This window comes from Triticum aestivum, chromosome 5A (assembly GCF_018294505.1).
Source record: "Triticum aestivum cultivar Chinese Spring chromosome 5A, IWGSC CS RefSeq v2.1, whole genome shotgun sequence".
Classification (NCBI taxonomy): domain Eukaryota; kingdom Viridiplantae; phylum Streptophyta; class Magnoliopsida; order Poales; family Poaceae; genus Triticum; species Triticum aestivum.
In genome coordinates, this window is record NC_057806.1 from 549,863,767 (window position 1) to 549,934,770 (window position 71,004).

General features: G+C 45.1%; 9 protein-coding genes and 2 pseudogenes across 9 annotated transcripts; 5 read left to right on the plus strand and 6 right to left on the minus strand.

The window, feature by feature from the left end:
* The first annotated feature begins 5,603 nt into the window (after positions 1-5,603).
* LOC123101526 (receptor-like protein EIX2) lies at positions 5,604-8,625 on the plus strand (annotated as a pseudogene).
* On the plus strand, positions 8,067-9,950 carry LOC123104700 (auxin-responsive protein SAUR36-like). The gene has a single exon (XM_044526575.1). It carries the CDS (start codon positions 9,376-9,378, stop codon positions 9,796-9,798), a length of 423 nt encoding a protein of 140 aa, XP_044382510.1. The 5' UTR covers positions 8,067-9,375; the 3' UTR covers positions 9,799-9,950.
* A 2,632-nt stretch (positions 9,951-12,582) lies between these two features.
* Positions 12,583-13,423, plus strand: LOC123104703 (auxin-responsive protein SAUR36-like). The gene has a single exon (XM_044526578.1). It carries the CDS (start codon positions 12,984-12,986, stop codon positions 13,401-13,403), a length of 420 nt encoding a protein of 139 aa, XP_044382513.1. The 5' UTR covers positions 12,583-12,983; the 3' UTR covers positions 13,404-13,423.
* Positions 13,424-13,550: 127 nt separating this feature from the next.
* On the minus strand, positions 13,551-17,290 carry LOC123104705 (auxin-responsive protein SAUR36). The gene is made up of 2 exons (XM_044526580.1): positions 16,984-17,290; positions 13,551-16,910 (listed from the first exon to the last, which is right to left on the minus strand). Exon 2 carries the CDS (start codon positions 14,868-14,870, stop codon positions 14,460-14,462), a length of 411 nt encoding a protein of 136 aa, XP_044382515.1. The 5' UTR covers positions 14,871-16,910; positions 16,984-17,290; the 3' UTR covers positions 13,551-14,459.
* A 37-nt stretch (positions 17,291-17,327) lies between these two features.
* On the plus strand, positions 17,328-17,770 carry LOC123104702 (auxin-responsive protein SAUR36). The gene has a single exon (XM_044526577.1). The coding sequence runs from the start codon at positions 17,328-17,330 to the stop codon at positions 17,745-17,747; it is 420 nt and encodes a 139-aa protein (XP_044382512.1). The 3' UTR covers positions 17,748-17,770.
* A 1,527-nt stretch (positions 17,771-19,297) lies between these two features.
* Positions 19,298-19,883, plus strand: LOC123104696 (auxin-responsive protein SAUR36-like; annotated as a pseudogene).
* A 3,264-nt stretch (positions 19,884-23,147) lies between these two features.
* LOC123104697 (auxin-responsive protein SAUR36) lies at positions 23,148-23,788 on the minus strand. The gene has a single exon (XM_044526572.1). The coding sequence runs from the start codon at positions 23,687-23,689 to the stop codon at positions 23,255-23,257; it is 435 nt and encodes a 144-aa protein (XP_044382507.1). The 5' UTR covers positions 23,690-23,788; the 3' UTR covers positions 23,148-23,254.
* A 1,037-nt stretch (positions 23,789-24,825) lies between these two features.
* LOC123104704 (auxin-responsive protein SAUR36-like) lies at positions 24,826-25,451 on the minus strand. The gene has a single exon (XM_044526579.1). It carries the CDS (start codon positions 25,243-25,245, stop codon positions 24,826-24,828), a length of 420 nt encoding a protein of 139 aa, XP_044382514.1. The 5' UTR covers positions 25,246-25,451.
* A 2,898-nt stretch (positions 25,452-28,349) lies between these two features.
* Positions 28,350-28,970, minus strand: LOC123104698 (auxin-responsive protein SAUR36). Its single transcript, XM_044526573.1, has one exon. It carries the CDS (start codon positions 28,898-28,900, stop codon positions 28,466-28,468), a length of 435 nt encoding a protein of 144 aa, XP_044382508.1. The 5' UTR covers positions 28,901-28,970; the 3' UTR covers positions 28,350-28,465.
* Positions 28,971-32,610: 3,640 nt separating this feature from the next.
* On the minus strand, positions 32,611-33,604 carry LOC123104699 (auxin-responsive protein SAUR36-like). Its single transcript, XM_044526574.1, has one exon. The coding sequence runs from the start codon at positions 33,249-33,251 to the stop codon at positions 32,817-32,819; it is 435 nt and encodes a 144-aa protein (XP_044382509.1). The 5' UTR covers positions 33,252-33,604; the 3' UTR covers positions 32,611-32,816.
* A 498-nt stretch (positions 33,605-34,102) lies between these two features.
* On the minus strand, positions 34,103-35,783 carry LOC123104701 (auxin-responsive protein SAUR36-like). Its single transcript, XM_044526576.1, has one exon. It carries the CDS (start codon positions 34,737-34,739, stop codon positions 34,320-34,322), a length of 420 nt encoding a protein of 139 aa, XP_044382511.1. The 5' UTR covers positions 34,740-35,783; the 3' UTR covers positions 34,103-34,319.
* Between the last annotated feature and the right edge of the window lie 35,221 nt (positions 35,784-71,004).

Genomic DNA, 71,004 nt, shown 5'->3' on the forward strand with positions numbered 1-71,004 from the left:
GGCAATGGAGTTTGGGGTAAAGTGGTGGAGTTGCGCTCCGAAGAAGTTCAAAAAGCCACGAAAGAAAACACTCGGTGGCAAGGAAAACCCGCGATCAACATGGGTGGCCAAAAGCACACACTCACCCTCTTCTGGCTGGGGCTGCCACTCCTTCCCCGAAAGCCTCGCAGCTCCGTGGGGGATCAAGCCCTCGTTGGCCATGTCGAGGAGGTCGTTCTCCGTGATAGTCGACTGGATCCAGTCTCCTTGGACCCAGCCCTTCGGCAGGCGGGATCTGGACGAGGACCCTCCGCGGCTGGTGGACCTTCCTTTCGCCTTCTCCGACGCCGACGCCTTCTTTGCACGCTCCAGCGCCACCGTCTTCTCCTTGGCCATGGTCGCCGGCGAGATGCGCGAAGGGAAGTGGTGCGGGGGCGAGAGCAAGCCCGCTGAGCAGGGAGGAAGGAAGCAGAGAGAGAGGGAGAATGCTAAGGCGCAGCACAGAAATCCTCGCCGGGCACATTTATAAAGTCCCTTCCGAGTGGATGACAGGTGGGCCCGGTCGATCTAATCATATCTGGAACAGTTATGCAGACGGGATACGTGGCGAAAAAGGCGGCGCGGAGATCGAGGCGTCCATGCCCCGTCCCATCCGAACGCCGCGGTCCGCCCCGCTTCGCGCGCGCCCCAAAAACTTCGCATCCCGCGGAATCCGCGAGCAACAAATCAGTCTGTCAGGCGCGGTGTTTTCGGCGATCCGTCGCTCGGAGATCGTCGAAGCCTGAAAGATCACTCGACGCAAAAACAGAATGGATCAAGTCGACTGAAGGCAAGTTGTTTCCTGTCGACAAAGGAATTCTTTGGTCCAGAACAGCGCACAACCGGAGCACAAAGATTAATCGGAAACGACATCAACTCCTTCTTCACTCGAAGCCTCAATCCATTCGGGGGCTAATGATGGGGTTATGTACCTAGGGTAGGGTCATGGACCTGATCCAAGTAACTTACCCCAGGACATCCTTAAAAGAGGTCGCCTTCCAGTCGACCAACGAGGATTCACTCGACTGGTCTGAAGGACTCGACCACGAAGACTCACTCGACCACCAGGAGGTCAAGAGGCACTCTGCACTGCAACGGCCTGTAATCAAGTAGACTTTATGATAGTAAAGGCCTTTATGTGGGGCGTTACCAGTAACGCCCCAGACTTAACTCACCTTAAACCCTCTCCTACGTGGGCTGGCTGGGGTCCTGGCGCACTCTATATAAGCCACCCCCCTCCACAGGCAGAGGGGTTCGGCACCTTGTAATTCACACATTCATAATCCACTCGACCGCCCCCGGGCTCCGAGACGTAGGGCTGTTACTTCTTCCGAGAAGGGCCTGAACTCGTACATCCTTTGTGCTTACAACCTCTCCATAGCTAGGACCTTGCCTCTCAATACCTACCCCCCACTCTACTGTCAGGCTTAGAACCACGACAATAACCACCTTTCGAAGCGAAAGGGGCCGGACCCCATACATCAGAATGGACTAAATCGAAAGGACGCTTAGACACTGACTCACTATGTGAATATGATAACTGAATCTGCTTGCCAAGACGACAACCCTGACACTCTAAAGAGACATCTCCTAAGACAGACCCCAGAAGGCCTCGACGAACTAAAGAAGACAACCGAGAACCACACAGATGACCAAGTCGATGATGCCACTGCTGGAAGGAACCAGTGACGGAGGCGACAGAAGCGGAAGAACTGGCGATGGTGGTGGCAGCAGAAGGAACATGAAGCTAGTCCAACTCCCAAAGACCCTGAGAGTCACGGCGGCGAGGGCCAACCCCAACCAGAGTGTGCGTGTGACGGTCCTGGACAGAACAAGAGTCAATGTCGAGGATGACGCGACAACCAGAATCCGTAAGTTGACCAGCAGAAAACAAATTCATGGTAAGTCGAGGAACATGAGCAACATCAGGAACAGAATAAGGAGTAGTAAGATTGCCTCTACTAGCAACAGAAAGTGGAGTACCATCAGCAGTGAAGACATGAATAGGAGAATCCAGTGATCGAAGAGAGGACAAAGTGGAAGAATGAGAAGACATATGAAAAGAAGCTCCAGAGTCCAGAACCCATGGGGATGTACCTGACTGTGTAGAGGGTGATTGCTCAGTGCGGGAAGCATCAGTCACAGAACCGGCAGTACCCGTCGAGGAAGAACCTGAAGCCGCGAGCAGACGCTTAAGTCTCAAAATATCTTGTTCAGTCAAAGCAATGGCTGAAGCTGTCGAGGTAGATGACGAAGTCCCTGAAGATGATGATCGAGCCTTGCGCAGGTGTTTCTTCTTCGTGTAGCACTGAGACTCAAGATGACCATCATTGTTGCAATAGGCGCAATGTGGACGGGGGCGACCTGAGCCTCCAGAGGGAGTGGGCAAGAGCGGCGTAGCACTCGAGCGAGAAGAGGTCGATGGAGCAGGTGGCGTAGGAGCACGAGTAGCGAGCACAGAGGGAACCTCCAGCAAACCAGCACCACATAAGCGAGTCTCCTCAGCACGAATCTCAGAAAGCGCCTCCATGAGAGAAATACGACCACGAGCAAACAACTGAGCACGCCGGGGCTCAAACTCCTTACGGAGCCGAGACAGGAACTCATAGACGCGATGAAACTCCAAATTAGCCTGGACAGCCTGGCAACAGGGGCAGGTACGACACCCAGCACTACGGAGAGAATCAAGCTGGCGCCAGATAGCAGAACTCTGTGCATAGAAGTCATCAACAGTAGAGTCACCCTGCTGAAGAGCATGCTCCTGACGGATCACAGAGAGGTATAAGGCATCACCAGAGGGCTGATAGCGCTCACGAAGACGGGTCCAGATCTCAAAGGCAGTAGAAAGACCCAGAAATTCAGAAGCAAACTGAGGCAGAACACTAGCAGTGAGAACAGCTGCAGCACGAGCATCATCATCAAGCCACTGGGTGTAAGCAGACAGAGCACCATGATACAACTGAAGAGCCTCCTCATAAGCCAAAACCCTCTCATCATAAGCACGATCAGCAGTCTCATCAGCAACCTTAGCCGCATCCTTGGCGGCCTGATTAGCATCCGTAGGAAGAACCGATGGAGTTGGCGGAGTAGGGGCCACCGGAGGAACTGGACGTGGCGGACAGCAGACCTCGCCAGAAAGAACACCCCAAAGACGGATGCCACGCATGTGAATGTGCATGAAGCCAGTGAACTCAGTGTAGTTAGTACCATCAAAGATCACCGGACAGCGAGGGACAGCAACATAACCCGATGCAGCAGACATTTTTTTTTAGATCCGACGAGAACGACCAGATCGGGATCAGGCGCTGGCTACTGGAGCAGCGGAAGCCGGCTGGAGAGGAGATCAGGGGCGCCTGCAAGACGAGCCCCCTGGGCCGATCTGACTCCCTGGGCGCCTGCGGGACGAGCCCCCTGGGACGAGCTCCCTGGGCGCCTGCGGGACGGGCGGCTGGGTGACTCCCGATCGGGACGGGCCGGCAGCCGAGCTCCCTGGGCGCCTGCGGGACGGGCGGCTGGATGACTCCCGATCGGGACGGGCCGGCAGCAAAAGCCCTGCGAGCGGCAGGCTGGAGAGGAGATCGGGGGCTCCTGCGGGACGAGCCCCCTGCTTCGATCGAGAGACGGAGAGGAGATCGAGCGGATTGCTTCGATCAAACAGACGGATCAAACGCACGAGTTGCAGCGTGCAAAAAATTGATCTAGCTCTAATACCATGTTAGGAATAAGCAACTTATATTTCCATGAGGCCATAGGCCGATATATATATACATGTACAGGTATGGAACATATGCAGGAAACCCCTCATACGACGGGATAAATACAAAGGGGTACATGACTTATATTATAACTCTAACAATGTCTATGGAGCAGAACATCAAATGCAGTATCAGAAAGATTTATGATATCCTAGTTTGTGCCCAACCAAAATCAGACTGATATAGAACAGAAGGAAGTGTCTTTTCACTTCTTGAATTACAAAAGGCAGGTCATGAAGAACTTGAGAAAATCTGCTTGCTTTTCTGCAGACAAGTCCAGCTAGAGGGCTTATTCGGTATTAAATTCTGATCGGATTGTGGAGAAGCCGACAAGAGCCGCCCAGCCCACACCTGCAGACACTAGCTGCCCGTCTAAATAGCAGGCTCCCAGAATGAAGCCGAGGACTCAACGGCGCTGGCACAGGAGAACGAAGATCAGGAAGAAGCCACTACTGCTGGAGGCAACAGCGGCAGCAGAGGAGTTCATTTCCCAGGCAGGCTTCATGCCCAGCAAAAACCCATAGACCACTCAACCCACCTGGATCTGCATCGCTTAGCCATAAATCGACGGTTGGCAGTATAATCATCAACGCCTCTGCAGGCCCGTCGCTGACATCAACGCACTTAAAAGAATTTCGCCTCCTTCAGACATTCACGCCCTTTGAGACAGCAGTTTGTCTACTTTCTTCAGCACACTGTACGAACTACGGCAAATAATATGCTTGGGCTTTGGAGTGGCCAAGTATTAGATTTCTCTGAGAGAAAAAGATATATTTTGTGTCATTTCCTGTGATAATAGACTCTTACATCAGACTGTACAAACTTCTTGTGTTTCTACCAAAAATATTTCAGATTTTCAGTAGCTAAGCTATGTACAAAGCGCAACTTTATGGGTGAGTCCCACCGATGCATCCTGGCTATGGCAATGCCCAGAAATGGAGCTCAAGAACGCTCTCTCGACCTCCTTGGAGGCGTCTCTCCTGACCAGGCACAAGACATACTCCACAACCACGGCATCGCAGGGCAGCATGATCCTGCCTCTCTCGCTGCTCGCGAAGCCGAACTCTTCCCCGGACATCCTCAGGAGCTCGCCGAAGACTGTCGTGCGGAGGTATGCCAGCGGGACCTCGAACCGTGCCCCATCAGCAGCATACACCACGCAATGGCCCTTGTCAGCGACCGTGCTGCAGCACTCGCGGGTCTGCTGGCCACCAGCTCCGGCCGCCACCTTCCTCTGCCACTTCTGGGCCAGCTGAGCAAGCCTCTTTGAATGAATCATGTTTGAGTCTGAAGTGTTCTTGGCTGGCCAAATTTCACTTTGGCTCCAAAAGTCTGAAGGTGTGGTGTAGATAGTGATGTTGTTTGCAGATGAGATGAAGAAGTTTGTGATGAGCAGGCCATGGATTTATAGTAGAAGGAAGAGAGGGATCAGGGCAGTGCGCATGTGCGGGTTGTGTGTAGCTATCAGAAAGAGCGGTGGGCAGGAGACAATGCCATGAGTGCTTCGCATGCAATGCTGTTGCAGCTAGCTACAGACAATGTGATCACTGATTTTGACGAGATGTCTGCGGGACCAGATTTTGGGTGAGTGATCAGCCATTGTACCCACTCAGGCAACTTGCAAGTAGCAGTATTTTGCGGTGGGCATCGCAGATTCACAATTAACTTGGGGTCCTTGTGCTAGACCGATCAGCATGGTAGCGCATGCACTTGCCAAACACTTGCCTCAGCACAACTTCGGCTGCTCATGGCCTTGTCTCCTGCCCGTGGCTGCACTGAGATATAAATCCATGGCTAAGTGTCTCCAAAGACCATCGCTGCACCAACAGGAGAAAGCATTCCAAGCTCGAGGCGACAAAAGAATCTCTTCAGTTTTCAGTAATCAGAAACACAAGAAGCTACCATGGTGAGTGCCACAAGACTTGCTCAGCTGGCGAAGAAGTGGCAGAGGATGGTGGTCTGCGGGTGGAAGAGGCTCACCTGGTCGTCGGCGGTGGTGGAGAAAGAAACCGAAGGGTCCTGTGGTACGTCGTACTCGATGTAGGCTGGCAAGGGCTGCCGCCTTGTGTACACGAAGACCAAAACTTGGGGAAATAGTGTAAGAAAAGTCTAAACCTACTCCAGCCATGACTTTCTGCATAAGAAAAGTATGCATCCCAAGACCAGAGCTTGGGAACAGTAATATCATAGATCATATATTGTGAAGTAAGTCAGTTCATATATTGTGCTTGTGGTGTGGGATCAGGTACTCTCTCCGGCCATTCCGCCATCGTTCCCATCCACTGTCACCCCGCTCGACCAATATGGCTCAGCTTGGGCACCTTGCCCGACGCGTTGTAGCAATACTTTGCCTATTGATTTTCCAACTATCGTCATCTGATTCTCGTGCTCATGCAAGGATATCAACTGGGACTGGAACCTGCATCAGCAGAGAGCGGGATGCGCTTCTGTCCTTCAAGGCAAGCCTTCTGGACCCTGCTCGCCATCTCTCGTCATGGCAGGGCCAAGATTGTTGTCAATGGAACGGAGTCAGGTGCAGCAACAGAACAGGCCATGTCGTCAAGCTCAACCTCCGCAACACGTATGGCTACAGCGTGTACGACATCTTGAGCTTGTCAACAGATGAGATGAGCTCCTCTTTGGCTGACTTACAACAGTTGAGGTATCTTGATCTGAGTTGGAATGACTTCAATGGCGCTAGCATACCTGTTTTTGTGGGCTCTCTGAAGAATCTAAGGTACCTCAACCTCTCGTCCTCAGCTTTCGGTGGGAGAATACCTTCACAGCTCGGTAATCTCTCGAAATTGCAATTCTTGATGTTAGTGGGAATTATTATTATCATCTCCACACGTTGGATCTTGCATGGTTGTCATGTCTATCATTGCTGAGTCATGTTGACTTGAGCCAAGTGGACCTTGGTGCTGTGCATGGTTGGGTTCACATGGTTAACACACTTTCTTCTCTGAAAGTGCTTCGCTTAGCAGATTGCGGCCTTAACAACACAGTGTCTGCTACTTCGAAATCAAACCTCACACATCTCGAAGTCCTTGACCTATCATCCAACTTGTTTAACACATCACTAGAGCACAACTGGTTTCTCTGGGATCTCACAAGCCTTAAGGAGCTTTACCTCGTGGGCTGCGACTGGCATGGACCTATTCCTGAAGAACTAGGAAATATGACATCCCTTGAAGTCATGGATTTGAGTGTAAATGATCTTGTGGGTTTGATACCTAGCAACTTACAAAATTTGTGCAATTTGAAAGTGTTGCGTCTTGTAGAAATCAACATTGGTGCGAGCATAGGGGAGTTCATGGATCGATTGCCAAGGTGCTCATGGAGTACGTTACAAATCTTGTCAATGAGGAATACCAATACAACCGGAAACCTACCCCCTGAAGTTGGAGCACTTGTTAACTTGATAGAGTTGGATCTCAGCTTCAATAAACTAAATGGTGTGCTTATGAAGGGGCATTTTTCAGGATTATTCAATTTAGAGTATCTGGACTTGTCGTACAATTCCTTCAAAATGGATATTGACTCAAATTGGGTTCCTCCGTTTAGACTAAAGCACATAAGCTTGCAGTCATGCCCAGTGGGCCCCCATTCTTCAGAATGGCTTAGATGGCAGACTGACATTGATTTTCTTGCTCTCGGAAATACAAATTTGGATGATGTTATTCCTGTTTGGTTCTGGGTGACATTTTCCCAAACTCGGCACTTGGATGCATCAGGAAACATGTTGCGTGGTTCATTACCATCAAATCTGCAACACATGTCAGCTAAAATTATATATCTCGGGTCCAACAAGCTTACAGGTCAAGTTCCACAGCTCCCTATAAATATATCATACTTGAATCTGTCCTCGAAGTACCTGTGCGACCAGCCCCTCGCTTTCTGCGTTAGGACGGGTGGTTCCCAGTTTTGGCAGTTTGTCGTTCAGCTCCTCCCGGTCCTTCGCATTGGGACCTCCATCGCGGTTGGCACTGGTTCCGCCACGCTTTTTTGGTTCGACCGCTGGGCCGGTGATCTCCCTTTCGCGGCCCGGTTCCCTGACCTCTTTTCCATAGCGGTCGATCCTAGGATCTCCGTTGAGTCGCCCCTTATTGACTTAGGGCGTCTCGCGTTTCGGAGGCCATTTGGGCCGCCGGAGGTTGCCGCTTGGCATGAGCTCCTTGACTCGGTGGCCCTCCATGAGCCTGACTTGTCGCAGCACCGCGACGACCGCCTGTCTTGGCGTCTCGAGCCCTCTGGCCACTTCTCCATGAAGTCTCTCTACCGCGCCATCGCGCACTCTCCCGGACCAAGCGTCCTCGACTCTATATGGTCTATCCGCGTGCCCCTCAAGATTAGAATCTTCATGTGGCAATGGATCCGTGGCCGGCTTCCCTCGAGCGTGGAGGTCCTGAAGCGCCAGGGTCCCGGTGATGGTATCTGCCCCGTATGTGGGACGGCAGAAACCTCAAATCACATCTTCTTCTCGTGCGTATCCGCCCAGTTTCTTTGGGGCTGCCTCCGAGAGGTCATCGGTGGCAACTGGTGTCACACTAACTTCCCTGATCTCCTCTCTGAGGTTCAGTCCTCCCCCTTGTCTGGCCGCCACATTAGGTAGTTGCTCATTGGGGTGCTCGCCTGGACGCTGTGGACCGTACGAAATAAGCTTGTCATTCAACGGGTCCCCCTTCGACGTGCTACTGATGCTGTGTTCAAATTGTGTGATTTCTTGCAGCTTTGGCGGCCGCTTAGCCGTCACCAAGATCGCGACGCCATCACCTCCATCATCGCCGACCTTCGCTCGTTGGCTCTCTGCTTTGCTCCGCCGCTCCCTCCACCACCTCCCGAGCCGGATTAGATCCTTCGTTGTTGTCTCGAACGCTGCGGTTGTCCCGCCCCCTTTGTTTATTTTCAGGGCTTGTTGAGCTGTGCCCTCAGCAGAACCCCTCAGCAGAACTTGCTAGATTTGCAGCAATCAAAGCACTGCTACACCAACCAACAAACACATAGCATGCATTGCAGCTGCAACTGTAAGTGCAAAGTACACACACAAAGGCAGTGAAGCGTAATCTGCATCTACTCGGCAAAGGCTCCTGACCATCATATGCAGTGTCCCCTGTGACACTGGCACTTCACCTCACCTGATTGCAATCACCGGGTTGCTGCAAATGTACAAAGACAGGGTCATCGTACCATTCAGACATGATTGCTTTTGAATGAGACTAACTAGCTTACCTCCCAATCTCGTGATGCAGGACGCCGTACCAAATGGAACACATCCATAAAACCTGGACCCCAGATGGTTGCATAATGCCTCTACCCAATTTAGCATCAAAGACTGTAGTATGCACTTGATTGCCTAGCCACTAGCCCACTAGTCCACTACCCTTGCCTCTACAGATCAAGCTATGGTCCAGCAAAATCTGATCTGAATCTGGCTGCCTCCCTTTACAGACATCATTGCACACAGCTTGTCCCCTGTCAACTTCTATTAAGTCTCACATCTCTATGCCTATATATTCAGGGGCCAAGACAACATCACTTCATCAACAAACTCACAGACTAAGCATTTCTGAGCAACATACCTCCGAACCAAGAACACCCAGCCATGACCATGATCCACCCCAAGAGACTTGCTCAGTTGGTGAGGAAGTGGCAAAGGGTCAAGCAGGTAGCATCCAGAGACGACGAAGTATGCTGCACGACATCGCCAGTCGCAGATAAAGGTCACTGTGCCATCTACACGGCTGATGGGAGGCGGTTCGAGGTCCCGTTGGAGTATCTTGGCACGACAGTATTTGGCGAGCTGCTAAGGATGTCCCAGGAAGAGTTTGGGTTCACATGCGACGGCAGGATAACACTGCCCTTTGATGCAGCAGTGATGGAGTATGTCATGTGCTTGCTCAGTAGAAATGCATCGGAGGAAGTAGAGAGGGCGTTACTGAGCTCTGTAGTGATGCCTTGCCAATATCTAAGTTGTACGGTGCCACATGTAACGCTGCACCAGCAGCTTGCAGTTTGTAGCTCCTGAATATATTCAGAGTGTTCCGCTCATTGTTCTCCATTTTGCATCTGAAAATAGTTCAACACCGAAGAATGGAAATTAAATACTATCATACCAGCTTATTGCATTATATGAAGTAGTATTAACTACATGTATACCATTAGCCCATAAGGTGCAGCAAAGTGATTTACTTTAACCTCAGATTCAGAGTGCAAATGTCTAGCTCCTGTTCTATGATAATAAATCACAAAACTATATTTGGTAATGAATTAATTATTTCAAGAAAATAACAGCCACTCTTTCGTTGTTTCATGATCTATAATATACGCTTCCCTCATCTTGCAGAAGCAATTTGCTGTGAGTTTACTAGTCACATGAGATACATCCGCAGAAGTTTCATGAACGATTTCAATGATGTACCCCCAGGGTAAAACTCTAGAAGTGCTCGTGTATCACAAAATATGTTAAAGTTGCATACAAGAATGACAATGCTATCAAAGAACCTTTCAATGTAGTAATAGTGTTCATCTAGATTTAGGGTAGGGTCTATGGAACAGAAGATCAAAAGCAGTTCAAAAAAGATTTATGAGTTCCTAGTTTCTTCAGAAGCTGGGGACATTGTGCCCAACCGAAATCAGACTGAGATAGAACATAAGGAAACGTCTTTTCACTTCTTGAGTCACAGCAAGCAGGTCATGAACTTGAGAAAAAATCTAATGCTTTGCTACAGACTAGCACCAGCTAGGTATAAAAGTCTCACCAGAGTGTGGAGGAGCCGACAAGATGCGCCCAGCTCACGCCTGCAGACACTAGCTGCGCATCTGACTAGCAGGCTCCCAGAATGACACCAAGGACTCAACAGCACTAGCAAGAAGCAACGAAGATCCGGAAGCAGCCACTACTGGTGGCGGGCAGCGGCGGTAGCAGAGGCGCCCATTTCCCAGGCAGGTTTCAGTTGAGGCCATGCCCTGCAAGAACCTATAGACCGCTCAACCCACCCCGATCTGCACTGCTCAGTCATAAATCTACGATTCTCCAAGGAAAAGAGTTGCAGTCAGATCATCCACGCCTCAGAAGTTTGTCACTGCTTTCTTCAGTACTCTGTACGAATACGGAAAATAATGTGTTTGGACTTTGGAGCGGCAAATTAGCAGATTTCTCTCATTTTGTATCATTTCCTATGATATAGAATCTTACATTGAGCTGTACAAACTTCTACCAATTCAACCAAAAAAATCAGATTTTCAGTAGCTAAACTACGTACAAAGAGCAAATTGATGGGTGAGTCCCATCGATGCATCTTGGCCATGGCAGTGCCCAGCAATGGAGCTTAAGAACGCTCTCTCGACCTCCTCGGAGGCGTCTCTTCTGACTAGGCACAAGACATACTCTATAACCGTGGCATCACAGGGCAGCGTGATCCTGCCTCCCTCGCTGCTCGCGAAGCCAAACTCCTCCCCAGCCATCCTCAGGAGTTCGACGAAGACCGTCGTGCCGAGGTATGCCAGCGGGACCTCGAACCGCACCCCGTCGGCGGAGTACACCACACAATGGCCCTTGTCAGCGACTGTGCTGCAGCACTCACTGGCTTGCTGGCCACCAGCCCCGGCCGCGACCTTCCTCTGCCACTTCTTGGCCAGCTGAGCAAGCTTCTTTGGATGGATCATGGTTGAGTGATGTGTTCCTGGCTAGCTAAACTTCGCTTTAGTTCTGAAAGTCTGAAGGTGTGGTGTAAACTATGATGTTGTTTGGAGATGAGATGAAGAAGTTTGTGATGAGCAGGCCATGGATTTATAGTAGAAAGGAAGAGAGGACTCAGGGTAGGTCTGATGTGTGGGTTGTGTGTAGCTGTCAGCAAGAGCGGTGGGCGGGAGACAATGCCATGAGTGCTCTGCAGGCAATGTTGTTGCCGCTAGCTACAGACAATGTGATAAATGATTTTGGGTGAATGATCAGCCATTGTGCCACTCAGGCAACTTGCAAGCTGCTGTATTTTGCGGTGGCATTGCAGATAAACAATTAACATGGGGTCCTCGTGCCAGACCGGTCAGTATGGTAGCATACGCAATCACCAAGCCAAGCTCCGGCACACACCGAACACTTGCCCCAGCACAATTGTGGCTGCTCATGGTCTTGTCTCCTGCACATGGAAGCCCAGAGATATAAAACCATGGCTAAGTGTCTCCAAACACCATCGCTCCATCCAAGAAACACAAGAAGCATTCCAAGCTCGAGCTGACAAAAAAATCTCTCCAGTTTCCAGAAACACAAGAAGCTACCATGGTGAGTGCCAGGAGACTTGCTCAGCTGTCCAAGAAGTGGCAGAAGATGGCGGTCCTCAGAAGAAAGAGGCTCACTTGGTCGTCGACGGTGCTGGAGAAAGAAACGAAAGGACCGTGCGGCACGTCGTATTCGGCGATGGCTGGCAAGGGTAGACTTTCCCGCTGAAGGTGGCGACCTGATGGTTACCAACTGGTCATAGGCCCATTGAAAAATGCAGCGGAGATACCAGGAAATGGCTGTCACATGCTGTGCTACAAATCTTGCAGACCATGAGATATGGAGCTGTCAGGCAACTTGCTAGATTTGCAGCAATCAAAGCACTGCTAAACCAACCAATAAACACCTAGCATGCAGCAGCAGCTGTAAGTGCAAAGTACACACCCAAAAGCAGTGAAGCATACTCTGCATCTACTCTGCAAAGACTCCTGACCATCATATGCAGTGTCCCCTGTGACACTGGCTCTTCACCTCACCTGATTGCAATCACCGGGTTGCTGCAAACGTACAAAGACAGGGTCATCGAACCATTCAGAAATGATTGCTTATGAGCGAGACTAACTAGTTTACCTCCCAATCTCGTGACACCGTAGCGAATGGAACACATCCATAAAACCTGGACCCCAGATGGTTGCATATAATGCCCCTGCCCACTTTAGCATCAAGGACTGTAGCATGCATCTGATTGCTCAGCCCACTAGTCCACTACCTTTGCCTCTACACAGTAAGCCATGGCCCAGCAAAATCTGATCTGAATCTGGCTGCCTCCCTTTACAGCCACCAGCCCACGCACCTTGTCCCCTCTCAGCTGCTACTAAGTCCCGTATCTCTGTGCCTATATATTCAGGGGCCAAGACACCATCACTTCATCAACAAACTCACAGACCAAAGCATTTCTGAGCCAAAAACCTGAGAACAAAGAACACCCAGCCATGACCATGATCCACCCCAAAAGGCTTGCTCAGTTGGTGAGGAAGTGGCAAAGGGTCAAGGCGGCATCGAGAGACGACGAAGCATGCTGCACGACATCGCCGGTCGCAGATAAAGGTCACTGTGCCATGTACACAGACGATGGGAGGCGGTTTGAGGTCCCGTTGGCGTATCTCGGCACGACAGTCTTCGGCGAGCTGCTAAAGATGTCCCAGGAAGAGTTTGGGTTCACACGTGACGGCAGGATTACGCTGCCCTTCGATGCGGTAGTGATGGGCTATGTTATGTGCTTGCTTAGAAGAAATGCATCGGAAGAAGTAGAGAGGGCGCTCCTGAGCTCTGTAGTGATGCCTTGCCAGTATCCAAGCTGTACAGTTCCACATGCAGCGCTGCACCAGCAGCTTGCAGTTTGTAGCTCCTGAATATATGCAGATTTTTTGTCCCTCATTGTTCTCCATTTTGCATCTCTTATGAAATGTAATTTAAAATAGTTCAACACTGGAGAATAGGAAATTATATACTAGTATACCAGCTTGTTGCATTATACAAAGAACCATTAACTAGAACTATATGGCATTAGGCCATAGGGCACAGAAGAGTGATTAACTATAACTTCAGGATTCAGTGTACAAAATGTCTAGCTCGTAGAAGCTAACACCTAACAAGCACCCCTACCAGTAAAACTACCAAAGATGTGATTCTATTCTATGATTTAAAAAATAAAAAATTTGTATTTATTAATGAAGTATTTCAAGAAAGCCAACAGCCACTCTTTCGTTGTTCCATGATCTATCATATACCCTTCTCTCATTAATACATATTGCAGAAGCAATTTTCTGTCAGCTTACTAGTCGGGCAAGATATATCAGCACATGTTTCATGAATGATTTCAATGATGAACCCTCAAGGTAAAACTCTTAAGGGCTGATGTATCACAAAATGTGATAAGCTGCATACAAAAAGGACGTACGCTTTCAAAGGTAGTGGCAATTAGCAAGTTAGGTAGATCGCAGAGGTAGCATTCTCATGTCAAAGACCTCAATGTAAAATAGGGTTTATGTAGATTTTGGGTAATGTCTACGGAACAGAAGATCCCCACCCTCCTGCTCATGAATTTCATGTCCACAAATTCTAAGCCCACGGTTTGTCTCTACTTTCTTCCGATACAGCAAATAAGGTGCTTGGATTTTAGAGTGGCAAAGTATTAGATTTCTCTGAGACAAAGATACATTTTGTATCATTTCCTATGATACCAAAGATATGTCAGATTTTCAGTAGCTAAGCTATGGTTTGTTTCTATTTCCCCAGTACTCTGTTCAAACAACAGCAAATAATGTGCTTGGATTTAGAGTGGCAAAGTATTAGATTTCTCTGAGAGAAAAAGATATATTCGCCATGTTCCATTTCCTATGATACTACAATCTTATATCGGACTGTACAATTTCTTGAGGTCTGACCAAAAAAAAAAAAAAACTAAGCTACGTGCAAAGAGCAAATTGATGGGTAGGTCCCACCGATGCATCTTGGCCATGGCAATGGCCAACAATGGAGCTCAAGAACGCTCTCTCGACCTCCTCGGAGGCATCTCTCCTAACCAGGCACAAGACATAGTCCATAACCGCGGCATTGCAAGGCAGCGTGATCCTGCCTCCCTGGCTGCTCGTGAAGCCAAACTCCTCCCCGGCGATCCTCAGGAGTTCGGTGAAGACTGTCGTGCCGAGGTACGCCAGCGGGACCTCGAACCGCGCCCCGTCGGCGGTGTACACCACGCAATGGCCCTTGTCAGCGACTGGGCTGCAGCACTCATCAGCTTGCTGGCCACCGGCCCTGGCCGCGACCTTCCTCTGCCACTTTTTGGCCAGCTGAGCAAACTTCTTTGGATGGATCATGTTTGAGTCTGGTGTGCTCCTGGCTAGCTAAATTTCACTTTGGTTCTGAAAGTCTGAAGGTGTGGTGATCTTGCTTGCAGATGAGATGAAGTTTGTGTTGAGCAGGCCACGGTTTTATAGTCGAAAGAAGAGAGGGCTCAGGACAGTGCATATGCGTGTGGGTCGTGTGTAGCTATCAGCAAGAGAGGTGGGTAGGAGGCAATGCCATGAGTGCTCTGTGTGCAATGTTGGTGGAAGTAGCTACAGACAATGTGATGAACGATTTTTATGATATTTCTATGGGACCAAATTTTGGGTCATCAGTGAGTGCTCAGCCATTGTGCTAACTCAGGCAACTTGCAAGTAGCTGTATTTTGCAGTGGGCATTGCAGATTCACAATTAACATGGGTCTTCGTGCTAGACAGGTTAGTATGGTAGCATAGGCAATGTCCAACCCAAGCTCCAGCACGCGCCAAACACTTGCCCCAGCACAATCGTGGCTGCTCATGGCCTTGTCTCTTCCCCGTTGCAGCCCTGAGATATAAATCCATGCTAAGTGTCTCCAAACACCATCGCTCCATCCACAGGACAAAGCATTCCAAGCTCAAGCTGACAGCAGAATCTCTTCAGTTTCCAGAAAGACAAGTAGCTACCATGGTGAGTGCAAGGAGACTTGCTCAGCTGGCCGAGAAGTGGCAGAGGATAGTGGTCCTCGGGAGGAAGAGGCTCACCTGGTCAGCGGCGGCGCTGGAGAAAGAAACTGAATGATCGTGCACACGCCTCAGCAATGGATGGCAAAGGCCGATGTGTCGTGTACACGGCTGACATCATGCGTTTCTAGTCACGGCAGTCTTTGGCGAGCTCCTCAGCTTGTCCCAAGAAGAGTTTGGCTTCACAGGCGGTGACGGCAAGATCAAACTTCCCTTCGATGCAGCAGTGGAGTATGACATGTGCTTGATCAGAAGCACCTCCACGGAGATGGAGGCAAGGTTCCTCGGCTCCATAACGATGCCATCGCAATGCCACTACGATGCAAGCGGTGTGGCGCCACCTATGGGAGTGGTCCAGCATGTTGCTCTCTGCAGCTCTTGATTACCACCTGCTTTCTACTCAGTTACATGTAGGAAAAGGGGGGGGGGGGGGGGGGTAGGGGGGAGGGAAACCGTTGATGTAAAGCATTTTGATCTTGACAAACAAACAGCCAAGGAAGATAAACAGTAATGGCCACTGTTCTTTCGATGTATATACTTTGTTGCAGAGATAAATGATTGAGCACAGTTTTGTAGGGCATAAGCACGACAAATCTGTTCTGCGCGGTTATATGGCCTCAGACCCAAAATGTTACAAAGAATGACGCAATCTTCACAGATGGAAAAAGGAAACTGACCTTCTGCAGAAAAGGCTAGTGTGTTTTGGTCACCCAAAGATAAAAGTGTTGATATTTGTATTGGGATTGGAAAACCAGCGAATGTACAGAAATCAGTTCTATGACACAACATCTCATCAAGACTTGTGTTTAGCAAACAAAATTTGATACTGCTAGCAATGACCCTGTCAATCTGTCATGGACATGTAAGTAAACTATCGGTTAACAAATGAGCTGTGTGTTGCATTTTGCATTATTGCAGTCCTAGTCCCTACCAAAAAATAGTGAAATGAACTAATGACAGCTCCGTACAAATGGACTCAATGCCATTACCTGAAGCCATGGGCAGACTTTCTCGCCGAAGTTGGCAGCCTGATGGTTACTAACTGTTGTAGGCCTTGGAAAATGCAGCGAAGATGCCAGGAAATGGCCGTCACATGCGGTGCTAGAAATCATGCAGACCATGAGATATGGAGCTGTCAGGCAACTTGCTAGATTTGCAGCAATCAAAGCACTGCTGAAGCAACCAACAAACACCCAGCATGCAGCTGCAGCTGTAAGTGCAAAGTACACCCAAAAGCAGTGAAGGATACTCTGCATCTACTCAGCAAAGAGCCCAAGACTCCTGACCATCATATGAAGTGTCCCCTGTGACACTGGCTCTTCACCTCACCTGATTGCAATCACCGGGTTGCTGCAAACGTACAAAGACAGGGTCATCAAGCCATTCAGAAATGATTTCTTTTGAATGAGACTAACTAGCTTACCTCCCAATCTCGTGATGCAGGACACCGTACCGAAGGGAACACATCCATAAAAGCTGGACCCCAGATGGTTGCATATAATGCCCCTACCCAATTTAGCATCAGACTGTAGCATGCACTGATTGCCTAGCCATAGCCCACTAGTCCATGGCCCAGCAAAATCTGATCTGAATCTGGCTACCTCCCTTTACAGCCACCAGCCCACGCACCTTGTCCCCTCTCACCTGCTAGTAAGTCCCGTATCTCTGTGCCTATATATTCAGGGGCCAAGACATCATCACTTCATCAACAAACTCACAGACCAAACATTTCTCAGCCAAAAACCTGAGAACCAAGAACACCCAGCAATGACCATGATCCATCCCAAGAGGCTTGCTCAGTTGGTGAGGAAGTGGCAAAGGGTCAAGACGGTGGCCAGGGATGACGAAGCATGCTGCACGACATTGCCGGTCGCAGATAAAGGTCACTGTGCCATGTACACGGCCGACGGGAGGCGGTTCGAGGTCCCGTTGGCATACCTCGGCACGACAGTCTTCGGCGAGCTGCTAAGGATGTCCCAGGAAGAGTTTGGGTTCACATGCGACAGCAGGATCACACTGCCCTTCGATGCAGTCGTGATGGAGTATGTAATGTGCTTGCTCAGAAGAAATGCTTCAGAGGAAGTAGAGAGGGCATTCCTGAGCTCTGTAGTGATGCCTTGCCAATATCCAAGCTGTACAGTACCACATGTAGCGCTGCACCAGCAGCTTGCAGTTTGTAGCTCCTGAATATATGCAGAGTTTTTGCCTCATTATTCTCCATTTTGCATGTCTTGTCCAATACAATGGAAAATAGTTGAACACTAGAGAATGGAAGTTGCATATTAGCACACCAAGCGTGTTGCATCTTACGGAGTCCCCTTACCTACAACTACATAGAATTGGACCATACTACAACCTCAGGCTTCAGAAAACCAATGTCTACTCCCTCCGTCCCATAATGTAAGACGTTTTTACAAGCTAACATAGCTTGCAAAAACGTCTTACATTATGGGACAGAGGGAGTAGCTCATAGCAGCTAACACCTGACAAGCAACACTACCATTAAGAGAAGCAATATGTGATTCTATTATATGCTAAATAAACCAAAGAATTATATTTATTGAAGTAATAATTTCAAGAAAATTAACAGCAACTCAAAACTCTTCCACTGTTCTATGATCTATAATATATACAGTTCTCTCAGATAATGCATATTACAGAAGCAATTTTCTGCAATTACTGAGGGTGTTCTTGTTTTAAATACATTAAAAGATGTTCACCAGGCAGACGGGGCATATCAGCTGTTATATCTTTTTTTGCATAAAATCCAAAAGTGGAAGAGCAAATTTTCATTTAGCAGTACAAACTACAGATCAATTTTTTGAGTAAATAATTGGTCATGTCTAGCTGTTACGTATAAATTGAACGACCTTGAAAGGATAAAATGAGACTTAACAGAAGGCAGTAGGCCTGAAAATGCTCAAAGGGAAGTGTGCAACATAAAACTTGTCCATACCTGTCAAACATGACTTTCAGCTAAATTTACGGGACCCATGTTTTGCAAGCTTGCAGCTGGTTTTCGATCCACAGGAAAACGCGGAGAAGGCGCTGAGAAATGGATGCCACTTAGAAGTCAGGTAGGCCATTAATTATCAGTATATGGAACTGTTCAGCAACTTGCTCGTATTGCATCAGTTAATGTAGTCCCCATCAAACCTAATCAAGATGTTAATGATTTGCATTGAAGTGCAAACCATGCTAGCTAGCTAGCCCCATGGCACTGGCCCTCCAACTGATTGCTGCAATCTCAGCGTTGATGAATTGCAGAGTGCAAGACTTGGATCCCCTTATCATTGTGAAATCATTACTCGTGCAACTAGGCATAAGTAGCTAATCCTTGACGGTGTCACTCTCATAACACAAGATTCCGAATAAGACGTAGCCCATCCATCAGAAGGCTGGGCCCAAGATGCCTGCACAAGGCTTGTCTGCCAATATCTCATTGCACAATGCTGGAACCCAGTTTGCATGGGGTCCTCGTGTCACTTATCCACCAGACGTGCCACTATGGCAGTATCCATCATGCACCAAAGATTTGGCCCATAGAAATACATAATCCTTAAGCTGCTTGCAGCATTGCACAAATGAACCTCGTGGCCTTGTCCCCTTACCCAATCATCAATGGCACTTGACAGGGCTCATATCTCGAGCTATAAATTCTTGGTCCAGTGGCCTCAAAACAGCATCACTTCATCCACAAACAAAGCATCTGCACTCCCAGCAAAAAAGAACCAACCATGATCAACTCCAGGAGAATTGCTCAGCTAGCAAAGAAGTGGCAGAGAGCAGCAGCTCTCGAGAGGAAGCGGCCTACCATGACGGCAACAACAGAAGTCGATGCCACCCGCAAAAAAAAAAACAGAAGTCGATGGGTGCTCAACAGCAGTGGCAGGAAAGGGCCACTGTGTCATGTACACCACTGACGGGGGACGGTTCGTGCTGCCATTGGCATACCTCAGCACGGTGGTCTTAAGTGAGCTCCCGCGGATGTCCGAAGAGGTGTTTGGTTTCGCAGGCCGTGAAGGAGGGATCAAGCTGCCCTGTGACGCCATGGTGATGGAGTACGCCATGTCCTTGCTCAGGAGAAGTGCCTCCGTGAGATGGAGGCGGTGTTCCTTAGCTCCATGGTGATGCCATGCTACTATGCAGCTCCACCTGTGGGAGTTAGCCAACATGTTATTGTCTGTAATTGCTAACTGTCATCATGTTTTGTACTTTTGTATGTAAAGTAGTTCAAAGTAGGGAATAGGAAAGAAGATGCTCTATGCAAAGAATTTTAGTTTTGCAACCGATTAAGCAATCGAAAAATGGTTACAAACATCATTCCTCCAGCATATATATTTCTGCGGACATAAATGACTAGTCGCTTTTAGGACTTGAACAGAACAAGTCAAAGAATTCTTCTGCGCAGTTACGTGGCCTCAGACCAAAAATTTACAAAGAAACGTTCAAATGGGCAGGATAAATGTTTCTCAATGAGCTTAAAAAACTGCCAAACAATATATCCCCTAATCTGGTAAATCCATCCAAATGGGTTTACTAATAGAGTGCCCGATCCAGTACAAAATTGAGCTTCTCGTTAGGATTCTATGAGGAGAGTAGCTGGGACTAAGAAATCATGCAGACCGTATGAACTGTCCAGCAAGTTGCTAGACTCGCAACAACCAAAGCGCTGCTTAACAAAACAATACCTAGCTAGCATTGCAGATGTAGACCACATTTCTCAGTTGAGACTCAAGGCAATGGTATCTCTTTTTCCAATATATCAGGAGAGCTGCCAAGTTCATTACTCAGAGCAGGAATTTACAACAAGATCAGACGAAAGACAAGCAAACGGAACAAAAGGAGGCTCATACAGTGGTTGGTTCCAGTTCAAGTTCAACTTTTTGACACTATTATGTATAATCGAGGTGTAACCCCTCTGTTTTATCTTTTTTCATCAGTGCTTGAGAATTTGGCAAACATAAGTGTAGCTTCAAATTCTCCGTTGACTATGTTTTCAAGTTATGCAAACATCTTCCAAAATTCATCAACGAAACCAATTGACTGACTAGCAGGATGACTTCTTTTTTACAAGAAAGCTTGCTAGTCTTATCAAGAACATTTAACAAGTAGCAATGCAAAAGATGCAGATGTGAATAATCACAGGAAACTGACATTTTCAGAAAATTCACTGGTCTGCTAAGATGAGAAAATAGGATCTCTGTTGCATTTCCTATTGTCCTGACAACTGACATATCTAACTGAAAAAAAACATGTACCACTAGCTACAAACAGAAAATTGCTGATAAAATCCAGCTGATGAAGGCAAACAACTCGCAGTGTAGCAAGGCCTCACTATGGAGCTCAGGAATGCCTTCTCGACCTCTTCAGAGGCATCTCTCCTAATCAAACACATCACATACTCCAGCACAGAGGCATCACAGGGCAATGTGATCTTGCCGTCGCAGGTGAAACCAAACTCCTCTTGAGACATCCGTAGGAGCTCTCTGAAGACCACTGTGCCAAGGTAAGCCAATGGGACCTCGAACCGTGATCCATCAGCGGTGTACACGACACAATGGCCCTTGTCTGCAACAGAAGCAGTGCTGCAGCATCCATCGGTGTCTGCAGTCTCCTGGCCACCGGCTGCCACCAGCCTCTGCAACTTCTTAGCCAGTTGAGCCAGCTTCTTTGGATGAATCATGATTCTGTGGTGTCCTTCCTAAAATGCTCTTTTTCTCAGGAAGGTGTGATGCTTAGATTGCTATCTTATTCATGGATGAAGTGGCTGTGTGAGCAAGCTGTGGATTTATATTTGAAGGAAGAGAGCAGTAGAAGGGTTAGGTGTGGCTACGAGCACAAGTGTGGACAGGACCACATGAGACAAGGGTATAAACATGGCATGTGCAATGCTGAAGAGACAGTGTGATTTGATAAGATTTTGATGAGACCAGCTGTATGGCATGTGATGCAGCAACCAATACTGGTTGAATGATAGTGTACTCTAGTACTGGCACGCGAAATGGTTAGAAAAGCTAAGATATTTTTCATGGACCAGCCCTCCATATCACCATGTCTCAAATGTGTTGAAGCGTGTGAAGACTGATAGAGCCCATGGTTTATGTGCACTGTCTATACTTCTGGCCTGAACATATCGGTATTCAGTACAAGCAACTTGTAGGAATATATATTTTGCATTTGCAGTGCGTCATGTGATTACTTCGTTCGAGCCATGTTTCCTGGTCTTCATGTTCCTGTGGGCATTACTTGTCTTGTTTCAACTTAAAATGAGACCTAGACCCAAAATATAGTGCATCTATTGGATGTCAAAGTGTTACCTAATTGCTTATATATCATTCAGCTGTGTGTGCAAAATCAGATCCTCTAAGAAACAGCACACAAGAAAGACAATCCATATTAAAACGCAATCACAGGTACATCCTACTTTGAGACATTGCATGACAGAATATGATATAGAAAAAGCAGTCTAAAATCAACTTATACATGTGGAAAGCTGAAAGGATTCAGAGATACTGGCAGCTTACAAACATTGCAAGAGTAACTTTTGGCCCTCAGCAGATCTCGGAAATGCCACGTTCCCGTGTCGAATACCTGCAGGCAATAGTTGTACAAGATTTAGCCATCTGGTCACACTTTCTTAGTATACTCTCTATCAATATATACTCTCTTGTGATTGTGCAAGGATCTCCCACATAATCACTATCAATGTATACTCTCTTGTGATCGTGCAACATGATACAAATTATTTAAATGATTGATTAAATCCTGGTTAAATATACAGAGGGTGGCCCCTGATATATAGTCTGAAAGTTGGTTATGCCCATAACAGTTGTTGCTGAACCACCAGATTCAAGGTCGTCAGTGGTCCAAACAACTTGCTCAATAATCTCACGTCACCTCTTTAGTTGATGGTCTGTTTGATTAGCAGCATCTCATATGTGAACTCCACTTCACATTATGTTCTTACAGTTTCCTATAAAAATTTAGGCCTCCTTTGGTTTAGAGGAATCTTGTAGGAATTTCATAGGATAGGATTTCTATAGGAAAAATTCCTTTAGAGCCCTTTGGTTTGTAGGAATGGAACCCTATTCCTATGGAGGAATTCTTCCTATCCTCCACATTTCATAGGAAAATAAACATTAGCCTAGACTCAATGAAAAAAAATCCTATGATGTGAATCAAAGGGCATCTTCTTTCCTATTCCTACTCATAGGATTTGAGATACATGTCATCTCATTTCCTATGACTTTCCTATTCCTACGATTTTCCTACCCTATGAACCAAAGGAGGCCTTAACAGGATTTTCTTACCTTATTTTTTTAGTTTTGAGCGCCTAGAATAAGATTAGTGATCTGCGAGAGGTTCTAACACTTACTGCAAAAGATAACTTTACATGACCATGATTCCATACCATTTGCTGAACTAGTAACAAGTTCTGTTCGATTTTTGGTGTGCTAATCAGCATGCCAGACTCATCAACTTTAGTCTGAACTTCCTTGTCTTACACAATAGAACCTTAGCTAAATTCGTCGCAAAAATAAGAGTTATGGAACTAAGCAGTCAGGAGTCAAGACGAGAGTCAAATAGTCAACTTCCAATATGATTCTTTCATTCCCTATCTCCTACATAGAACTATTTACATCATCCAAAAGGATGGACAGAAAAAAGAAGGTAAAACGAACACTGAATCCTCAGAAGCCAGAAACAGCTACTTGCTGGCTAACTCCCATGGATGGCTCCAAACCATTTCCATAGTGGCAAGGTCTCACCACAGAGCTCAAGAAAGCTCTCTCTACCTCTTCTGATGCGTTCCTTCTGAGCAAGCACATGACATAGTCCATTAGAGCTGCATCACAAGGCAGGGTTATCCTTCCATCGCTTGTGAAGCCAAACTCATCGTGAGACATCCTCAGGAGCTCCCCGATGATCGTCGTGCTGAGGTACGCCAATGGCACCTCAAACCGCCTCCCGTCAGCAGTGTACATGGCGCAGTGGCCCTTCACTGCCACTGACGTGCAGCACTCATCGACTTCTTTTGCTGAAGTCCACATGAGCCTCTTCCTCCTGATGGCTGCCACTCTTTGCCACTTCCTTATCATCTGAGAAAGTCTCTTGGCACTGACCATGGTTGTATCACCTTCTTTCTTGGCAGAAAGCTCAGAGTTTTGTGTCGAGTGCTAAGCTAGTGGTAGTGCTTTGCTTGTGGATGGAACCGGCGGTTCAGAGCTGATGTATTTATAGGTGGGGGGAGATATGCATGCAGCTTAAGTGCAGCTATCAAAGCGAGCTGGCAAGGGACAAGGCCATGAGCTTCGAACATGCAATGTTTAGAGGCTACCCCTTTGCTCTTTGGTGCCTGTTGGAGCCAATAGTGGTAGTGCTTGGGTGATTGGATATCACAATGTGCCGTCATACTGGCCTGCTCAATGGATCAGGGGCATGCTTCATGAGAACTACATGTAAGTTGGGTCCAACATGTGAACAGTGAGAGACAGTTCTGTGGGAAATGAGATATCAATTATTTAAAGATCTGGATATCGCCTGAGATTGAGATACATAGTCTGACGGTTTTCCACGCCCATTGTTTCTGAACAACCAGTTTTAATGTGTTTACTGTCCAAAGTCCAAACAAGTGAACAACTTGCCTGCCAATTTCATAAAATCTTTTGCTGGTTGTCTGTTTGATTAGTAGCATCTCATGTGAACTCCATTTGGTCGCTGCTTCTTACACTCCACAATATAGACCTACTGGACTACAACTAACTTGCTGTCATTTTATTTTTGGACTGAAAACTTATTGTCATTATTGAGTGGTAAGCAGTTCTACTGGACAATATTTCTCCGTTGAGACTTGAAGTAGTCGTATCTCTTTCTGAAAAATAGAAGGAAACCTGCTAAATCCATTGACCAAAGCAGAAACTTACACAACAACAAAAGAAAGACAAAACAAACAAAACAGAAGACGAGAGGTTCGTACTTCTTTCTGGACACTTGCTTAACAATGCCTAATCATCTAATTTTGAACTTATGCAAACGTCTTTCAAAGTTCAGCAATGAAGTCGGTCAGTCTACTGGCTGCCTGAGTCCTATCTAGAACATTTAGAGAAGTACGAACACCAAAGATGTGGATGTAAATAATCATGAGTAATTCAAGATTTTCAGCGAAAATATCACACTGATCTGCTAAGATGAGAAAATATGTATCTTCCTTGCATTCCTACAACTCTTATAATTTACATTCAACTGAACAAAACATTTATCACTAGCTACAAACAGCAAATTGCTGATTAAGTTTCACTGAAGCCACATAACTCGCACTGTGGCAAGGCCTTGCTATGGAGCTCAGGAACGCCTTCTCAACCTCTTCAGAGGCCTCTCTCCTAATCAAACACATCACATAGGCCATCACAGAGGCATCAAAAGGTAATTTGATCTTGCCATCACTAGAGAAGCCAAATTCCTCTTGAGACATCCTCAGGAGCTCACCGAAGACCATTGTGCCAAGGTACACCAAAGGGACCTCGAACCGTGATCCATCAACAGTGTACATGACACAGTGACCCCTGTCTGCAACAGAGGCAGTGCTGCAGCATCCGTCGGTGTCTGCAGTCTGCTGGCCACCAGCTGCCACCAGCCTCTGGCACTTCTTGGCAAGCTGAGCAAGCTTCTTTGAATGGATCATGGTTGCTATGTGTTCTTGGCTAAAATGCACTTTGGCTCTGATGGTGTGATACACTTTTGCACAGATTGCTGTGTCGTTTGGAGATGTAGAAGTTGTGTTGCGCGGGTCATGGGTTTATAGTCAAAGGAGTGGGTCATGTGTAGCTACCAGAAAAGATGGTGGGGCGGGAGCTGCAGGAGACAAGGCCATGAGTGCTCCGCATGCAATGTTGCAGCTGCAGACAATGTGATAAATGATTTGATCAAATATTTTGGGGGATCAGATTTTTGGTTATCGGTGAGGGATGGAGCAAATACTTCTAGTTGGGTGATTGCTGCTCTACTGTAGTACTGATTCCTTCAACTGCTAGAGGCATTAAGCTAAAAAAATTATACAGGACCAGCCATCCATACCACCCTGTCTCAAGTGTGTTTTGGCATGAGAAGGCTGCCTGATGGGGATCATGGCTTGTGGGCATGCCTTATCCTTGGGGCCCTGATCAAGTTGGTATGCAACTCAGGCAACTTGCTACAATATCAAGAGGTATATTCTAGTTTGCATTTGCAGCACACCATGTGATCACTTCATTTGACACGCATTTTCTGGTCTGTGCTTTGCTGTGGGTAGTACCTGGTTCCAACTTACAACTGTGGCATCTGATTCTGACCAGTCCGATTCAACCCCTAAATGGGCTAAAATTCTAGGGGCGGTTATATGATTGAAATTTAAATAGGGCAATATAATGATGTATGATGTTGAAATGTTGTCCCATTGTGCGTATATAATTCAGCTTAGGTTTGCAGGACCAGACCTTCTAAAGCGGTACTCGAGAAAACACCCCCTATTAAAATGCAATCGCAAGTACATTCTTCTTTGGGACATACTGGGTCAGATTATCATTCTAATGGCGAGGCACATTCAGAAATCAATAAATAGGTGCATAAACATGAAAGCATTCTGAGGTAATGACAACTTACAAGTATTTCAGAAATGACTTCCAGTCCTCGGCAGATCTCCGGAATGCTGTGTCCTCATGCCAAATAATCTGCAGCCAATAGTTATACCAGGTTTAGCCATTTGAGCACAGCTCTGTATCAAGATATGTCAAATGATAGCTTACTAAGCATTCTACTGTGTTACCAGTGCATCATTATATGACTGAATCTTAATTTCTAGTGAGCAGAAGAGCAAAGGCAGAGGTCAGAAGCAATCATCCACAGTGATTTGAGAAATTAGGCAGTGTATTCCCAAGCAAACATCAAATAGCTGTACGACGTACTCCTTCTCGACTTCTCGTAAGAGAGTAACTGAAAAGAAATTGTTTGTGTCGCTACCCACTGCTCATGAGCCGGCATGACAGATTTGAAACCCTCACCGGAGTGTGAAGTGGAGGAGGTGGTCGAGCCATCACGCAGCGCACCTACGATGCGTAGACCAGAAACGTGCCCGACCCCACCGCCAATCGCCCAACGAAGGACCCACTGACATGTGCCGGGCGTGCCGGCGGTGGCGGCGTCAGTCTTCCAGGCAGTGGCAAGTGATCCAACATGAATGCATGTCCTACTATAAGTGTTCCTTGGCTCCATGGTGGTGCCATGCTACCATGCAGCTCCACCTGTGGGAGCCAACATGTTATTCTCTGCAGTTGCTAATTGTCATCATTTTCTGTACTTTTGTATGTAAAGTAGTTCGATGTTGGAAACAGGAAAGAGGATGCAAAGAATTTTAGTTTTGCAACCGATTAAGCAATCGAAAAAATAGTTAGAAACATTGTTCCTCCGGTGTATATATTTCTGCGGAGCTAAATGACTGGTTGCTTTTAGGACTTGAACAGAACAAGTCAACATATTCTTCTTTACAGCTACATGGCCTCAGACCCAGAAATTTACAAAGAAACGTTCAAGTGGGCAGGAGAAAGGTTCATGAACGAGCTTAAAAAACTGCCAAACAATAATACCCCTAATCTGATAAATCCGTCCAAATCGGTAATACTAATAGAACGCCCCGATCCAGTACATATAATTTTTTCTGTGACACTTTAGAATCTTACTATTATACCGGATCAGGGCGTTCTATTATACATCATGATGGAGTATTATCTTTGAATATACATAGAATAGATTAGTAGACTGGAACAGTAAGTAGTCTAATTAAAAAAAACATTGCATCCACTTAATTTCAATCAAGTCATAACCTGGTGCCGTCATGATGTATGATGTTAAAATGTTGGATATCATTCAGCTGAGTGTGCAGGATCAGATCCTCTGAAACAGTACACAAGAAGGACAATCCATATCAAAATGCAACCACAAGTACATCCTACGTTGAGACATTGTATTTCAGAATAGTCTATAGAAAAAGAAGAGTCTGAAATCAACTTAATACATGCGAAAACATGAAAGCATTCAGAGGTAATGGCAGCTTACAAGCATTGCGAGAATAACTTCAGTGTATCTTGGAAATGCCGCATCCCCATGTGAAATAACCTGCAGGCAATAGTTATACAAGATTTAGCCAACTGGTCATAATTTCTTAGTTTGCATTCAGTTTGTGCAAGGATCTGTCACATGATCACTCACACTGTATACTCTCTTGTGATTGTGCATCATGATACAAATTATTTGAGTGCTTGAGCACATCCTGGTAAAATATATAGGGTGGACCCTAAGATGGAGATATATAATCTGACAGTTGGTTATGCCCATAATGAGTTGTTGCTGAACCAGCAGATTCAATAATCTCACACCACCTCTTTAGTTGATGGTCTGTTTCATTAGCAACATCTCATATGTGAACTCCAGTTCGCTTGTTGTTCTTACAGTTTCCTGTAAGATTTTATCAGGATTTCTTAGTTCTTTTTTTTAGTTTTAACCGCCTAAAATAAGGTTGGTGATCTGCAAGAGGTTCTAACAGTTATTGCAAAAGATAACTTTACATGACCATGATTCCATACCATTTTGCTAAACTAGTACCAAGTTCTGTTCAATTTTTGGTGTGCTTGCAAAAATCAGCATGCCAGACTCATCAAGTATAGTCTGAACTTCCTTGTCTTACACAATAGACCCTTTAGCTTAATTCGTTGCAGAAAGAACAGTTATGAAACTAAGCAGTCAGGAGTCAAGACGAGAGTCAAATGGTCAACTTGCCATATGATTCTTTCATTTCCTATCTCCTACATAGAACTATTCACATCATCCAAAAGGATGGACAGTAAAAAGAAGGTAAAACGAACACTGAATCCTCAGAAGCCAGAAACAGCTACTTGCTGGCTAACTCCCATGGATGGCTCCAAACCATTTCCATAGTGGCAAGGTCTCACCACAGAGCTCAAGAAAGCTCTCTCTACCTCTTCTGATGCGTTCCTTCTGAGCAAGCACATGACATAGTCCATTAGAGCTGCATCACAAGGCAGGGTTATCCTTCCATCGCTTGTGAAGCCAAACTCATCGTGAGACATCCTCAGGAGCTCCCCGATGATCGTCGTGCTGAGGTACGCCAATGGCACCTCAAACCGCCTCCCGTCAGCAGTGTACATGGCGCAGTGGCCCTTCACTGCCACTGACGTGCAGCACTCATCGACTTCTTTTGCTGAAGTCCACATGAGCCTCTTCCTCCTGATGGCTGCCACTCTTTGCCACTTCCTTATCATCTGAGAAAGTCTCTTGGCACTGACCATGGTTGTATCACCTTCTTTCTTGGCAGAAAGCTCAGAGTTTTGTGTCGAGTGCTAAGCTAGTGGTAGTGCTTTGCTTGTGGATGGAACCAGTGGTTCAGAGCTGATGTATTTATAGGTGGGGGAAGATATGCATGCAGCTTAAGTGCAGCTATCAAAGCAAGCTGGCAAGGGACAAGGCCATGAGCTTCGAACATGCAATGTTTAGAGGCTACCCCTTTGCTCTTTGGCACCTGTTGGAGCCAATAGTGGTAGTGTTTGGGTGATTGGATATCACAACGTGCCGCCATACCGGCCTGCTTAATGGGTCAGGGGCATGCTTCATGAGGACTACATGTAAAAGTTGGGTCCAACATGTGAACAGTGAGAGACAGTTCTGTGGGAGGATATCTTGATATTATTGGAAGATCTAGATATCCTCTGAGATTGAGATACATAGTCCGACGGTTTTGCACGCCCATTGTTTCTGAACAACCAGTTTTAATGTGTTCAGTGGTCCAAACAAGTGAACAACTTGCCTGGCAATTTCATAAAACCTTTTGCTGGTTGTCTGTTTGATTAGTAGCATCTCATGTGAACTCCCATTTCATGATGTTGAAATTTTGTCCCATTGTGCATATATATTTCAGCTTAGGTTGCAGGACCAGACCTTCTAAAGCAGTGCTCGAGAAAAAATCCCTTAACTAAAATAAAATCGCAAGTACGTTCTTCTTTGGGACATACTGGGTCAGATTATCATTCTAAGGAAGAGGCACATTCAGAAATTAATGAATAAGCGCGTAAACATGAAAGCATTCTGAGGTAATGGGAACTTACAAGTATTACAGAAATGACTTCCAGCCCTCGGCAGATCTCTCAAATGCTGTCCTCGTGCCAAATAATCTGCAGCCAATAGTTATACCAGGTTTAGTCATTTGAGTGAATTTACAAAACTGCCAAGCAATAATATCCCCCAATCTGATAAATCCGTCCAAATGGGATTACTAATATAATGCCCCGATCCAGCACAAAATTGTGCTTTTCATTAGGATCCTATAAGGAAGTAGCAGGGACTAAGAACTCATGCAGACCGTATGAACTGTCCAGCAAGTTGCTAGTCTCGCAACAACCAAAGCGCTGCTTAACAAAACAACACCTAGCTAGCATTGCAGATGTAGACCACATTTCTAGGTTGAGACTCAAGGCAATCGTATCTCTTTTTCCAATATAGCAGGAGAGCTGCCAAGTTCATTACTCAGATCAGGAATTTACAACACGATCAGATGAGAAACAAGCAAATGGAACAAAAGAAAGGAGGTTCATGTCGTGGTTGGTTCCAGTTCAAGTTCATCTTTTTGACACTTATGTAATCAAGGTTTAAGCCCTTAGTTTTTTCTTCTTTCATCATCGCTTGACAATTTGGCAAACGTAAGTGCAGCTTCAAATTCTTCGTTGACTATTTTTTCAAGTTATTCAAACGTCTTACAAAATTCATCAACGAAACTAATTGACTGATTAGCAGGCTGACTTCTTTTTCACAAGAAAGCTTGCTGAATCTTATCAAGAGCGAGTAGTAACACAAAAGATGCTGATGGAATAATCACAGGAAACTGACATTTCCAGAAAATTCACAGCAGTCTGCTAAGATGAGAAAATAGGTATCTTTGTTGTATTTCCTATTGTCCTGACAATTGACATCTAATTGAACAAAAACATATACTACTAGCTACAAACAGAAAGTTGCTGATAAAATCCAGCTGATGGCGCCAAACAACTCGCACTGTATACCATCATAGAGGCATCACAGGGCAATGTGATCTTGCCATTGCAGGTGAAGCCAAACTCCTCCCGAGATATCCGTAGGAGCTCTCTGAAGACAATTGTGCTAACGTAAGCCAATGGGACCTCAAACCGCGATCCATCGGCGGTGTACACAACACAATGGCCCCTGTCTGCAACGGAACCGGTGCTGCAGCATCCGTCAGTGTCTGCAGTCTCCTGGCCACCAACTGCCACCAGCCTCTGCAACTTCTTAGCCAGTTGAGCCAGCTTCTTTGGAAATCATGGTTCTGTGGTGTTCTTCCTAAAATGCTCTTTTTCTTAGGAAGGTGTGACGCTTAGATTGCTATCTTGTTCGTGGATGAAGTGGTTGTGTGAGCAAACTGTGAATTTATATTTGAAGGAAGAGAGCAGTAGAAGGGTTAGGTGTAGCTATGAGCACAAGTGTGGACAGGACCACAGGAGACAAGGCTATAAACATGGCATGTGCAATGCTGAAGAGACAGTCTGATTTGATAAGATTTTGATGAGGCCAGTTGTATGGCATGTGATGCAGCAACCAATACTGGTTAAATGAAAGTGTACTGTAGTACTGGCGCGCGCAATGGTTAAAAAAGCTAAGATATTTTTCATGGATCAGCCCTCCATATCACCATGTCTCGAATGTGTTGCAGCGTGAGAAGACTGGTAGAACTCATGGTTCATGTGTACCACCTATGCTTCTGGCCCTGAACATGTCAGCATTCAATATATAATTTGCATTCGCAGTGGGGTCACGCGATTGCTTCGTTCAAGCCATGTTTCCTGGTTTTCATTTTCCTCTGGATATTGTGTATTGTTTCAACTTTAAAACAAGACTGCTGGATCTATAGGGGCACCTAAATAGACCAAAATTCTAGTGCATCTATTTGATATTCTTCGAACAAACCCCTCCGATATAGAAAATAAAAGAAATAACATATAATTTTTCTACGGCACCTTAGAGTTTTTGTATTATATTATCTTTGCATATACACAGAATATATTAGTAGACTGAAATAGTAAGTAGTCTAATTTAACTTATTTTTTTATTGTATCCACTTAATTTCAATCAAGTCATAACCTGGGTGCCATCATGATGTATCATGTTAAAATGTTGGATATCATTCAGCTGTGTATGCAGGATTGGATCCTCTGAAACAGTACACAAGCAGGACAATCCATAAAACGCAATCACAACTACATCCTACTTTGAGACCTTGTTTTCAGAATAGTCTATAGAAAAAGCAGAGTCTGAAATCAACTTATGCATGTGAAAAAATGAAAACATTCAGAGGTAATGGGAGCTTACAAGCATTGTGAGAGTAACTTCTGGCCCTTGGCGGATCTTGGAAATACTGCATCCCATGTCAAATAACCTGCAGGCAATAGTTATACAAGATTTAGCCATATCTATTCAGAATTTCTTAGTTTGCATTCAGTTTGTGCAAGGATCTGTCACATGATCACTGACAATGTATACTCTCTTGTGATTGTGCATCATGATACAAATTATTTGACTGCTTGCTTATATCCTGGTTACATATATAGGGTGGCCCCTGAGGTGGGAGATATAATCTCAAAGTTGGCTATGACCATAAAGAGTTGTTGCTGAACCACCAGATTCAAGGTCTTCAGTGGTCCAAATAGCTTGCTCAATAATCTCACATCACTTCTTTAATTAGTTGATGGTCTGTTTGATTAGCAGCATCTCATATGTGAACTCCACTTCACATTTTGTTCTTACAGTTTCCTATGAACAGGATTTTCTTGCCTTCTTTTTTAGTTTTGACCGCCTAGAATAAAATTGGTGATTAAGAGGTTGTAACTTGTAACAGTTATTGCAAAAGATAACTTTAAATGGCCATGATTGCATACCATTTTGCTAAACTAGTACCAACCTCTGTTCAAAGTTTGGTGTGCTTGCATCAACTTTAGTCTGAAGTTTGCTGCCTTACGCAATAGAGCCTTATCTTAATTCGCCAGACAAACAGAGTTGAGGAACTAAGCAGACAGAAGTCAAGACAAGAGTCAAATGGTCAACTTGCCATATGATTCTTTCATTTCCTATCTCCTACATAGAACTATTTACATCATCCAAAAGGATGGAGAGACAAAAGAAGGTAAAACGAACACTGAATCCTCAGAAGCCAGAAACAGCTACTTGCTGGCTAACTCCAATAGATGGCTCCAAACCATTTCCATAGTGGCAAGGTCTCACCACAGAGCTCAAGAAAGCTCTCTCTACCTCTTCTGATGCGTTCCTTCTGAGCAAGCACATGACATAGTCCATCACAGCTGCATCACAAGGCAGGGTTATCCTTCCATCGCTTGTGAAGCCAAACTCCTCCTGAGACATCCTCAGGAGCTCCCCGATGATCGTCGTGCTGAGGTACGCCAATGGCACCTCAAACCGCCTCCCATCAGCAGTGTACATGGCGCAGTGGCCCTTCACTGCCACAGACGTGCAGCACTCATCGACTTCTTTTGCTGAAGTCCACATGAGCCTCTTCCTCCCGATGGCTGCCACTCTTTGCCACTTCCTTGCCATTTGAGAAAGTCTCTTGGCACTGACCATGGTTGTATCACCTTCTTTCTTGGCAGAAAGCTCAGAGTTTTGTGTCGAGTGCTAAGCTAGTGGTAGTGCTTTGCTTGTGGATGGAACCTGTGGTTCAGAGCTGAATATTTATAGGTGGGCGGAAGATAGGCATGCAGCTTAAGTGGAGCTATCAAAGCAAGCTGGCAAGGGACAAGGCCATGAGCTTCAAACATGCAATGTTTAGAGGCCCCTTTGGCACTTGTTACAGACAGCAGTGGTAGTGTTTGGGCAATTGGATATCACAATGTGCCGCCATACTGACCTGCTTAATGGATCAGGGGCATGCTTCATGAGGACTACATGTAAGTTGGGTCCAACATGTGAACAGTGAGGAACAGTTCTGCGGGAGATGAGATATAAATTATTTAAATATATACATAGTCTGACGGTTTTCCATGCCCATTGTTTCTGAACAGCCAGTTTTAATGCGTTTAGTGGTTCAAATAAGTGAACAGCTTGCCGGCAATTTCATAAAATATTTTGCTGGTTGTCTGTTTGATTAGTAGCATCTCATGTGAGCTCCATTTCGTCGCTGCTTCTTACACTCTCCTATACGGTCCTACAGGACTACAACTAGCTTATTATCATTGGTGAGCGGTAATCAGTTCTACTGGACCATATATCTCAGTTAAAACCTGAAGCAATCATATCTCTTTGATGGAAAATAGCAGGAAAGCTGCTAAATTCATTGATCAAAACAGGAACTTACACAACAAAAGAAATACAAACAAACAAAACAGAAAGCGAGAGGTTCATATTTCTTTCTGAACAACTCTTGCTTAACAATGTCTAACCATCTAATTTTCAACTCATGCAAACGTCTTACAAAGTTCAGCAATGAAGTCGGTCAGTCTACTAGCTGACTGAGTCCTATCTAGAACATTTAGCGAGTACCAACACCAAAGATGTGGGTATAAATAATAATGAGGATGTCAAAATTTTCAGTGAAATTATCAACTGGTCTGCTAAGACAAGAGAAAATCAGTATATTCTTTTCATTCCCTACAATTCTTCAATTTACATTCAACTGAACAAAAACATTTATCACTAGCTACAAACAGCAAATTGCTGATTAAGTCTCACTGAAGCTACACAACTCGCACTGTGGCAAGGCCTTGCTATGGAGCTCAGGAACGCCTTTTCAACCTCTTCAGAGGCATCTCTCCTAATCAAACACATCACATACTCCATCACAGAAGCATCAAAAGGTACTGTGATCTTGCCATCGCTGGAGAAGCCAAATTCCTCTTGAGACATCCTCAGGAGCTCACTGAAGACCATTGTGCCAAGGTACACCAACGGAACCTCGAACCGAGACCCATCAGCAGTGTACATGACACAATGGCCCCTGTCTGCGACAGAGGTGGTGCTGCAGCATCCGTCGGTGCCTGCAGTCTGCTGGCCACCGATTGCCACCATCCTCTGCCACTTCTTGGCAAGTTGAGCAAGCTTCTTTGAATAGATCATGGCTGTTATGTGTTCTTGGCTAAATTGCACTTCTGCTCTGATGGTGTGATGGAGCTTTTCACAGATTGCGGTGTTGTTTGCAGATGAAGAAGTTGTGTTGAGCAGATCATGGATTTATAGTTCAAGGGATGGGTTATGTGTAGCTACCAGAAAAGGTGGTGGGCAGGACTACAGGAGACAAGGCCATGAGTGCTCTGCATGCAATATTGCAGACGCAGACAACGTGACAAATCATTTGATCAGATTTTTTTGGGACCAGATTTTTGGTTATCAGTAAGGGGTGCGGTGGAGCCAATGCTTCCAGCTCCATGATTGTTGATGTACTGTAGACTTATTACTTCACCTGTTAGAGGCATTAAGCTAAAAAATTATATGACCAGCCATCCATACCAGCATGTCTCAAATGTGTTTTGGCATGAAAGGGCTGATGGCTGACAGAACCCATGGTTTCTGGGCATGCCTTATCCTTGGGGCCCTGATCAAGTTGGAATTCTAGTTTGCATTTGCAGCACACCATGTGATCACTTAATTCAACCCACGTTTCCTGGTCTGCATTTTGCTGTGGGCAATACCTGGTTCAACTTTCAACTGAGGCAGCTGATTACACCCCATCCGATTTGACCCGTAAATGGACTAAAATTGTAGGGGCGGCTATATGATTGGAATTTAACCAGAAATCATCATGATGTATGATGCTGAAATTTTGTCCTGTTGTGTGTATATAATTCAGCTTACTTTGCAGGACCAGACCTTCTAAAGCAGTATATTAGATAAAAACATTCCCTATTAAAATGCAATCACAAGTACTCCCTCCGTTCCAAATTACTTGTCGCAGGTATGTATCTAGATGTATTTTAGTTCTAGATACATCCATTTCTGCGACGAGTAATTTGGAACGGAGGGAGTAGTACATTCTTCTTTGGGGCATACTGGGTAAGATCATTCTAATGAAGAGGCACATTCAGAAATCAATGGAAAGGTGCATCAACATGAAAGCATTCTGAGGTAATGGCAACTTACAAGTATTTCAGAAATGACTTCCAGCTCCCAGCAGATCTCCGAAATGTTTTTTCTTTGTGCCAAATAATCTGCAGCCAATAGTTATACCAGGTTTAGAAATTTGAGCAAAGCTCTGTACCAAGATCTGTCGACTGATGGCTTACTAAGCATTCTGCTTTGCTACCAGTGTATCATTATATGACTGTAAATCTTAATTTCTAGCGAGCGGAAGAGCAAAGGCAGAGGTCAGAACCAATCCTCCACATTGATTTGAGAAACTGGGCAGTGTATTCCCAAGTAAACATCAAATAGCTGTATGTTGTACTCCTTCTCATAAGCGAGTAAATGAAAAAAAAATGTTTGCATTGCTATCTACTGCTAATGAGAGGGCCTGGCAGATTTGAAACCCTCACCAGTGTGCAGTGGAGAAGGTGGCCGAGCCACCGTGCGGTGCATGTACGACGCATAGACCAGAAATGCGCCCAACGCCACTGCCAATCGCCCAGCGGTGGGCCCATTGACATGTGCAGCGGAATAGGTAGCTCAGACGCAGCGGCAGCGGCGGCGCCAGTCTTCCAGGCAGAGACGAGAGATCCAATATGGATGCATATTCTACTGCACATGAGAAATACAAACCAGTTTCGCACCCATTCCCTATACCACCCATGGCCATTCCCAATACTTAATCTTGTTATATGTCCATTACTAATTAAGATTGCATTAGACACCCCAATGATACCTTCTTTTTACCCAAATTGATCAATCTAACCATGTTTCTCTTGTGACCAGAAGTCAGGCTTTGGAATCTGGATTCTTTTTCCTTTCAGTAGCAATCTGGATGTTATGGTAAAGGAAAGTGAGGAGTCGAGAAACCCAGTCTACTGAGTATTTTCCTCTAATAGTGGATAGAGGACACATATGACTTCAGTCGCATGGCTCGAAAAGGAACATCACTACCTAATGATCAAAGGTCAACTGCCGAGAGACAGCTATAATAGACCAAATGTCCATATCAATGATTACATCATCCAGTTGAACTGATTCAAGAGGACATATGCAATTATCTATTTTCCCAACTTATAAATGACACATTACATTCAACAACTGAACTAGAATAAAAACACTACTAAGAAGAGAAGTCAGAACGCAAAATATCCAGGCACAAATCTCTGATCAATTCATATTTGCTTTTCCCCAAATCAAGGCAAAAAGAGAATGAAAAACATAAGTGGACAAGTTTCATGCTATTGTTGCCCAAAATAGCTTATCCACACACAGAGTGCTGAAGAACATCACTAGTCAGCATCAATAAGATACTGACACCTACTTCCTTCAGAAAAGATGGCAAAGACACTAGGATACAACACCATAATACATATGAAACCTTACACTAAAGTTGCAAAATTATCCATTCGTGGCCTATATACTCCCTATCAGACTATCACAAACAACAAACCAACAACTACAATTCCAACAGATTTCTGCTTCCAAATGCTAGTCAACAGCACAGAAAAAAGGCTAGCAGTAGCAAACGATCAATTTGCAATCTACATACTTTACTTTCCAACTACAATCAGGATAACTGGAACAATGTCACCTTGAAGTCCACACCAGGCTATGCCTAGGCCGGCAACGGGAACCTCATTCCAACCGAAATGTGCATGCACATTGTGAGGCATAAGGTGAAGATGGCCATGGACTTGGCGCTCAGGTACTTGACCGCGACAAGACCCCTTTCGGTGATTTCATCCCGGGCAATGACAATGCTCTTTCGTGCACCAGCGGACACGCGCTGAGTCGAGAACTCGAGGAATGACCGGACCATCTCGGCGGTGACCCTGCCAGTAACATCCAGCACAAACCTCCGGTTGCTTGGCATGGCCAACGTGGTCGATACTCTCTCCATTACACAGCTAGGACCTGAATTGCAGACCTCTCGCGCCGCCACTGCTGCTTCAGCTAGAGAAATGGAGGCCTCCTTTGTGACCTGCCGCGAGGTCCTGACAAACGTCTCGACGGCGCCGTTGCAGACGGACACGAGCAGGTCCTTGAGCTTGGCGTCGTGCTTGGGGTTAGAGACGCCGGCGAGCACCTGGTCGGAGGTGCGCACGGCGGCGGTCCTGTCGAGGTAGGCGGCGACGGCGGTGCTGACGAACACCCGGACGAGCTCCGCGGCGGCCTCCTTGCCCCTGTCGCTGCACAGCGCGGCGAGCCAGTCCGGCTGGCCGGGGGCGCGGGGCGGGGCCTCGGGATCACGGCAGGAGAGCACGAGGTTCCTGGCGAAGCTCCCGAGGACGGCGGAGGCGAACCCGGCGCCGGCGGGGGAAAGGAGGCGGTCCAAGATCCGGTCGTGCAGCGGCGGGGAGGAAGGATCCGGGGCCCGGTGGGAGGAGAAGGCGCGGAGGGCCCCCGAGGCGAGCGACTCGGAGAGGGCGGAGGCGGCGGAGGAGACGTGGTCGGAGGCGGCGAGCTTGGAGAGCTGGCGCAGGCTGCGGGGCACCTGGTCGGAGTCGGAGCGGAGGAAGTCGGCCAGGTCGGAGCCGGCCTGCGAGAGCGCGTTGGCGAGGGAGAGCGCCGCGGCGATGCGGCGGCGGTGGTGGAGGTAGAGGCGGTAGAGGCCGTAGCCGGCGGTGGCGGCGGTGGCGGCGGCCGCGCCGGCGAGGAGGCGGCGGCGGGTGGGGGCGGGCGCGAGAGCGTCCATGGGCCGCGGCGAGGGGAGGGGAGAGTGCGGAGGCGTGCGCTATCTCGCCGGCCCGCTCTCGGCCCGCGCCGTCGCCATCGGCTGATCTAGTCCAGTAGGAACAGGGGAGAGAGACGAGACTTGACCGAGCTCGACCCAGTCGTGCTGGCCACTAAGGGCATCTCCAGCCGCGCCCCAGGAAAGCCTTCCAGACGATTTTTTCACACCGGCGCCGAAAAAACGGCCCAGTCACGTCTCAGGAGTTCGATTTTTGCCGGCTTGAGCCAAAAACAGCGTCGGCGGACCCAGACCGAATCCGACGCGCTGGGGGCGCCCGGGGGCGCCGGGGCGAGCTGTTAACGAGCAGTGTCTTATGAAACATATCTATAAAATATTTTTTGGACCTGTAGAAAGAAGTATCTTTGATGCTAACTTTTAGTTTAATCATGTCATTGGCATGATATAAACAACATTATTGTGCATGAACTTTCTCTCGAAGAAATTAAAGTCCTCTTTTTGTGTGGATCCCAGCCCTGATGGATTCCAATCGAGTTCTATCAACGTTTTGGCGACATAGTTGAACATCCTTTGAAGAAATGTTTGATTTTTGTCAAGGAAACCTTAATGTTAATAGATTAAATTATGGAACCATTCCTCTTATCCCAAAACTACCTGGTGCTAATAAGATCCTTTAGTTTAGCCCTATATGTTCCCGCAAAAAAAGTTTAGCCCTATATGTTTCCTCATTTCTGGTTCCAGGCTACTTACGAAATATGTTAATAATAGAATGAATGTTTGTGCTGAGGAGATCATCGATCTATCATGGACTACTTTTCATGATAGGTGGAAATATCATGGATGGCATTCTCACCTTGCATGAAGTTGTACATCGTGTGTCTATTGATAAACAATCTGGAGTGTTTTTTTATATAAGTTGACTTTGAGAAAGCATATGAATATATAGTGGGCTTTCCTTTGTAAATTATGAAGCTTAAAGAGCTCTCTGATCCACATATTGACTTGATGGTTTGTGTTAGAGCATCTCCAATAGAAGATACAAATTTGGAGATGTAAAAATTTACATCTTCAAAAAGTGCCTTTTTGCATCTTTAAAAAAGTGCCAACTCCAATAGACGATGCAAAACGGAGATGTAAAACAGCTACTCCAACAGAAGATGCAAACAAGGCATGAGAGTAGCTAAACCAGTGCGGAGGCGATTTTTCCCTCAAGTTAGGGTTCTTCTTTCTCCCGGAGGCGATTTTTTGCCGCCGTCGAGATCTTTTGCTCCCCTGCTGTCGATCGACTCCATCTGACTGGCTCGGAGCGACTTCGGGGCGATCCTGGATCGCCGCCCGCTCTTGGCCAGTTGCTGGGGTGCGAGAGTCTAGGGTTCCACCACCCGAAATCCGATCTGCATCTCTTTCGGGTTAGTGATATCGATGAATTCGCCGGAGGCCTCTGGGTCTGGTGAAGTGGATGATATGCAGCAGATGATGGCTGAATTAGGACTGCAAGAGGAGGGCCTGGATGACGTGGTGTTTGACGAGGAAGAAGCGCCGCCGGAGGCGGACAGGTGGATAGCTCTGGCAAGGGTGAACACAACAAAAACCTACATTCAAACTTGGTTCTACAGGAATATGGGAGATGCGTGGGACATAGCTCAAGAAGTCAAATTCAAGCCGTTTGAGAACAATCTATACAGCGTCCAATTCTCCTGTTTAGGGGATTGGGAGAGAGTTATGAATGATGGGCCCTGGAATTTTAGAGGCGTTGCAGTGATCTTGGCTTCGTATGATGGCATCACAAAGCCCTTAACAATTAAGCTTGATACTCTGAATATCTGGGTATAGATACATGATGTACCAAATTTATATGCTCATCTGGTGAAGCCGCTTGCTGCCAAGGTGGGTGAGGTTCTGTTTGCTGAGTCAAACTTGCATGACTTTGTAGGGAACTTCTATCGAGTGTGGGTGGAAATTGATGTCAACAAGCCTCTGAAGAACGCAGTGTCAATGATCCGTGATGGGAAACGACAGATTTATAGAGTGAAATATGAGAAACTACCTGATTAGTGTGCGGTCTGTGGAATGTTGGGGCATCTGTATAAAGAGCACGGTTCAAGAAAACCCCCACCCCCCTCGGCGCTTATCTTCAAAGAGTTCCGGGCCTCCTGGTTCATGCGTACGGGATGGGGGTCAGGCGATGAACGTGGTCGCAGAGGGGGCCGTCGGGCGGCCGATCAAACGCAGGCAGGGGAGGTAATGAAACTCCGCATGGCGAGCACCACAGAGGTAACCAGAATGATCAGGTTGTGCAGGAGGCGACAGAACTTGGCAACGTAGATATGCTGGATCATAACAGAAAGCGCCCGGACAGACATGACACCTTGGCTTTGGCTAACTCCAGAAAAGGGATCAATGCACATCGATTCCTGCCATCGGCAGGTGAAAACTCGGCGATGGTGCCATTTGGAGTACCGCCTGTGAGCCCTCCCCCAAAGAGGAACCCGAAGAAAGCCAAGACCGGGACAGAGGATTCAACAGAAAACAAGATGGCAACAATGGTGGGCTCCTTTGCGGGGCGCCGCCAAGCCCAATGAATGTTTTATGCTGGAACTGCCGTGGCGCGGGCAAGCCCGCGGCAGTTTGTGAACTTCGCGAATTCGCAAGGAAGTTTGCCCCCTTCGTGCTCTGCATTGTAGAAACTCAAATAAGTGGTGCACGTGTGGAAGCTTTAGCGGGTACTTTGGGATATGAGAAATCTTATGCAATAAACAGTCAAGGTAGAAGCGGAGGGATTGGTATGTTATGGAATAACAGTAGCAATATCAAAATCTTGGGTAACTCTTGTTACCATATTGACGCAAAGGTGCAGGAAGAAGGACATGATCCTTGGCGAATCACATGCGTCTACGGAGAAGCTCAAGCTCACCTCAGGGATCATACTTGGGATGTGATGAAGGGTATATCAACTATGAGCACCCTGCCATGGCTTTGCCTGGGTGATTTCAATGAAGTCTTACGTCCACTAGTAGAAAATAGGGCTTTGGTTGGGGCCTGGCCAGCCCATTAGTCCCGGTTCAGTCACGAACCGGGACCCATGGGGGGCATACGTCCCGGTTCGTGCGCCTAGGGGGCCAGCCGAGCCTCGGGAGGCATTTGTCCCGGTTAGTGTGGACCCATTTACCCCGGTTCTAGGCACAAACCGGGACCAATGGTCCTCGCTCTTGGCCCACAGTCATTGGTCCCGGTTCGTGCCTAGAACCAGGACAAAAGGGGGGCCTTTAGTCCCGGTTTTAGCCACGAACCGGGACCAATGAGGTGGCTATATATACCCCATCTCCGCGGCAGAGCACTCCACAGTGCTTTGTTTTTTTCTGGCCGACGAGGGGAGAGCTTTGTGGTGCTCTAGCTCACCTCCTATGCACATGAGGTTTTTGTTGAAATGCCCGAGCCACACTAGTTAAGCTTTCTCCTCTCGAAGCTCGACCTCCAAGCTCCATTTTCCTCGAGATTTGTCTAGGTTTAACGGTCTGTCACGTCCCGTCCCCGTCTTCTCCGCCATCGATCCCCCGCGCCAATCTTGTCGCCGGCACCATCATGGTGAGCCTCTTGTTCTTATCTTTTTCCTGAAAGAAAAAATTCTTACTTTAGATAGATACTTGTCTAATTTTCTTACTTTTATTATTGCTTGTTATTATATAGTGCGATGGTCTTGGTATCCGCTCCCATCGGCCCTCGTCCTGGCTATGATTCGGATGTGGTATATATTATCTTTTATAACTATTTGGTTCATTTATTGTTTATGACAATTATGCCGAACGATGTGACATAGATTTTATTTATCTAGGAGGTATGTGAACCGGAAATTCCAACCGACCCTATTGTCGAGAGGTTAAATTTAGTTGAAGAAGAAAACAATTACTTGAAGGAAAAAATAAAAAATTTGAGGAGGAGAAGATGATATTGGAGTTGCGTGTTGAGGATGTCGTCGATGATCACAAGATCAAGATGGATGCAATGCGGTTGAAGATTAGAAAGATTAGAAAATATGCCATTCATACTGAGGCTTGGTATCATTATGTCGTTGGATCAATTGTTACCTTGGTTGTGATTATGATCGCATTTGTTGTTGCATTGAAAGGTTTACATAGTTTCAATGTATGGTTTAATTAGATGCTCTGGAGAGCTTTATGTTGTTCAATGAGAACTATGTATGTAGTTTGGTTTTAATGTGATGATGAACTTCTATTAATTTGGTCACTTATCTATCCATGTGAATCTGTAATGGTTTTTGACACAAATAATTATATATAATGCACGCAGATGAACCAACAATGGATGTACGGTGATAGACACACGTCCAAGTACATTAAGGGCCTGCATAATTTTCTCGAAGTGGCTGAGGCAAACAAGCAGAATGGTTTTATGTGTTGTCCATGCCCTATATGTGGGAATACAAAGTCTTACTCTGACCGGAAAATCCTTCACACCCACCTGCTTTATAAGGGTTTCATGCCACACTATAATGTTTGGACCAAGCATGGAGAATTAGGGGTTATGATGGAAGACAACGAAGAAGAAGAGGACGATGACAACTATGTGCCCCTGAATACTGTGATGCTACAACGGGGGAAGCTGCTGAAGATCAAGAGGAACCAGACGATGTGCCCGATGATGATGATCTCCGCCGGGTCATTGTTGATGCAAGTGTTGGAAATATGCCCTAGAGGCAATAATAAATTGGTTATTATTATATTTCCTTGTTCATGATAATCGTTTATTATCCATGCTATAATTGTATTGATAGGAAACTCAGATACATGTGTGGATACATAGACAACACCATGTCCCTAGTAAGCCTCTAGTTGACTAGCTCGTTGATCAATAGATGGTTACGTTTTCCTGACCATGGACATTGGATGTCGTTGATAACGGGATAACATCATTAGGAGAATGATGTGATGGAAAAGACCCAATCCTAAGCCTAGCACAAAGATCATGTAGTTCGTATGCTAAAGCTTTTCTAATGTCAAGTATCATTTCCTTAGACCATGAGATTGTGCAACTCCCAGATACCGTAGGAATACTTTGGGTGTGCCAAACGTCACAACGTAACTGGGTGGCTATAAAGGTACACTACAGGTATCTCCGAAAGTGTCTGTTGGGTTGGCACGAATCGAGACTGGGATTTGTCACTCCGTGTGACGGAGAGGTATCTCTGGGCCCACTCGGTAGGACATCATCATAATGTGCACAATGTGACCAAGGAGTTGATCACGGGATGATGTGTTACGGAACGAGTAAAGAGACTTGCCAGTAACGAGATTGAACAAGGTATCGGGATACCGACGATCGAATCTCGGGCAAGTACAATACCGCTAGACAAAGGGAATTGAATACGGGATTGATCGAATCCTCGACATCGTGGTTCATCCGATGAGATCATCGTGGAACATGTGGGAACCAACATGGGTATCCAGATCCCGCTGTTGGTTATTGACCGGAGAACGTCTCGGTCATGTCTGCATGGTTCCCGAACCCGTAGGGTCTACACACTTAAGGTTCGATGACGCTAGGGTTATAAGGAATAGATATATGTGGTTACCGAATGTTGTTCGGAGTCCCGGATGAGATCCCGGACGTCACGAGGAGTTCCGAAATGGTCCGGAGGTAAAGATTTATATATGGGAAGTCCAGTTTTGGTCGCCGGAAAAGTTTCGGGGTTTATCGGTAACGTACCGGGACCACCGGGAGGGTCCCGGGGGTCCACCAAGTGGGGCCACCAGCCCCGGAGGGCTGCATGGGCCAAGTGTGGGAGGGGACCAGCCCCAGGTGGGCTGGTGCGCCCCCCCCCCCACCAAGGCCCAAGGCGCAAGGGAGAGTGGAAGGGGGCAAACCCTAGGCTCAGATGGGCCTAAGGCCCACCTAGTGGTGCGCCCCCCTCTCTCCCCCCTTGGCCGCCCCCCTAGATGGGATCTAGGGCTGGCCGCCACCCCTAGGGGTGGAAACCCTAGGTGGGGGCGCAGCCCCTCCCCTTCCCCTATATATACTTGAGGTTTGGGCTGCCCATCACACATGAATTCTTCCCTTCTTGGTGCAGCCCTACCCCTCTCCCTCCTCGTCTCTTGCGGTGCTTGGCGAAGCCCTGCTGGAGTACCACGCTCCTCCACCACCACCACACCGTTGTGCTGCTGCTGGATGGAGTCTTCCTCAACCTCTCCCTCTCTCCTTGCTGGATCAAGGCATGGGAGACGTCACCGGGCTGTACGTGTGTTGAACGCGGAGGTGCCGTCCGTTCGGCACTAGGATCTCCGGTGATTTGGATCACGACGAGTACGACTCCTTCAACCCGTTCTCTTGAACGCTTCCGCATAGCGATCTACAAGGGTATGTAGATGCACTATCCTTCCCCTCGTTGCTGGTTTCTCCATAGATAGATCTTGGTGACACGTAGGAAAATTTTGAATTTCTGCTACGTTCCCCAACAGTGGCATCATGAACTAGGTCTATTGCGTAGATTCTATGCACGAGTAGAACACAAAGTAGTTGTGGGTGTTGATTTTGTTCAATATGCTTACCGTTACTAGTCCAATCTTGATTCGGCGGCATTGTGGGATGAAGCGGCCCGGACCGACCTTACACGTACTCTTACGTGAGACTGGTTCCACCGACTGACATGCACTAGTTGCATAAGGTGGCTAGCGGGTGTCTGTCTCTCCCACTTTAGTCGGATCGGATTCGATGAAAAGGGTCCTTATGAAGGGTAAATAGCAATTGGCATATCACGTTGTGGTTTTTGCGTAGGTAAGAAACGTTCTTGCTAGAAACCCATAGCAGCCACGTAAAACATGCAAACAACAATTAGAGGACGTCTAACTTGTTTTTGCAGGGTATGCTATGTGATGTGATATGGCCAAGAAGAATGTGATGAATGATATGTGATGTATGAGATTGATCATGTTCTTGTAATAGGAATCACGACTTGCATGTCGATGAGTATGACAACCGGCAGGAGCCATAGGAGTTGTCTTTATTAATTGTATGACCTGCGTGTCATTGAACAACGCCATGTAATTACTTTACTTTATTGCTAACCGGTAGCCATAGTAGTAGAAGTAATAGTTGGCGAGCAACTTCATGGAGACACGATGATGGAGATCATGGTGTCATGCCGGTGACAAGATGATCATGGAGCCCCAAGATGGAGATCAAAGGAGCTATATGATATTGGCCATATCATGTCACTATTATTTGATTGCATGTGATGTTTATCATGTTTTTGCATCTTGTTTACTTAGAACGACGGTAGTAAATAAGATGATCCCTCATAATAATTTCAAGAAGGTGTTCCCCCTAACTGTGCACCGTTGCGACAGTTCGTTGTTTCGAAGCACCACGTGATGATCGGGTGTGATAGATTCTAACGTTCACATACAACGGGTGTAAGACAGATTTACACACGCGAAACACTTAGGTTGACTTGACGAGCCTAGCATGTACAGACATGGCCTCGGAACACAAGAGACCGAAAGGTCGAGCATGAGTCGTATGGTAGATACGATCAACATGAAGATGTTCACCGATGATGACTAGTCCGTCTCACGTGATGATCGGACACGGCCTAGTTGACTCGGATCATGTAATCACTTAGATGACTAGAGGGATGTCTATCTGAGTGGGAGTTCATAAGATGAACTTAATTATCCTGAACATAGTCAAAAGGTCTTCGCAAATTATGTCGAAGCTCGCGCTTTAGTTCCACTGTTTAGATATGTTCCTAGAGAAAATTTAGTTGAAAGTTGGTAGTAGCAATTATGCGGACTAGGTCCGTAAACTGAGGATTGTCCTCATTGCTTCATAGAAGGCTTATGTCCTTAATGCACCGCTCAGTGTGCTGAACCTCGAACGTCGTCTGTGGATGTTGCGAACATCTGACATACACATTTTGATAACTACGTGATAGTTCAGTTAAACGGTTTAGAATTGAGGCACCGAAGACGTTTTTGAAACGTTGCGAAACATATGAGATGTTTCGAGGGCTGAAATTGGGATTTCAGGCTCGTGCCCACGTCAAGAGGTATAAGACCTCCGACGATTTTCTTAGCCCACAAACTAAGGGAGAAAAGCTCAATTGTTGAGCTTGTGCTCAGATTGTCTGAGTACAACAATCATTTGAATCGAGTGGGAGTTGATCTTCCAGATGAGATAGTGATGTTTCTCCAAAGTCATTACCACCAAGCTGCTAGAGCTTCGTGATGAACTATAATATATCAGGGACATATATGATGATCCTTGAGATATTCGCGATGTTTGTAGAAATCAAGAAGGAGCATCAATTGTTGATGGTTGGTGAAACCACTAGTTTCAAGAAGGGCAAGGGCAAGAAAGGGATACTTCATGGAACAACAAATCAGTTGCTGTTCTAGTGAAGAAACCCAAAGTTGAACCCAAGCCCGAGACTAAGTGCTTCTGTAATAAAGGGAACAACCACTGGAGCAGAATTACCCTAGATACTTGGTAGATGAGAAGGCTGGCAAAGTCGATAGAAGTATATTGGATATACATTGTGTTAATGTGTACTTTACTAGTACTCCTAGTAGCACCAGGGTATTAGATACCGGTTCGGTTGCTAAGTGTTAGTAACTCGAAATAAAAGCTACGGAATAAACGGAGACTAGCTAAAGGTGAGATGACGATATGTGTTGGAAGTATTTCCAAGGTTGATCAAATATCGTACGCTCCCTCTATCATCGAGATTGGTGTTTGCGTTGAGCATAGACATGATTGGATTATGTCTATCGCAATACGGTTATTCATTTAAGGAGAATAATGGTTACTCTGTTTATTTGAATAATACCTTCAATGGTCTTACACCTAAAATGAATGGTTTATTGAATCTCGATCGTAGTGATACACATGTTCATGCCAAAAGATAGTAATGATAGTACCACCTACTTGTGGCACTGCCACGTAAGTCATATCGGTATAAAACGCATGAAGAAGCTCCATGTTGATGGATCTTTGGGCTCACTCGTTTTTGAAAAGTTTGAGACATGCGAACCATGTCTATTGGTGTATATGCATGAAGAAACTCCATGCAAATGGACCGTTTGGACTCACTTGATTTTGAATCACTTGAGACATGCAAATCATACCACATGGGCAAGATGACTGAAAGCCTCGTTTTCAGTAAAATGGAACTAGAAAGCAACTTGTTGGAAGTAATACATTTTGATGTGTGCAGTCCAATGAGTGCTGAGGCATGTAGTGGATATCGTTATGTTCTTACTTCACAGATGATTTGAGTAGATGTTGAGTATATTTACTTGATGAATCACGAGTCTGAATTATTGAAAGGTTCAAGTAATTTCAGGGTGAAGTTGAAAGATCGTCGTGACAAGAGGATAAAATATCTATGATATGATCATAGAGATGAATATCTGAATTACGAGTTTGGCACAGAATTAAGACATTGTGGAAATTGTTTCACAACTAATACAGCCTGGAACACCATAGTGTGATGGTGTGTCCGAACATCATAACTGCACCCTATTGGATATGATGCATACCATGATGTCTCTTATCGAATTACCACGATAGTTTATGGGTTAGGCATTAGAGACAACCGCATTCACTTTAAATAGGGCACCACGTAATTCCGATGAGATGACACCGTATGAACTATGGTTTAGAGAAACCTAAGCTGTCATTTCTTAAAAGTTTGGGGCTGCGACGCTTATGTGAAAAAAGTTTCAGGCTGATAAGCTCGAACCCAAAGCGGATAAATGCATCTTCATAGGACACCCAAAACAGTTGGGTATACCTCCTGTCTCAGATCCGAAAGCAATAAGGGATTGTTTCTAGAATCGGGTCCTTTCTCGAGGAAAAGTTTCTCTCGAAAGAATTGAGTGGGAGGATGGTGGAGACTTGATAAGGTTGTTGAACCGTCTCTTCAACTAGTGTGTGGCAGGGCACAGGAAGTTGTTCCTGTGGCACCTACACCAATTGAAGTGGAAGCTTATGATAGTGATCATGAAACTTCAGATCAAGTCACTACCAAACCTCGTGGGATGACAAGGATGCGTACTACTTCAGAGTGGTACGTAATCCTGTCTTGGAAGTCATGTTGCTAGACAACAATGAACCTACGAGCCATGGAGAAGCGATGGTGGGCCCGGATTCCGATAAATGGCTCGAGGCCATAAAATCCGAGAGAGGATCCATGTATGAAAACAAAGTGTAGACTTTGGCAGAACGGCTCGATGGTCGTAAGGCTATTGAGTACAGATGGATTTTAAAAGGAAGACGGACAATGATGGTAAGTATCACCATTAAGAAAGCTCGACTTGTCATTAAGATTGTTTCCGACAAGTTCAAGGAGTTGACTATGATGAGACTTTCTCACTCGTAGCGATGCTAAGAGTCTGTTGGAATTATATTAGCGATTACTGCATAATTTATGAAATCTTGCAGATAGGATGTCAAAACATTGTTTCCTCGACGATTTTCTTGAGGAAAGGTTGTATGTGATACAACCGGAAGGTTTTGTCAATCCTGAAAGATGCTAATAAGTATGCAAAGCTCCAGCAATCCTTCTAAGGACTGGAGTAAGCATCTCGGAGTTGGAATGTATGCTTTGATGAGACAATCAAAGATTTTGGGTGTATACAAAGTTTATGAGAAACTTGTATTTCCAAAGAAGTGAGTGGGAGCACTATATAATTTCTGATGAGTATATGTTGTTGACATATTGTGGATCAGAAATGACGTAGAATTTCTGGAAAGCATATAGGGTCATTTGAAAGGTGTTTTTCAATGGAAAACCTGGATTAAGCTACTTGAACATTGAGCATCAAGATCTATAAGGATAGATCAAAACGCTTAATGGTACTTTCAAATGAGCACATACCTTGACATGATCTTGAAGGTGTTCAAGATGGATCAGCCAAAGAAGGAGTTCTTGCCTGAGTTGTAAGGTATGAAGTTAAGACTTAAAGCTTGACCACGGCAGAAGAAAGAGGAAGGACGAAGGTCGTCCCCTATGCTTTTGTCATAGGCTCTATACGGTATGCCATGCTAAGTACCGCACCTGATGTGTGCCTTGCCACATGTCTAGCAAGAGGGTACAAAGGTGATCCAGGAGTTGATCACTAGATAGCGGTCAAAAATTGTCCTTGGAGTAATAAGGACATGTTTCTAGATTATGGAGGTGATAAAGAGTTCGGCGTAAAGGGTTACATCGATGCAAGCTTTAACACCTATCCGAATGACTCTAAGTAGCAAACCGGATACGTATAGTGGAGCAACCATTTGGAATAGCTCCAAGTGGAGCGTGGAAGCAGCATTTATAATATGACCTAGAGATTTGCGAAGTACATACGATCTGAATGTTGCAGACCCGTTGACTAGAACCTCTCTCACAAGCAAAACATGATCAAACCCAGAACTCGTTGAGTCTTAATCACATGATGATGTGAACTAGTTTAGTGACACTAGTAAACTCTTTGGATGTTGGTCTCATGGCGATGTGACCTGTGAGTGTTAATCACATGGCGATGTAAACTAGATTATTGACTCTAGTGCAAGTGGGAGACTGTTGGAAATATGCCCTAGAGGCAATAATAAATTGGTTATTATTATATTTCCTTGTTCATGATAATCGTTTATTATCCATGCTAGAATTGTATTGATAGGAAACTTAGATACATGTGTGGATACATAGACAACACCATGTCCCTAGTAAGCCTCTAGTTGACTAGCTCGTTGATCAATAGATGGTTATGGTTTCCTGACCATGGACATTGGATGTCGTTGATAACGGGATCACATCATTAGGAGAATGATGTGATGGACAAGACCCAATCCTAAGCCGAGCACAAAGATCGTGTAGTTCGTATGCTAAAGCTTTTCTAATGTCAAGTATCATTTCCTTAGACCATGAGATTGTGCAACTCCCGGATACCGTAGGAATACTTTGGGTGTGCCAAACGTCACAATGTAACTGGGTGGCTATAAAGGTACACTACAGGTATCTCCGAAAGTGTCTGTTGGGTTGGCACGAATCGAGACTGGGATTTGTCACTCCGTGCGACGGAGAGGTATCTCTGTGCCCACTCGGTAGGACATCATCATAATGTGCACAAAGTGACCAAGGAGTTGATCACCAGATGATGTGTTACGGAACGAGTAAAGAGACTTGCCAGTAACGAGATTGAACAAGGTATCGGGATACCAACGATCGAATCTCGGGCAAGTACAATACCGCTAGACAAAGGGAATTGAATACGGGATTGATCGAATCCTCGACATCATGGTTCATCCGATGAGATCATCGTGGAACATGTGGGAACCAACATGGGTATCCAGATCCCATTGTTGGTTATTGACCGGAGAACGTCTCGGTCATGTCTGCATGGTTCCCGAACCCGTAGGGTCTACACACTTAAGGTTCGATGATGCTAGGGTTATAAGGAATAGATATAAGTGGTTACCGAATGTTGTTCGGAGTCCCGGATGAGATCCCGGACGTCACGAGGAGTTCCGGAATGGTCCGGAGGTAAAGATTTATATATGGGAAGTCTAGTTTTGGTCGTCGGAAAAGTTTCGGGGTTTATCGGTAACGTACCGGGACCACCGGGAGGGTCCCGGGGGTCCACCAAGTGGGGCCACCAGCCCCGGAGGGTGCATGGGCCAAGTGTGGGAGGGGACCAGCCCCAGGTGGCTGGTGCGCCCCCCACCAAGGCCCAAGGCGCAAGGGAGACTGGAAGGGGGCAAACCCTAGGCTCAGATGGGCCTAAGGCCCACCTAGTGGTGCGCCCCCCTCTCTCCCCCCTTGGTCGCCCCCCTTAGATGGGATCTAGGCTGGCCGCCACCCCTAGCGGTGGAAACCCTAGGTGGGGCGCAGCCCCTTCCCTTCCCCTATATATACTTGAGGTTTGGGCTGCCCATCACACATGAATTCTTCCCCTGTTGGTGCAGCCCTACCCCTCTTCCTCCTCGTCTCTTGCGATGCTTGGCGAAGCCCTGCTGGAGTACCACGCTCCTCCACCACCACCACGCCATTGTGCTACTGCTGGATGGAGTCTTCCTCAACCTCTCCCTCTCTCCTTGCTGGATCAAGGCATGGGAGACATCACCGGGCTGTACGTGTGTTGAACGCGGAGGTGCCGTCCGTTCGGCACTAGGATCTCCGGTGATTTGGATCACGACAAGTACAACTCCTTCAACCCGTTCTCTTGAACGCTTCCGCATAGCGATCTACAAGGGTATGTAGATGCACTCTCCTTCCCCTCGTTGCTGGTTTCTCCATAGATAGATCTTGGTGACACATAGGAAAATTTTGAATTTCTGCTGCGTTCCCCTACAGCAAGGACACAGTGCGAAAGTCAAAAGGAGAAGCTGAAGTTCGATTGCATGTTAGAGGATCACAAAAAAGGGTTGTACCCCAATTGCGAAGATGGCAACACAAAGCTCGGTACCATACTGGAATTGCTGCAGTGGAAGGCAGAGAATGTTGTGCCTGACAAAGGATTTGAGAAGCTACTGAAAATATTGAAGAAGAAGCTTCCAAAGGATAACGAATTGCCCGACAGTATGTACGCAACAAAGAAGGTCGTATGCCCTCTAGGATTGGAGGTGCTGAAGATACATGCATGCCCTAATGACTTCATCCTCTACCGCAGTGTGTACGAGGATTTGAACACATACCCGGTATGTGGTGCATTGCGGTATAAGATCAGACGAGATGAGCCTGGCGATGTTGACGGCGAGCCCCCAGGAAGAGGGTTCCTGCAAAGGTGATGTGGTATGCTCCTATAATACCACGGTTGAAACGTCTGTTCAGAAACGAAGAGCATGCCAAGTTGATGCGATGGCACAAAGAGGACCGTAAGAAAGACGGGAAGTTGAGAGCACCCGCTGATAGGTCGCAGTGGAGAAAAATCAAGAGAAAGTACTAGGCCGTGTTTGCAGGTGACCCAAGGAACGTATGGTTTGGTTTAAGCGCGGATGACATTAATCCTTTCGGGGAGCAGAGCAGCAGTCACAGCACCTGGCCAGTGACTCTATGTATGTATAACCTTCCTCCTTGGATGTGCATGAAGTGGAAGTTCATTATGCAGCCAGTTCTCATCCAAGGCCCTACATAACCCGGCAACGACATTGATGTGTACCTAAGGCCATTAGTTGAAGAACTTTTATAGCTGCGGAATGGAAACGGTGTACGTGTGTGGGATGGGCACAAATAGGAGGAATTTAACCTACACGCGTTGTTGTTTGTAACCATCAACGATTGGCCCACTCTCAATAACCTTTCAGGACAGACAAACAAGGGATACCACGCATGCACGCATGCGGAGGCCACCCCAAACCCTTGAAGCGTTGCTAAGGCCACCCCGAACCCTAGAGAAGCATCGAGGCCACTAATAGGATTCCTTGTTGTGATTAGCTAGCTAGGTCTATGTTTGCCACTAATATATCCATCTGTCATGTTTGTATAATAATTGTCATGTTGTAATATTTGCAGAAACTATGGAGCACAGCCGAGACAAGGAAGCAGACCAGGTGTTGGGGTACATAATCGCAGCCAGAGCTGATGTCTTGTCGTATCTCAACGACACCGATGGTCTAGAAGGACAGGGTGAAGAAGCAGGCTACGGTTATCGAACAATGGAGGAGGAAGGACATGATTATGATGGCTCCGGTGACCGAATGTCGGTGGAAGAAGGACACTGTGATGACGGCTCCGGTGACCGAACGGAGTCCGGCCAGGTATATATATATTAATTAATTAAGCATGTGCTGACTATAGCTAATTGATGCATTAATTGTTTTGTTATGTACACATATTAACTCTCTTCTTTCTTCTTTTCTAGCCCTCCGAATCGAGCAACCCTTTGGTAACGAGACGAGGCCCGAAGAAAAAGTTGCGCCAGGATGAAAGGTTCATGATCACAGCAATCGCGCGCGATGGCCAATCGATTGAACCCATCCGGACCAAGGAAGCATTTTCTACTCAGTGCGGGGTTCTTGTTAGGGACATGATCCCGATCAGCATCCACCAATGGTATATGCCTAAGAACGAAGACCCTGAGGTGTCTTATGTCAACGATAGGCAGAAAGATGATCTTTGGGCCGCGCTGAAGGCAAATTTCACCCTGCCGCCAGAGGAGGATCTGGAGAAGCCAGTTAAAGAGCCATTGGTCAAGTCTCATGCTCTTAAGAAGATGGCAGATCTATTCAGGAGGTGGAAGAATGAGCTGAAAACAAAGTTTGTCGACAAAGAAAAGACACTAGAATTCACCGGCCGGTTTGAGAAGATCAGAGATCACTGGGACGCATTTGTGGCCCACAAGACATCGAACAAGAGTAAGAAGATATCAGCGACAAACAAGATAAATGATGTGAAGAAGGAGCATCACCATCGCATGGGGTCAGGTGGCTACCTCAAAGCCCGGCCGTTGTGGGCAAAGGCTGAGAATGACCTGCTTGATAAAGGGGTCGAACCAGATGTTGGGGAACGTAGTAATTTCAAAAAAAATCCTACGCACACGCAAGATCATGGTGATGCATAGCAACAAGAGGGGAGAGTGTCGTCCACATACCCTCGTAGACCGTTAAGCGGAAGCGTTACAACAACGCGGTTAATGTAGTCATACATCTTCACGATCGATCGATCCTCATCACCGAATGTACGGCACCTCTGCGTCCATCACACGTTCAGCTTGGTGACGTCCCGCGAACTCACGATCCAGTAGAGCTCGGGGAAGAGTTTCGTCAGCACGATGGCGTGGTGACGATGTTGATGAAGCTACTGACGCAGGGCTTCGCCTAAGCAGCGCTAAGATATAACCGAGGTGGATTATGGTGGAGGGGGGCACTGCACACGGCTAAGAGATCAACAGATCAATTGTTGTGTCTATGGGGTGCCCCCTACCCCCGTATATAAAGGATCTAGGGGGAGGTGCTACCTCTTGAGAACTTGCGTTGGTTTTCCCTTGAAGAGGAAAGGGTGATGCAGCAGAGTAGCGTAAGTATTTCCCTCAGTTTTTGAGAACCAAGGTATCAATCCAGTAGTAGGCCACGCACGAGTCCCTCGCACCTACACAAAAAAATAAATCCTCGCAACCAACGCGATAAGGGGTTGTCAATCCCTACATGGTCACCTACGAGCGTGAGATCTGATAGATATTATAAGATAATATTTTTGGTATTTTTATGATAAATAGAAATAAAAGATGCAAAGTAAAATAAATGGCAAAGGAAATAACTAAATATTGGAAGATTAATATGATGGAAGATAGACCCGGAGGCCATACGTTTCACTAGTGGCTTCTCTCAAGAGCATAAGTATTCACGGTGGGTAAACAAATTACTCTTGAGCAATTGACAGAATTGAGCATAGTTATGAGAATATCTAGGTATGATCATGTATATAGGCATCACGTCCGAGACAAGTAGACCGACTCCTGCCTGCATCTACTACTATTACTCCACACATCGACCGCTATCCAGCATGCATCTAGAGTATTAAGTTCAAGAGAACAGAGTAACGCTTTAAGCAAGATGACATGATGTAGAGGGATAAACTCATGCAATATGAAGTAAACCCCATCTTGTTATCCTCGATGGCAACAATACAATACGTGCCTTGCTGCCCCTACTGTCACTGGGAAAGGACACCACAAGATTGAACCCAAAGCTAAGAACTTCTCCCATTGCAAGAAAGATCAATCTAGTAGGCCAAACCAAACTGATAATTCGAAGAGACTTGCAAAGATAACCAATCATACATAAAAGAATTCAGAGAAAATTCAAATATTGTTCATAAGTAAACTTGATCATAAACCCACAATTCATCGGTCTCAACAAACACACCGCAAAAGAAGATTACATCGAATAGATCTCCACAAGAGAGGGGGAGAACTTTGTATTGAGATCCAAAAAGAGAGAAGAAGCCATCTAGCTAATAACTATGGACCTGTAGGTCTGAGGTAAACTACTCACACTTCATCGGAGAGGCTATGGTGTTGATGTAGAAGCCCTCCATGATCGATGCCCCCTCCGGCGGAGCTCCGGAACAGGCCCCAAGATGGGATCTTGTGGATACATAAAGTTACGGCAGTGGAATTAGGGTTTTGGCTCCGTATCTGGTAGTTTGGGGTACGTAGGTATATATAGGAGGAAGGAGTACGTCCGTGGAGCAACAGGGGGCCCATGAGGGTGGAGGGCGTGCTTGGGGGGGGGGGGATAGGTGCGCCCCCTACCTCGTGGCCTCCTGGTTGATGTCTTGACGTAGGGTCCAAGTCCTCTGGATCATGTTCGTTCCGAAAATCACGTTCCCGAAGGTTTCATTCCGTTTGGATTCCATTTGATATTCTTTTTCTGCGAAACCCTAAAATAGGCAAAAAAACAACAATTCTGGGCTGGGCCTTCGGTTAATAGGTTAGTCCCAAAAATAATATAAAAGTGTATAATAAAGCCCAATAATGTCCAAAACAGAATATAATATAGCATGGAACAATCAAAAATTATAGATACGTTGGAGACGTATCAAGCATCCCCAAGCTTAATTCCTGCTCGTCCTCGAGTAGGTAAATGATAAAAATAGAATTTTGATGTGGAATGCTACTTGGCATAATTTCAATGTAATTCTCTTAATTGTGGTATGAATATTCAGATCCGAAAGATTCAAGACAAAAGTTTAATATTGACATAGAAATAATAATACTTCAAGCATACTAACTAAGCAATTATGTCTCTTCAAAATAACATGGCCAAAGAAAGTTATCCCTACAAACTCATATAGTCTGGCTATGCTCCATCTTCACCACACAAAGTATTCAAATCATGCACAACCCCGATGAGAAGCCAAGCAATTGTTTCATACTTTTGGTGTTCTCAAACTTTTTCAATCTTCATGCAATACATGAGCGTGAGCCATGGACATAGCACTTTAGGTGGAATAGAATGGTGGTTGTGGAGGAGACAAAAAGGGGAAGATAGTCTCACATCAACTAGGCGTATCAACGGGCTATGGAGATGCCCATCAATAGATATCAATGTGAGTGAGTAAGGATTGTCATGAAACGGATGCACTAGAGCTATAAGTATATGAAAGCTCAACAAAAGGAACTAAGTGGGTGTGCATCCAACTCGCTTGCTCACGAAGACCTGGGGCATTTTGAGGAAGCCTGTCATTGGAATATACAAGCCAAGTTCTATAATGAAAAATTCCCACTAGTATATGAAAGTGATAACATAGGAGACTCTCTATTATGAAGATCATGGTGCTACTTTGAAGCACAAGTGTGGTAAAAGGACAGTAGCATTGTCCCTTCTCTCTTTTTCTCTCATATTTTTTTTATTTGGGCATTTTTATGGCCTCTTTTTTCGTCCGGAGTCTCATCCCGACTTGTGGGGGAATCATAGTCTCCATCATCCTTTCCTCACTTGGGACAATGCTCTAAAAATGATCATCACACTTTTATTTACTTACAACTCAACAATTACAACTCAATACTTAGAACAAAATATGACTCTATGTGAATGCCTCCGGCTGTGTACCGGGATATGCAATGAATCAAGAGTGACATGTATGAAAGAATTATGAACGGTAGCTTTGCCACAAATACAATGTCAACTACATGATCATGCAAAGCAATATGACAATGATGGAGCGTGTCATAGTAAACGGAATGGTGGAAAGTTGCATGGCAATATATCTCAGAATGGCTATGGAAATGCCATGATAGGTAGGTATGGTGGCTGTTTTGAGGAAGGTATATAGTGGGTGTATGATACCGGCGAAAGGTGGGCGGTATTAGAGAGGCTAGCAATGGTGGAAGGAAGAAAAGTGTGTATGGTCCATGGACTCATCCTTAGTCATAAAGAACTCATATACTTATTGCAAAAACCTACAAGTTATCAAAGCAAAGTATTACACGCATGCTCCTAGGGGGATAGATTGGTAGGAAAAGACCATCGCTCGTCCCCGATCGACACTCATAAGGAAGACAATCAATAAATAAATCATGCTCCGACTTCATCACATAATGGTTCACCATACGTGCATGCTACGGGAATCACAAACTTCAACACAAGCATTTCTCATATTCACAACTACTCAACTAGCACGACTCTAATATCACCATCTCCATATCTCAAAACAATTATCAAGTTTCAAACTTCTCATAGTATTCAACACACTCATAAGAAAATTTTATTATTAATCTTGAATGCCTAAAATAATTAAAGAAAATTACCATGCTTTTTTGTAGGACTCTCAAAATAATCTAAGTGAAGCATGAGAGAACAATGGTTTCTATAAAACAAATCTACCACCATGCTCTAAAAGATATAAGTGAAGTACTAGAGCAAAAACTATATAACTCAAAAGATATAAGTGAAGCACATAGAGTATTCTAATAATTTCCGAATCATGTGTGTCTCTCTCAAAAAGGTGTGTGCAGCATGGATGATTGTGGAAAACTAACAAATAAATACTCAAATAATACAAGATGCTCCAACAAAACACATATCATGTGGTAAATAAAAATAAAGCTCCAAGTAAAGTTTCCGATAGAAGTAGACGAAAGAGGGGATGCCTTCTGGGGCATCCCCAAGCTTTGGCTTTTAGGTGTCCTTAGATTATCTTGGGGGTGCCATGGGCATCCCCAAGCTTAGGCTCTTGCCACTCCTTGTTCCATAATCCATCAAATCTTTACCCAAAACTTGAAAACTTCACAACACAAAACTTAAAGTAGAAAATCTCGTGAGCTCCGTTAGCGAAAGAAAACAAAACACCACTTCAAGGTACTGTAATGAACTCGTTCTTTATTTATATTGGTGTTAAACCTACTGTATTCCAACTTCTATATGGTTTATAAACTATTTTACTAGCTATAGATTCATTAAAATAAGCAAACAACACACGAAAAACAGAATCTGTCAAAAACAGAACAGTCTGTAGTAATCTGTAGCTAACGCAAGATCTGGAACCCCAAAAATCCTAAAATAAATTGCTGGACGTGAGGAATTTATCTATTAATCATATGCAAAAATAATTAACTAAATAGAACTTTCCAAATAAAAATGGCAGCAGTTCCCGTGAGCGCTAAATTTTCTGTTTTTTACAGCAAGATTAAAAAGACTTTCCCCAAGTCTTCCCAACGGTTCTACTTGGCACAAACACTAATTAAACACAAAAAACACAACAAAAACAGAGGCTAAATAAATTATTTATTACTAAACAGGAGCAAAAAGCAAGGAATAAAAATAAAATTGGGTTGCCTCCCAACAAGCGCTATCGTTTAACGCCCCTAGCTAGGCATAAAAAGCAAGGATAGATCTAGGTATTGCCATCTTTGGAAGGCAATCCATAAGTGGCTCTCATAGTAGAATCATAAGGTAATTTAATTTTCTTGCTAGGGAAGTGTTCCATGCCTTTACTTAACGGAAATTGGAATCTAATATTCCCTTCCTCCATATCAATAATTGCACCAATCGTTCTAAGGAAAGGTCTACCAAGAATAATAGGACATGAAGGATTGCAATCCATGTCAAGAACAATAAAATCTACAGGCACATAATTCCTATTTGCAACAATAAGAACATCATTAATTCTTCCCATAGGTTTCTTAATGGTGGAATCCGCAAGGTGCAAGTTTAAAGAGCAATCATCAAAATCACGGAAACCTAACAAATCACACAAAGTCTTTGGAATCGTGGAAACACCAGCACCCAAATCACACAAAGCATAGCATTCATGATCTTTAATTTTAATTTTAATAGTAGGCTCCCACTCATCATAAAGTTTTCTAGGAATAGAAACTTGCAACTCAAGTTTTTCTTCATAAGATTGCATCAAAGTATCAACGATATGTTTAGTAAAAGCTTTATTTTGACTATAAGAATGAGGAGAATTTAGCACGGATTGCAACAAGGAAATACAATCTATCAAAGAGGAATTATCATAATTAAATTCCTTGAAATACAAAATAGTGGGTTCATTAATATTTAAAGTTTTGACTTCTTCAATCCCACTTTTAACAATTTTAGCATCACTATCTAAAGACTCTGAATTCTTGGAATGCCGTCTAGGTAAAGGTGGATCATATTCAGTCCCATCATTATCAAGATTCATATTGAAAAACAAAGATTTAATAGGGGACACATCAATAACTTTTAGATCTTCATCTTTATCTTCCAGAAAATTTTTCGGCTTAGCGGCCATCTTATTAACTAAGGTGGCCTGCTTATCCGAAACTTCAGCTATTAACTTTCCAAGATAAGCAATCTAAGATTTCAAACCATAAAATTCTTTAGACATATCATCGAGCTCTTTATTCATATAACCCATAAAACTTTTTTGTTCTTTAAGCTCATTTCTAAAGAAGCTATTATGCTCAAATTGTAAAACCATAAAACTCCTGACATTGCTTTCGATCTCTTCTAACCTTTTAAGGTGAAGATCACCAAATCTAGGTAAAGCCATCGTGACAAGCAAGCAATCCGACACACAAGCAAACAAGAAACGGGCAAAAAGAGGCGAATAGAGAAAGAGAGGGAGGACGGAGAGAGAGAGAGAGAGGGTGAATAAAATGGCAAGGGTGAAGTGGGGGAGAGGAAAATGAGAGGCAAATGGCAAATAGTGTAATGCGGGAGATAAGGGTTTGTGATGGGTACTTGGTATGTTGACTTTTGCGTAGACCTCCCCGGCAACGGCGCCAGAAATCCTTCTTGCTACCTCTTGAGCACTTGCGTTGGTTTTCCCTTGAAGATGAAAGGATGATGCAGCCGAGTAGCGTAAGTATTTTCCTCAGTTTTTGAGAACCAAGGTATCAATCCAGTAGGAGGCCACGCACGAGTCCCTCGCACCTACACAAACAAATAAATGCTCGCAACAAACGCAATAAGGGGTTATCAATCCCTACACGGTCACTTACGAGAGTGAGATATGATAGATATGATAAGCGAATATTTTTGGTATTTTTATGATAAAGAGAAATAAAAGATGCAAAGTAAAATAAATGGCAAAGGAAATAACTAAGTATTGGAAGATTAATATGATGGAAGATAAACCCGGGGGCCATAGGTTTCACTAGTGGCTTCTCTCAATAGCATAAGTATTCACGGTGGGTAAACAAATTACTGTTGAGCAATTGACAGAATTGAGCATAGTTATGAGACTATCTAGGTATGATCATGTATATAGGCATCACGTCTGAGACAAGTAGACCGACTCCTGCCTGCATCTACTACTATTACTCCACACACATCGACCGCTATCCAGCATGCATCTAGAGTATTAAGTTCAAGAGAACAGAGTAACGCTTTAAGCAAGATGACTTGATGTAGAGGGATAAACTCATGCAATATGATGTAAACCCCATCTTGTTATCCTCGATGGCAACAATACAATACGTGCCTTGCTGCCCCTACTGTCACTGGGAAAGGACACCGCAAGATTGAACCCAAAGCTAAGCACTTCTCCCATTGCAAGAAAGATCAATCTAGTAGGCCAAACCAAACTGATAATTCGAAGAGACTTGCAAAGATAACCAATCATACATAAAAGAATTCAGAGAAGATTCAAATATTGCTCATAGATAAACTTGATCATAAACCCACAATTCATCGCAAAAGAAGATTACATCGAATAGATCTCCACAAGAGAGGGGGAGAACTTTGTATTGAGATCCAAAAAGAGAGAAGAAGCCATCTAGCTAATAACTATGGACCCGTAGGTCTGAGGTAAACTACTCGCACTTCATCAGAGAGGCTATGGTGTTGATGTAGAAGCCCTCCATGATCGATGCCCCCTTCGACGGAGCTTCGGAACAGGCCCCAAGACGGGATCTCATGGATACATAAAGTTACGGCAGTGGAATTAGGGTTTTGGCTCCGTATCTGGTAGTTTGGGGTACGTAGGTATATATAGGAGGAAGGAGTACGTCCGTGGAGCAACAGGGGGCCCATGAGGGTGGAGGGCGTGCTTGGGGGGGGGGGATAGGTGCGCCCCCTACCTCGTGGCCTCCTGGTTGATGTCTTGACGTAGGGTCCAAGTCCTCTGGATCATGTTCGTTCCAAAAATCACGTTCCCGAAAGTTTCGTTCCGTTTGATATTCTTTTTCTGCAAAACCCTAAAATAGGCAAAAAACAGCAATTCCGGGATGGGCCTCCGGTTAATAGGTTAGTCCCAAAAATAATATAAAAGTGTATAATAAAGCCTAATAATGTCCAAAACATAATATAATATAGCATGGAACAATAAAAAATTATAGATACGTTGGAGACGTATCAGGAGGCAGCCGGCCAAGGAGGGGGGCGCGCCAAGGGGGAGTCTTACTCCCACCGGGAGTAGGACTCCCTCTTTTCCTAGTTGGAGTAGGAGAGGAGAAGGAAGGGAGAGAGGAAGAGAAGGAAAGGGGGGCGCTGCCCCCCTCCTTGTCCAATTCAGACTAGAGGGGGAGGGGGGCGCGGCTACCCTTGGACGCCCCTCTTCTTCTCCCACTAAGGCCCATTAGGCCCAATATACTCCCCGGTGGGTTCCGGTAACCCCCCCGGTACTCCGGTAAATGTCCGGGACCTCCCGAAACACTTTTGGTGTCTGAACATAGTCATCCAATATATCGATCTTCACATCTCAACCACTTCAAGACTCCTTGTCTTGTCCGTGATCATATCCGAGACTCTGAACTACCTTCGGTACATCAAAACACAAAAACTCATAATACCGATCGTCACAGAACTTTAAGCGCGCAGACCCTATGGGTTCAAGAACTATGTAGACATGACCGAGACATGTCTCCGGTCAATAACCAATAGCGGAACCTGGATGCTCATATTGGTTCCTACATATTCTATGAAGATCTTTATCGGTCAAACCGCATAACAACATACGTTGTTCCCTTTGTCATTGGTATGTTACTTGCCCGAGATTCGATCGTCGGTATCTCAATACCTAGTTCAATCTCATTACCGACAAGTATCTTTACTCGTTCCGTAATGCAACATCCTGCAACTAACTCATTAGTCACATTGCTTGCAAGGCTTATAGTGATGTGCATTACCGAGAGGGCCCAGAGATACCTCTCCGACAATCGGAGTGACAAATCCTAATCTTGATCTATGACAACTCTACAAGTACCATTGGAGACACCTCTAGAGAACCTTTATAATCACCCAGTTACGTTGTGATGTTTGGTAGCATACAAAGTGTTCCTCCGGTAACCGGGAGTTGCATAATCTCATAGTCATAGGAACATGTATAAGTCATGAAGAAAGCAATAGCAGTAAACTAAAACGATCAAGTGCTAAGCTAACGGACTAGGTCAAGTCAATCACATCATTCTTCTAATGATGTGATCTCGTTTATCAAATGACAACTCATGTCTATGGTTAGGAAACATAACCATCTTTGATCAACGAGCTAGTCAAGTAGAGGCATACTAGTGACACTATGTTTGTCTATGTATTCACACATGTATTATGTTTCCGGTTAATACAATTCTAGCATGAATAATAAACATTTATCATGAAATAAGGAAATAAATAATAACTTTATTATTGCCTCTAGGGTATATTTCATTTAGTCTCCCACTTGCACTAGAGTCAAAATCTAGATTACACAGTAATGATTCTAACACCCATGGAGCCTTGGTGCTGATCATGTTTTGCTCGTGAGAGAGGCTTTATCAATGGGTCTGCAACATTTAGATCCGTATGTATCTTGCAAATCTCTATGTCTCCCACCTGGACTAGATCCCGGATGGAATTGAAGCGTCTCTTGATGTGTTTGGTCCTTTTGTGAAATCTGGATTCCTTTGCCAAGGCAATTGCACCAGTATTGTCACAAAAGATTTTCATTGGACCCGATGCACTAGGTATGACACCTAGATCGGATATGAACTCCTTCATCCAGACTCCTTCATTTGCTGCTTCCGAAGCAGCTATGTACTCCGCTTCACACGTAGATCCCGACACGATGCTTTGTTTAGAACTGCACCAACTGACAGCTCCACCGTTTAATATAAACACGTATCCGGTTTGCGATTTAGAATCATCCGGATCAGTGTCAAAGCTTGCATCGATGTAACTATTTACGACGAGCTCTTTGTCACCTCCATAAACGAGAAACATATCCTTAGTCCTCTTTAGGTACTTCAGGATGTTCTTGACCGCTGTCCAGTGATCGACTCCTGGATTACTTTGGTACCTCCCTGCTAAACTAATAGCAAGGCACACATCGGGTCTGGTACACATCATTGCATACATGATAGAGCCTATGGCTGAAGCATAGGGAACACTTTTCATCTTCTCTCTATCTTCTGCAGTGGTCGGGCATTGAGTCTTACTCAACTTCACACCTTGTAACACAGGCAAGAACCCTTTCTTAGCTTGATCCATTTTGAACTTCTTCAAAACTTTATCAATGTATGTGCTTTGTGAAAGTCCAATTAAGCGTCTTTATCTATCTCTATAGATCTTGATGCCCAATATATAAGCAGCTTCACCGAGGTCTTTCATTGAAAAACTCTTATTCAAGTATCCTTTTATGCTATCCAGAAATTCTATATCATTTCCAATCAACAATATGTCATCTACATATAATATTAGAAATGCTACAGAGCTCCCACTCACTTTCTGGTAAATACAGGCTTCTCCAAAAGTCTGTATAAAACCATATGATTTGATCACACTATCAAAACGTTTATTCTAACTCCGAGAGGCTTGCACCAGTCCATAAATGGATCGCTGGAGCTTGCACACTTTGTTAGTACCCTTTGGATAGATAAAACCTTCAGGTTGCATCATATACAACTCTTCTTCCAGAAATCCATTCAGGAATACAGTCTTTACATCCATGATACGTCTCCGTCGTATCTATAATTTTTGATTGTTCCATGCCAATATTATTCAACTTTCATATACTTTTTGGCAACTTTTTATATTATTTTTGGGACTAACGTATTGATCCAGTGCCCAGTGCCAGTTCCTGTTTGTTGCATGTTTTTTGTTTCGCAGAAAACCCATACCAAACGGAGTCCAAACGGAATAAAAACTGACGGAGATTTATTTTGGAATATTTATGAATTTTGGGAAGTGGAATCATCGCGAGACGGTGCCCGAGGGGGGCACGAGGTAGGGGGCGCGCCCCAGGGTGTCAGGCGCTCCCCTGATCCTCGTGGCCACCTTGTAAGGCGGTTGGAGCCCTTCTTTCTCCGAAAGAAAGCTAATTTCCGGATAGAGATCGTGTTAAAATTTCAGCCCAATCGGAGTTACGGATCTCCGGGAATATAAGAAACAGTGAAAGGGAAGAATCTGAGAACGCAGAACTAGAGAGACATAGAGAGATAGATCCAATCTCGGAGGGGCTCTCGCCCCTCCCACGCCATGGAGGCCATGGACCAGAGGGGAAACCCTTCTCCCATCTAGGGAGGAGGTCAAGGAAGAAGAAGAAGGAGGGGGATCTCCCCCCTCGCTACCGGTGGCACCGGAGTGCCACCGGGGGCCATCATCATCACCGCGATCTTCACCAACAACTTCACCGCCATCATCACCAACTCTTCCCCCCTCTATGCAGCGGTGTAACCTCTCCCTTACCCGCTATAATCTCTACTTAAACATGGTGCTCAACGCTATATATTATTTCCCAATGATGTATGGCTATCCTATGATGTTTGAGTAGATCTGTTTTGTCCTAATGGCTATTTGATGATCGTGATTGGTTTGAGTTGTATGTTTTATTATTGGTGATGTCCTATGGTGCTCTCCGTGTCGCGCAAGCGTGAGGGATTCCCGCTGTAGGGTTTGCAATATGTTTATGATTTGCTTATGGTGGGTGGCATGAGTGACAGAAGCACAGACCCGAGTAAGTAGGTTGTTTGCGTATGGGATAAAGGGGACTTGATGCTTTAATGCTATTGTTGGGTTTTACCTTAATGAATCTTTAGTAGTTGCGGATGCTTGCTAGAGTTCCAATCATAAGTGCATATGATCCAAGTAGAGAAAGTATGTTAGCTTATGCCTCTCCCTCAAATAAAATTGCAATAATGATTACCGGTCTAGTTATCGATTGCCTAGGGACAAATAACCTTCTTGTTGACAAAAGCTATTTACTAAAACTAATTTAGTTGTGTCTTCATCTAAACAACCCCTACTTTATATTTACTTGCTCTTTATTATCTTGCATACCTATCCAACAACACCTACAAAGTACTTCTAGTTTCATACTTGTTTCCGGTGAAGCGAACGTCAAGTGTGCGTAGAGTTGTATCGGTGGTCGATAGAACTTGAGGGAATATTTGTTGTACCTTTAGCTCCTCGTTGGGTTCTACACTCTTACTTATCGAAAGAGGCTACAATTGATCCCCTATACTTGTGGGTTATCAAGACCTTTGCCAAATTTCATAATCATAAAATGCGGCAATTGCTAACATGATCCGGATGGACTTAAGCATCGCTACGGGTGAGAAGGTCTCATCGTAGTCAATTCCTTGAACTTGTCGAAAACCTTTCGCGACAAGTCGAGCTTTGTAGACAGTAACGTTACCGTCAGCGTCAGTCTTCTTCTTGAAGATCCACTTATTCTCGATGGCTTGCCGATCATCGGGCAAGTCAACCAAAGTCCATACTTTGTTCTCATACATGGATCCCATCTCAGATTTCATGGCTTCAAGCCATTTTGTGGAATATGGGCTCATCATCGCTTCCTCATAGTTCGTAGGCTCGTCATGGTCAAGCAACATGACCTCCAGAACAAGATTACTGTACCACTCTGGTGCGGATCTTACTCTGGTTGACCTACGAGGTTGAGTAGTAACTTGATATGAAGTTTCATGATCATCATCATTAGCTTCCTCACTAATTGGTGTAGGTGTCACGGGAACCGGTTTCTGTGATGAACTACTCTCCAATAAGGGAGCAGGTACAATTACCTCATCAAGTTCTACTTTCCTTCCACTCACTTCTTTCGAGAGAAACTCCTTCTCTAGAAAGGATACATTCTTAGCAACAAATTTCTTGCCTTCGGATCTGTGATAGAAGGTGTACCCAACAGTCTCCTTTGGGTATCCTATGAAGACACATTTCTCCTATTTGGGTTCGAGCTTATCAGGTTGAAGCTTTTTCACATAAGCATCGCAGCCCCAAACTTTAAGAAATGACAACTTTGGTTTCTTGCCAAACCACAGTTCATAATGCGTCGTTTCAACGGATTTCGATGGTGCCTATTTAACGTGAATGCAGCCGTCTCTAAAGCATAACCCCAAAACGATAGCGGTAAATCAGTAAGAGACATCATAGATCGCACCATATCTAGTAAAGTACGATTACGACGTTCGGACACACCATTACGATGTGGTGTTCCGGGTGGCGTGAGTTGCGAAACTATTCCACAGTGTTTCAAATGTAGACCAAACTCGTAACTCAAATATTCTCCTCCACGATTAGATCGTAGAAACTTTATTTTCTTGTTACGATGATTTTCCACTTCACTCTGAAATTCTTTGAACTTTTCAAATGTTTCAGACTTATGTTTCATTAAGTAGATATACCCATATCTGTTCAAATCATCTGTGAAGGTGAGAAAATAATGATACCCGCCGCGAGCCTCAATATTCATTGGACCACATACATCAGTATGTATGATTTCCAACAAATCCGTTGCTCGCTCCATTGTTCCGGAGAACGGCGTTTTAGTCATCTTGCCCATGAGGCATGGTTCGCAAGTACCAAGTGATTCATAATCAAGTGATTACAGAAGTCCATCAGTATGGAGTTTCTTCATGCGCTTTACATCAATATGACCCAAATGGCAGTGCCACAAATAAGTTGGACTATCATTATCAACTCTACATCTTTTGGCTTCAACATTATGAATATGTGTATCACTACTATCGGGATTCAATACAAATAGACCACTCTTCAAGGGTGCATGACCACAAAAGATATTATTCATATAAATAGAACAACCATTATTCTCATATTTAAATGAATAACCGTCTCGCATCAAACAAGATCCAGATATAATGTTCATGCTTAACGCTGGCACCAAATAACAATTATTTAGGTCTAAAACTAATCCCGAATGTAGATGTAGGGGTAGCGTGCCGACGGCGATCACATCGACTTTGGAACCATTTCCCACGCGCATCGTCACCTCGTCCTTAGCCAGTCTTTGCTTAATCCGTAGTGCCTGTTTCGAGTTGCAAATATTAGTAACAGAACCAGTATCAAATACCCAGGTGTTACTACGAGCTCTAGTAAGGTACACATCAATAACATGTATATCACATATACATTTGTTCACCTTGCCGTCCTTCTTATTCGCCAAATACTTGGGGCAATTCCGCTTCCAGTGACCAGTCCCTTTGCAGTAGAAGCACTCAGTCTCAGGCTTAGGTCCAGAGTTGGGTTTCTTCTCTTGAGCAACAATTTGTTTGCCGTTCTTCTTGAAGTTCCCTTTCTTCTTCCCTTTACCTTTTTCTTGAAACCGGTGGTTTTGTTGACCATCAACACTTGATGCTCTTTCTTGATTTCTACCTCCGCAGCCTTTAGCATTGCGAAGAGCTCGGGAATCGTCTTATCCATCCCTTGCATATTATAGTTCATCATGAAGCTCTTGTAGCTTGGTGGCAGTGATTGAAGAACTCTGTCAATGACACTATCAACCGGAAGATTTACTCCCAGCCGAGTCAAGTGATTATGGTACCCAGACATTCTAAGTATATGTTCACTAACAGAACTATTCTCCTCCATCTTGCAGCTCTAGAACTTATTGGAGACTTCATATCTCTCAATCCGGGCATTTGCTTGAAATATTAACTTCAACTTCTAGAACATCTCATATGCTCCATGACGTTCAAAACGTCGTTGACGTCTCGGTTCTAAGCCGTAAAGCATGGCACACTGAACTATCGAGTAGTCATCAGCTTTGCTCTGCCAGACGTTCATAACATCTGGCGTTGCTCCTGCAACGGGTTTGGCACCCAGGGGTTCTTCCAGGACGTAATTCTTGTGTGCAGCAATGAGGATAATCCTCAAGTTACGAACCCAGTCCGTGTAATTGCTACCATCATCTTTCAACTTTGCTTTCTCAAGGAACGCATTAAAATTCAACGGAACAACAGCACGGGCCATCTATCTACAATAACATAGACACGCAAAGTACTATCAGGTACTAAGTTCTTGATAAATTTAAGTTCAATTAATCAAATTACTTAAGAACTCCCACTTAGATAGACATCCCTGTAATCATCTAAGTGATCACGTGATCCATATCAACTAAACCATAACCGATCATCACGTGAAATGGAGTAGTTTTTAATGGTGAACATCACTATGTTGATCATATCTACTATATGATTCACGGTCGACCTTTCGATCTCAGTGTTCCGAGGCCATATCTGCATATGCTAGGCTCGTCAAGTTTAACCTGAGTATTCTGCGTGTGTAAAACTGCCTTACACCCGTTGTAGATGAACGTTGAGCTTATCACACCCGATCATCACATGGTGTCTCGGCACGACGAACTTTGGCAATGGTGCATACTCAGCGAGAACACTTTTACCTTGAAATTTAGTGAGAGATCATCTTATAATGCTACCTTCAAACAAAGCAGAATAAGATGCATAATGGATAAACATCACATGCAATCAATATACACTAGTAGAAAAATGGTCAAACGTGAAGCACATTAGTGCCGGTTTGTATTTGAGCCGGCACTAATGTATACATTAGTGCCGGTTCCAACGGATAGCCGGGCCGCTTTCATTAGTACCGCTTCGTGGCGAACCTTTAGCACCGGTTCGTGCCACGAACCGGTACTAATGAGAGTGGTGGCAGGATGTTGTCAGAGTGGGGCCCCTCCAGCACCTTTAGTACCGGTTCGTGCCATGAACCGGTGCTAAAGGTCATCCTATATAAACCCTTCGTCCACCAGCACTCTGTTCTTCCCCCTTTCCCCTCTCCGGCCCTCTCCTCTGTTCTTCCCTTCTTCCTCTCGAGTTCATCACAAAATTTGCCCAAAATTTGTCAAGATTTGAAGGCCCTCATCCATTCAAATGATCACAAAGGTTAGCAACTTTGTCCTTTCATCTCTCATTGCTAGATTAGCTCTTTCATTGGTTTATATAGTGATTAATATGTGAGTTTAGTAATTTGGGAGGATATATATATATATATATATATATGTGCTAGTATTTGATTTATATGCAATTTGAGGTCAAAAATAACACTTAGTTTGCATATGTAGGTGTGGTTTACTTAGTGCCTTCTAAATCTCCATCGTAGCCACCCGAGCATCCCGTTAAATGATGAAGATTTTCCATGGCTACGACGCAAAGGGACACACGCGAAGAAAAAGTTTCACACCCAAAGATCTGGGATGTGATCGGCTTAACTATCATCACTTTCTTCTGTGTTTCACACCCAGGAGGGAATCTCTGTAATAGTTAGGGTAGCTAGTTATGTGTTTTGGCATTTGAAACGCGAAGAAATTTTATGTGCAAGCAAATTCTTTCATGCATTTATTGATTTTTTCAGCTAAATGACCCTAAAATTGAAAAGCATTTCAAATGAACTCAGAAAAGGATGAAAGTTGGCATGGTATCATAATTTCACCCACATAGCATGTGCAAAAAAGTAGAGAGGGTTACCGCAAAAACTGGATGCACTTCGTGTACAAAATGGACAATCTGTTTCGAAGTATCAGGGTTTCGGACGAAAACTCATCCGTTACAAAGGCATTTCATTTTTAAATAACTTAAGCATTACCAAATTGAATAGAATGATAAAACACACTAATATTAAACATAAGAAAAAAGAATCACTGGAAAATGCATTTTTAAAGTTAAGTTATTCACAAACTAGTGATTCACACAAATTTCAAATAATTCAAAATTTAAACTATTCAAATTTAAAAACTACCGGGACTAACTGAAAGTTTCTAAAAACTATCAAAAATATTCACAAAGAAACTCTAAATACAGCAAAAAACAACTAAAAATAAATAAAACAAAATAAATAAAGAAGAAAAGAAAAAACTAAATGAAAAAAGCTCACCTACCGGGCCACGGCGGCCTGCATACGACTAGAAACCCAACCTGTTGTTGGGCCAGGATGCAGGCCCGCAAGCCCAATAGGCCCCACAGGGCAGAGTAGCAGAGGTAGGCCCAGAAGGCCTGCTTTAGAGAGGAGCTCGAGACAGCAGCGGCGGCGGGACTTATAAGCAGGTGTGAGCGCCCTTCGGCTAGCAAGGTGGGACTAAACTTCTGCGCCCCTCGCCTGGCAGCGCACCCCCTTTAGTACCGGGTCGTGGCACCAATCGGTACTAAAGGGGGGGCCTTTAGTACCGGTTGGAGCCAGGAACCGGTACTAAAGGGGGGGTGCTTCCCCCCGCTTGGCTTGGCCAAAACAGGCCTTTAGTACCGGTTGGTGGCTCCAACCGGTACTAAAGGTGTCCCCTATATAAGAAACACTTCGAAAATTTTCAGTTTCTCATCTCCCACTTCTCTCTGCCGCCGCCCCGTCCCGCGCCTTCGCCGCCCCCGTCGCGCCGTCCCCGTCGACTCCGCGACGCCC

Excerpts from the sequence above, each read along its gene's own strand:
- LOC123104700 (XM_044526575.1), top strand. The coding sequence starts at position 9,376 with ATGACCATGATCCACCCCAAGAGACTTGCTCAGTTGGTGAGGAAGTGG.
- LOC123104703 (XM_044526578.1), top strand. The coding sequence starts at position 12,984 with ATGACCATGATCCACCCCAAAAGGCTTGCTCAGTTGGTGAGGAAGTGG.
- LOC123104705 (XM_044526580.1), bottom strand. The coding sequence starts at position 14,870 with ATGATCCATCCAAAGAAGTTTGCTCAGCTGGCCAAAAAGTGGCAGAGG.
- LOC123104702 (XM_044526577.1), top strand. The coding sequence starts at position 17,328 with ATGACCATGATCCATCCCAAGAGGCTTGCTCAGTTGGTGAGGAAGTGG.
- LOC123104697 (XM_044526572.1), bottom strand. The coding sequence starts at position 23,689 with ATGGTCAGTGCCAAGAGACTTTCTCAGATGATAAGGAAGTGGCAAAGA.
- LOC123104704 (XM_044526579.1), bottom strand. The coding sequence starts at position 25,245 with ATGATCCATTCAAAGAAGCTTGCTCAGCTTGCCAAGAAGTGCCAGAGG.
- LOC123104698 (XM_044526573.1), bottom strand. The coding sequence starts at position 28,900 with ATGGTCAGTGCCAAGAGACTTTCTCAGATGATAAGGAAGTGGCAAAGA.
- LOC123104699 (XM_044526574.1), bottom strand. The coding sequence starts at position 33,251 with ATGGTCAGTGCCAAGAGACTTTCTCAAATGGCAAGGAAGTGGCAAAGA.
- LOC123104701 (XM_044526576.1), bottom strand. The coding sequence starts at position 34,739 with ATGATCTATTCAAAGAAGCTTGCTCAACTTGCCAAGAAGTGGCAGAGG.